This window comes from Melitaea cinxia, chromosome 4, assembly GCF_905220565.1.
Source record: "Melitaea cinxia chromosome 4, ilMelCinx1.1, whole genome shotgun sequence".
In the NCBI taxonomy this organism is placed as follows: domain Eukaryota; kingdom Metazoa; phylum Arthropoda; class Insecta; order Lepidoptera; family Nymphalidae; genus Melitaea; species Melitaea cinxia.
Genome location: NC_059397.1, coordinates 17,439,947 through 17,506,087, shown reverse-complemented (window position 1 = coordinate 17,506,087; position 66,141 = coordinate 17,439,947). Strand labels below are relative to the sequence as shown.

Here is a 66,141-nt window from a genome sequence, read left to right as displayed (position 1 = left end):
CCAGGATATTTTCTGTTGTACCTTATCTCAGTTTAATCTATTATTATATTTTATAAATCAGTATTTGTCTTTGTACAAGTACATAACTAATAACATCAAAATTCTCATAACTGTAGCAAAGTCAGTAATACGTTTATATTATCATTATAATATGGAAACTTGCACTATTTATGTCCTTGTTTTATTTGTTTCCGTAAACCTAACTAAGAACTTGTAAACATGTGAACAATAAAACGTCAGTAACATTCTTGAGAATTAAGAATGTTCTAGATTACATAACATGTTATAAAACATTATTTATATAACATTAAGTTATGTTTTTTCGATCATTTTGTTGTTACTAGTGGTCACTCAGTGGTCGAAATTTGACCATTATTAATTTAAATTATAAGTTAGATAATGTTAAGTTTTAAGGTTCTACTGTCAAAGACTATACTTCTATAATAATAAACAAAAGAGTATATATGCGTGTGTGTGTGTCAAATACATGGTAGATGTGTAATGTTTTTGTTTTTAATGATTTAATGTATTTTTAGGCATAATAAAAAAGAAAATTAGAATTCTGCACTCCTTCTTTATATAAACTATAAGTGTGGAAAATTTCTTGCTCCTCCGTCCGCGTAATTTTCGTAAAAAGGGGTGCAAAGTTTTGCTTCACGTATTAATATAAAGATTATTATGACTTGTGTGTAATGTATACGTCAAAATAAGAGTGTGTGTAAGATAGCATTGAATAAAACAAGTCACTGAAATACACAGATTAGTAAAACACTAAGCTCAACTAAATACCTAAATAAATTATTAGCCTATAACTAAGCCGTTTTTAGTTAATTCTTACACCAAATCAAAAATTCCTTTGTACAAGGAAGTTTCAAAGCAATTCTCAATCATAATTTTAAAAGCTATAAACGTACCACACTCATAAATAAACGGTTTTGCAAACTTTATTTATCTTTAATTAATTTATTACGCTTCAGCCTGTGATATCCCACTACTAGCTATAGGCCCATGTAGGAGAAGGATCAGAGCTTAATCCATCACGCTGCTCCAATGCGGGTTGGCGGATATATTCCCTACTATGAGCAACGATCGCTATCAGGTGTACATGATAACAACCGGGACCGAAGGCTTAACGTGCTCTCCGAGGCACGGTGGGGAGACCCACAAGGACTGCACAAACACCCAGACCACGGCAAACACATGTATGGCCAATACAAATGTTTGTCACGTGCGGGGATCGAACCCGCAACCGCCAGCGCAACAGGTACAATCCATGGTTGTGACCGTTGCGCCAACGCGGCGTCAATTAATTTATTATGTTATATTAATTATTATTATGGTGACGTAAAGCTACTAATGCTTCGGAATATTAATTCTACTAAGAAGAATAACAAAAAATAAATAAATATAAGTTTGTTTATTTAAATTACTTTCTTGAAATCAAGTCAATAGGAGCTGATTCTAATTAATGTTACTAGAAGACGTCTGAGGGCGAATGATTGATTTCGCAAAGTTATTAATTTAATTTAATCGTTTACAAATAATTATCGCATTAGCAGAGTAATTGTTCTTAAAGTTTTATTAAGTCACTGAGAATATCAAAGTGTCATTAGGTCTCAAGCTATTTTACTTACTAGCTTTATTGATATGTCTAAATTAAAATAAGTTAATTGAAATTTTGTAAAACCTTGTTACTTAAACGTAGAAGAAAAAACTATTGGTACCTTGTAAGCTGTATGTGTAAATGATGATAATAAGATGTACGTATATTTTGAAAACTATTAAATATATAACCTTGAAAATATTAAGCAAACCAAATAAATACTCTGAGGGATTTTCGTTAATTAACATTACTTGAAACCAGAAAGTGAACATTAACTTTGGTATTCGCTTTGGTAATCGAAACGGCAAACATACCGTTATTGATCTGGTGTAAAAAAATATTATTGTAGGTTGTCGCTTAGATACAAATGAAAATGTTTAGTCTTATTTGTTATTTAATTGGTATAGTATGTATGTATGTATGTATGTAATTACTTGCAATAGTTTTTTTCGGAGTTTCAATGTTGTTGGCCATAGCGGCATCAACAGTGTTATTTGGTTGGACTGGGTACTGAGAACCAGCCATGAAAAATGAGTGATTTAAAATGTAGATGGTGTAAAAGTGTCTCAAGGTCGCACTTCAGTTTAAGGTGAAGTAAGAAAAACGGGAGAGCCGAGTTAAGCTACTGATGGTTTGCACGCCTAGACATGAACGGGCTACTTTGGAACTTTAGAACCTCGTCTCTGCCGGCGGAGACCATGAGGTGTGTACCCAAAGGATCATCATTTCAGCCTATTGCAGTCCACTGCTGGACATAGGCCTCCACAAATTCGCGCCAAAAATGCGTGAACTCATGTGTGTTGCCCATAGTCACCACGCTGGACAGGCGGGTTGGTGACCGCAGGGCTGGCTTTGTCGCACCGAAAACGCTGCTGCTCGTCTTCGGTCTGTCTATTTCAAAGCCAGCAGTTGGATGGTTATCCCGCCACTGGTCGGCTTTTTAAGTTCCAAGGTGGTAACGGAACCGTGTTATCCCTCAGTCGCCTCTTACGACACCCACGGGAAGAGAGGGGGTGGCCATATTCTTTAGTACCGTAGCCACACAGTAACCAAAGGATAGAACACGCAAAGTGATGATAATTCCAAATTCAAAACCCGAGTAGTATGCAGTAGTATGCATATACTATTTAAAATTTTAAACTCAATTTGTTTTTAAAAGTGGAATAGACTTTGGAAGAAATAAACAGAAATGTACAGTATATGGTATGATTTAACAATCGCGTCTGTCATTTGTCATTCGGTCACGCGTCAATGCAGGTAAATTTAAGCTATTGTGTAGTTTGTCTTGCAGATATGCTGATGTTTGTAAATGTGTAATTATCTTCTAACTTCATGATAAGCGAAGCGTTCATACTAATGATTCAATGATGTCTGTGCAAGATAGGTAATCTTTTTACTAGCGTTTTATTTCGTCGTATAAAATTAATTTAACTTGACACGAAATGCACATGTGCTCATTAATTTAAAATTCAAAAATCTTAAAATATATATTATATTCATATATATAAAATTAACAATTTTAGAACTATATAGGAACCAGTCAGGCTGTTTTAGATTTTGAGGAATATATATGCTTCCAAAAAATAACGATTCTGTCTAAAATATATATCTCTTCTTGTCAATATGATTAGTACTCGTAGGGTTCAATAAAAAATCACGTTGAAGAATTGGTATACATTGATCGTCAAATCAAAATAATTTGATTTAGTACTTATAACACAAAAAGTCAAAAAGTTTCAGCAGGTGTTCTAATTTATTATGTACTGAGGGACTTGCGCTACATATGCATCGACTTGTTTAAACATCATACATTCTAATTTATATGACAATTAATTGTTTATTTCCTAACCACTTTTCTATGCCTTGTCTTTACCCAAAGGTTGTCTGGAAGAAATAGCTCTTTTAGCGACAAGACCGCCTTTGTACATTTTCATCTTATTGTACTTTTTTGTTTGTATCTTTTAATGGTGTACAATAAAGAATATTATTATATTAAGTACTGTTGCACTTGACACGTGAAAAACTCGTTTCTTTTATTATAAGGTCGTCGCTGAATTTTCCGGCTCGGTTTACATGTTTTTAAATGAGTCTTTTTAACAACACGACCTAACTGTGTCGTCAAAGCTTGGCAATACGACAAGACCCCGACAGTAAGCACAAACTTCAATTGACAACACGCACGTCTTATCAAGGTCAATTGAAATCGATTCCGAGTAAATATACTCACCATGTGTTTGATATAGACTTAACCAAGATAATATAAATGATTATATCCTTTACAAATACAAGTATACAGACAGAGTAGCTATTAAGAGGATCTCAACGTGAATTCTGATTGGCGGCTTTACGCCATTCACAGGGATTATCCTTGAATTCTAGAAAGACTATTTTCTCAAATTGATTTAATATTTATTCGATAAATTGAGTGGTATATAATGTTATATTTAAAAATGTAAATATTAAGAAAAAGGTAATTTACCAAGTAAGGTAATTCACCAGCTTACTCCTAAAGTCAGGTGTGCGTAAAAAGTTTTAATTCAAAAATATTTGTTTTACGTCAACCTTACCGTATACTTTGATTTCCAGATCCTATTTCTCAAAATATAAAAAAGATTTTATTAACGTTTTTACTCGTGCCACTATGGTTACGGCGGTAAGAATAGAGCCACTCCCCTCTTTTCCCGTGAGTGTCGTAAGAGGCGACTAAGGGATAATACAGTTCCACTACCACCTTGGAACATAAAAAGCTGACCGATGGCGGGTTAACCATCCAACTGCTGGCTTTAAAATATACAGGCCGAAGACGGGCAGCAGCGTCTTCGGTGCAACAAAGCCAGCCCTGCGATCGCCACCCCGCCTGCCCAGGTGACTGTGAGCAAAACTCATGAGTTCAACTTCGAACTTGTAGAGGCCTATGTCCAGCAGTGGACTGCAATAGGCTGAAATGATGATGGTGGCAAACGAGTGTAAGATCCCCATGAAAGTTCTCAGTTAACGTAACCTATAGATTCCTGCGACATATTTTTTATACGACTATGTCGGAAAACAAGCGTACAGTCCACTTGATGGTAAGTGGTTACCCTAGCTTAAAGACGCCTGAAATACTATAAGCATCGCAAGCACGTTGCTGACCCTCCCCAGGAGCTCTGGCCACCTTCCGCACCAGAGGAACACATCATTGCTGAAAAACAGTGTTATTTAGATCTTCTGTAAGGTTAAGGTGCTTCTTCATACGGGCTCCTACAGATTTTAAGCAGAATATTTCCTGTATATATGAATATTCCTGTGGCATATCTCATTAAAAGCATCATTAGTGTGTTACCAACCATACTATCCGTACCGCATTGTTATCACCAGGAGCTCTGGCTACCTTACTAACCCCAGGAACATAACACAATTTAAAACAATATTATTTGGTTGTTATCTTCAGTAAGATAAAAGTACTTTACCAGTTAAACGCTTAAAAACACTTTTAATGTTAAACACCCTACTTACACCCGTGCTATCACAAAAAACCGGTTATAGACTACTAGGCGCATAAACAACATGTATGGTGAGCAAACTACAGCTTATTTAGTGCCTAGACTAATAAATGACCTCCCATCAAAATTGATCGAAAGTATTACACCAATTAATTTAAAAAATAAACTTAAAAATTACTTTCTTGACACTATTGTGACTTGATATATTCGATTGTGTGCATCTTTTTATTTGAGTTTTCAGTCCCAGCTTGCTTATAATAAGAGGGTGGGTAAATATGTAATTATATTAAATTTTTTGTTTCATTGGTTATCGCTGAACAGCATTGTCATAAACCTGCGTGTTTTTTTTTTAATGCTGTTTATAATAAATAAGTAAATTATTATTTATTTGATAAATAAATTAAAAAAGTCAGGCTGCTTTAGATTTTGAGAGATATATTCTTTGATGTGTGTTAACACAATAGACGGTTACGTGTGTCTGACTTTCAGACACTAGATGCATTTAGCTTTGTTTTATTATTATAGCGTGGATTTGTCACTCGCTATGATCATTTGTCGAGTTTCTTTGTAGACAAAGTAAATTTTGTGGTTTTGTTCTACTCATCAGGGACATATTAGCTGACGCTAAAGTTTTTTTTTGTCCAAAATATTTGAGTACATATATTTATTGTATAAATGTGTGTTCATATTTCTCAGGTTTTATAGTTTGAACTGTAAAATTTACTCATTACATTCATTTTATTTATTTTTACTTTATAGTAAAACGCATCTTATTTTTTCAAGGTTTTGGATTTTTATTTAAATGATTAGCGGTACAGCCTGTAAACTTTCAATTTCTGAAAGAAGACCTCTCCATTGTATAGAAAAAGAATAGAGTCGCCATCGTATATATAAGAAATTAGATTTTAATTCGATTCTCGATTTTTATGAATAAATTGAGTTTCAATTTTTAATCTTTTAGTAGTTTTATCATAAAAGATATTAGGATACTTGTGAATTCACATTTTAAATGAAAAAATATTCATCTTTTTCGTACTTACTTCGAGCTGTATGTGTCAGCTACGGTTTGAACGGGAAGTGATCCATTTTCCTTTTCCGTTACCGTCATCTTGATTTATTAAATATTTTATCTTTTATATAATGTGTTTGGATTTTATCCGATGTTAATCATTGCCACTGATTTTTATCTGAAACAAAATAAAAAAACAATTAATGCGTATATATATATAGATACTTTTTGGTCTTATTTTAAAGAATGCTGATAAGTCTCTAGTAGCTGGTTGTTCGAAACATATCGTATCGATCAATCATTAAAATGTATTTTTTTGTGATATTACTATTTTTGTATGTATCATGACTCTAATCAAATTTTGAACATTGTGAGCTTTATCTGGTTCTATATTTTTTTAATTCGAAAAATAATACATAAACGCCAAGGTTTAGATTGAGTTTGCAAAAAGATTAACATAGACTCAATTTGTACCATGAAGGTAAAATGTATAATTCATATAAATATATTTGAAATTATATTTTCCTTATGATAGGAGGTAATAACGACCTCCTTAGCAATTTTTGTTGCCAGTTAGATAAGATAAGGCGTTAACGTTCAAGTGAGTGAAGACTCTCCATACTAATCCGTGATATTATGAAACCGATAAGAACGTTTATTCATTTTGAAGTTTGCAAGAGTTTCAATAGCTATTTCATTTAGTCGTCTAACTACATTATAGTAGTACATCACAATACCTATTACATTACATCTAGATGAACCAAGTCTAGACATTTTGCGAAAATGTTTGGGGTTCAAGTTTAATCTCGTAGTAGGTACCTGGGTGACCGAGCTTAGCTCGGTATTATTAGTAAATCGTGTTTTTTAAAAATCATATCTAAATACGAATTACGTATTTATAAAATATGAATAATATTTTTTTTTACCGACAATAATAAAAAATATAAATAAATATAAAAAATCAAAAATAAAAAAATAATTAAAAAAGAATAAAAAAGTATGAATAATATTTTTCTATTTTACCGACATAATAATAAAAAATAAGAAGTGTGCAACTGTGCAAAACACGAGTGCAATTAAAAAAAAAAAGAAAAAATTATAATCGATCTGGGGTATTTGAGGATTTGAACCGTGGTCTTTTCGATCAATGGTGACCGGCCGATTTCCCACCTAAGCTATTACAACTTTATTAACAAGTGCGAAATTTAACTTTGTATTCTAACGATATTGTAGCCATTTTTTCACTGTCTAAAAACTGGGATAAAACAACATTTTCTAAAAATGAATCCTAGCTAGATTTATTTATCTCCCCTGAAATTCCCTTCATACTAAATTTTATGAAAATCGTTGAAGCCGTTTCTAAGATTCAGATTCTATACGGAGACGAATTGCTCCTTTAATAGTATTAGATAGATTTACTCGTGACACATCAATTAGGGGATAAGCAATTTATTACGTAAAACATCGAGTAAATGAAATATTTATCAACATTCAGGGTTAATTTCTTCTGAGAAATCTTAAAATATGTCTTTATTTTTAATCGCTACCTATAGCGTTATGTAAACAAAAAATAAATTAGTAAAAATATTAATTGTAATTATTTAGAAATTTATTTAAAAATATATCCATATAAATAAATAAAATTTGAGTGTCTGTTTGTAATATAAAAATAATCGCTTTTTACTAAATGCATACACGATGTATACACGATACATATACTAAAATATATTTTTTTTTTACATATTTTGTCTATCTGTCTGTCTGTCTATTTGTTTCGGCTAATCTCTGAAACTACTGGATCGATTTTGACGAGCCTTAACTGGCAGATAGCAGATGTGATAAGGAGTTACTTTTATTTTAGGAATTTATTCAATTTATAACCCTGCGAACTGAACAATAACTTTTTTGTTAAATTCCACGCGGACGAAGTCGCGGGCACAGCTAGTTCAACAATAAAATTTTCAACGATATAAGAAAATATTAAGTTGAAGATTTGCTCCAAAACAAATTGTTTATCTAATGACGGCAAAAACAAACTTGTGTTTGAAAGTTTAATAACTCCCACTGTTATCTATTTGTATAATTGAGTTTGTTTGTTTGTTATTAAAAAAATGACAGGCTGATTTGTGTTGATTTAATGCTTTTGATTTTATAAGCAAAACAGTGCGCTGTCATTCATTTTGTCGCTTTTGTACATATTTTATTATTATAGCTTATCATCATCATCATCATCATCATCATCATCATTACAGCAGCCTTTCGCAGTGTTTTGCCCGTAGTTACCACGCTGGGCAGGCGGGTTGGTGACCGCAGGGCTGACTTTGTCACACCGTGGGATGGTTATCCCGCCATTGGTCGGCTTATTCAACATGGAAATGGTGGAAGAAAATTGTGGAGGAGGCCAAGACCCACAAAGGGTTGTAGCACCACTGGAAGTAAATAAGTAAGCTTCTACGACACGACACAACCCCAACTAAATTATTTTTCCATATTTTTAAATAGTTTTGAATAATTTTTCTAACAAAATTCTTTATGGGGCGTTGCGGAGGGGTATCATAGCCGGCAAATAACGTCCGTATTATTTAAAAAAAAAGCGTAAGATTTTTATATATAGTCTATGCATGATAGCTATGCAGTGTCTAATAAATAGTCTAGGTGATGACTGTTATTATTATTATTATTATCTATAATATAAAAATGAGTCGCTGAATGTGTTGCTAAGCGCAAAACTCGAGAACGGTTGGACCGATTTCGCTAATTCTTTTTTTAAAATATTCCTCGAAGTACGAGGATGGTTCTTACGGAGAGAAAAATTCTAAAAAAAAAATAATAAAATTAAAGAATCGACTGTTAGGCGATACGAAGTTCGCCGGGTCAGCTAGTTAAGTATATATTTTTATAAATCATTGTATCTTCTTCTTCATCTGTCATCTTTATGTCATATATCTCAGTACACTTAGTACGTAATTAGGACGAACGAGTTGTCCGTTTGTTTTGTACATATACATTTCTAATAAACTAAATAATAGTTTATGTTACAAGAATAGTTTGAAAATAAAATTAATATTATTGGTGAATTCTGAAACAGCTAAACGAGTTGACAGGTTAGCATAGTGACACTTCAAAGGAATAGTTGTCGCGGTCTAAATCTTCACTTTTGACGAATGTTTGTATAGGCCCACACATATGTGTGTGCTGTGTGGCTACGGCACCAAAGAATATAGCTACCCCCTCTCTTCCCGTGGGTGTCGTAAGAGGCGACTAAGGGATAACAAGGTTTCACAACCACCTTGGAACTTAAGAAGCCGACCGATGGCGGGATAACCATCCAACTGCTGGCTTTGAAATACACAGGCCGAAGACGGGCAGCAGCGTCTTCGGTACGACAAAGTCAGTACTGCGGTCACCAACTCGCCTGCCCAGCGTGGTGACTATGGGCAAAACACATGAGTTCACGTTATTTTTGGCGTAATCTTGTGGAGGCCTATGTCCAGCAGTGGACTACAATAGGCTGGAATGATGATGTGTGTGCTGTGGATTTTTCCGGTTATGTTATTGACCACTCTGGTCAACTGACCTTAGACTACGTAACAGAAGACAGTCAGATAGTCAGTAAGTTCAGCCTTTTGCAGTCCACTGCTGGACATAGGCCTCTCCAAGTTCGCGCAAGACATCCCGGTTTTCCGCAATCCTCATCCAGCCTACACCAAGTCAAGAAGGCAAAATTAAGGTTATCGTTTGAAGTAAGTAAACGAAGTTAAAAGAAAACAGTTTAATTCCTTAAGTCTCGTTTTGAGATTCAGTTGTACTCGAATTTTCGTTCATTATCATTTATCGCAAGCAAAATAAACTTATTTAAATATTTTCACAGATAAAATTTTAGTCTTAAGACAATTTGAAGGATTTGCAATGTCACGTTAATTCTCGCTTTTGCTCTTTATTGTTTATTTTAGTCTGAACAATTTTAAAGTTATTGGCTAATTGTAAGGCTGTGCACGGACTACTCATATTTCACATGTTCTTGTAATGAAACGCTTACACGACGTACGTTTCACATGTGACTGCTTTTTACGAACGAATTTCAATGTTCACAACTGTGCAAAAGAAAGTTATTATTTTTTTTAAATTCTTGTTATAAAATAGGTGATTTCTGCAAAAATTCTTGCCTATTCTTCTCAGCAGAATCTACATTAGGAATGGGAGATAGTTTTACATCTACTGTGGATGATTAGATAAAGAAACACTTTGTATAATGACACCTGCAAAAGTGTTTATAAAATCTACTTGCATGGACATTTTCTTTTATTTAATTGATTTGATTTGATAAACACACATTTTACAGGTTTGACAAATTCATGTGATTGGTAGTAAAGGCTTCAAAGTATGTAAGAAACTTTAAAATTTTGAAAGATGTATTCAAAGCATCGCTCCATGTATAATATTATAAGGGCGCGCTTTATTTTTCGTGCTCAAACTCTAACCCTATCAGAAGCACACAATAGTAACAAATCGAAAAATAGCCTCAATGTCAAGGAATTAAGCACGTAAAAAAGAACATAGATATTTAATGATAACGAATTAATTATGGAAAAATTCCTATGAATTGAGCATTTTTTTCTTCTATAAATGTATGAAGAAATATCGTATAATACTTACACGTGTTACGTTTTAACGATCGACGTTGATTGACTGACATAAAAATAAGAAAAAATACCTACTACTTAAATTACTAACAGTAACGGTTAATTACATAGAAACAAGTCATTAAACTTCTGATTACATTTAGCTATAAGTTCTAGTAAAATTTCACGTTCGAAGAAAACGTGTGTTTACGAATTTCGAAAATAATTTAATATTTAGTTATTGACGATTGTTCTTTGTTCAGCATAGGCATATAGAGTACGTCATTGTCCACTGTATTAGGTCCTAAGGATCCTTTTATGCACAACATAATCCATCAATTTAAACTCCAGCTTAACTATTCTTCGAACAATTATATGTCAGTTTCTGTATTTAATCTATGGATCGGTTTGGAACTGGCGTAGAAAAACGCATAACATAGCTCGATCAATTTATTTGTGTAAATATCTCATTACATATATAAATCATAAATTATGTGCCATTTCGCGTAAAATACTGGGACCTTTAATCGAAATAACTTTACTTAGAAGACAAATTCTCTAGTATTCAGACATTTAGGGATTGTAACTATGAGGATTGGAAATTGAAATATCTCCAAAAGATAATTAAATTGATAGAAATAGAAGAAATAATTAAAATTGAATTATTTATAAAGGTTACTTTGATATAAGTACATGACTAGGCTAGACTATGATTTATACAAGGACAAAAATGATTTATGCCAGGACAACTAGATTCACTTTCGAAATTAACATAGGTACATAAATATTGAAACTAAATAGTAGGAATGATAAATGACTACAAGAAATATATTTCCTAAAAGTTTGATTTAGTGTTTTAATAAAAATCAATGAATTTTTGTTGACTTCAACACACAGATACACACACACACACACACACACACACACACACACACACATATATATACACACTCTGACATCAAAAATGGCGTGAACTCATGTGTTTGCCCATAGTCACCACGCTCGGCGAGCGGGCTGGTGATCGCAGGGATGGCTTGGTCGAACCGAAGACGCTACTGCTCGTCTTCGGCTTGTGTATTTGAAAGTCAGCAGTTCGATGGTTATCCCACCATCGGTCAGATTTATAAGTTCCAAGGTGGTAATGGAACTTTGTTATCCCTTAGTCGCCTCTTACGGCACCCACGAAAGAGAGAGGGTGGCTGTATTCTTTACTGCCGTAACCACACAGTTGACTTCAAATTAGGCAGGTTTTCTTTGTAAATTTTCTAGAAGGTTTTATTATATACGACGTTATTCTTTACTATGTGAAGCAGACGCAATATAGTTATAGATTAAAACGTAATAGATCATTTCATTATGTCTGCAATAGCTGTAGCCTTGATGGTCATACAGATATTTATCGTGGTCCGGGCCAGTGTTATGTTTCGATCTTTTTCAGTATACGAACATGACATAAGGCTAAATCAAAGAAGGGTTTGCTATTGTTTTTAATACAATAATTTAATTATTGAAGTAAATTTTCTTGACTTGAGGAGTAAACTGGTGAATGCGTGACGAGAACTTTATGAAAAGGTTGATCGGGTGAGGCGAACGGAGAAAGAGAGAGAGGTGCGAGTACACATTTTCTTTCTTTCTTTCTTTCTCTCATAGCCAGTTACGTTTCGTATATCTAAGACACAGTGCAGGCCTATTGTGCAGAAGTTTTACTTCAGTCGTGTGGTCTAAGGCACACTCGTTTTTATCAGAATGTTTCTTAAGAATCGATGCATACAGTTACCATCTTAAAATTAAAACTTTTATTTTACAATTAAAACGAAAGAAATTTAACGCTAAACTATGTAAATATTACAAACATGAAACAAAATAGTGTTAATCTTTATATCTAAAGTCCTACTTTCAGAGTATTATCATTCTGTTTAATTAACAAAAATGCTTGTTTTTGTAAAACTACTAAAATGTTAATAAACTTAGCTATAATTTTTTACTTAAATCATTAATATGAAATATAAATAAACTTAATTTTTAATTTGAATATAAATTTGAATTTATTTATTTAAAAAAAATGTCAATCTCCGTTTCATTCCGTCTCTATTTCATAATTTTCTGAAGAAATAAATGCATCGAAAAAAAGTAATGTTAATTAATAAAATTTAGCTGTCGTGGGTCTGTTTTGAAACGCATCACTGTTAAAGCACCAAGTTAATTTTTTATTACAATCACAATTCATTTCTTTGTATATTATTATATTCGTATAATTTTTTTCACGTTTTGTGATTTTAATTACAAATGAGACTTGGCAAATATATAGTTAAAAATAGGTATTATATTTATAATGAATATAAGGTTCGAACGTAATGATTTACGATCACTGTGGACTCTCAATTTACCTCACGTGCATGGGGTCTGCAACGTCGTCGAAATATCGACAATTTCAAAATGACAATCTAGGTAGGTTCCATTGAATCAAAAGTGATTATTATTAATGTTTATATATTACTAGCTAACTCGGCAAACGTTGTCTTGCCGCTAAACGCTATTTAAAAATAGGGGTTGGTGGTAGAAGGGTGAAAATTTAGGGTTGTATGTATTTTTCAACGCCAAATCATAATAAAATAAAAAATAAATAATTTATCTAAAAATTAAAAAAAATGGGGTGAACCACCCTTAATATTTAGGGAGATGAAAAATAGATATGCACACAAAATTTCATGAGAATCGGTCAAGCCGTTTCGGAGAAGTTTAACTACAAACACCGCGACACGATAATTTTATATATTAGATTTAAACACACATCAAAAGCGTTACCGTATTAATAAGTCGGTAAAATATAATATAACACTTATAATAAATCGTTCAAATTATATTTAAAAAAAGGTGTGATACAGTAAATTTTTTGTTACTTTATGTACAAAGTATCGCTATATGAACATCAGATTAAATTTAAATAAACAAAACATTTGTATACGACAAAAAACAAGAAAGCCTCACCCTTGTTATAACAGCAACAATAAAATACATTTATCACATGTTATCAACCATCACAATAACGCGTGGCTTTAAATAAAATACGCGATCATCAAACACTCTCAAACAACCATACAATGCGAATGTGCTTCAAGAATACTCAAGGAATCCTATCAAACCGCTAGGATTCCGTGTTTTGTTGTGATCGTTAAGAGTTAATCTTTTTGCGATAACGTTTTAGTATTCCGTGTGAATGAGTCTAGATACCCAACTCATAACTCATAACTTTTTACTAGGTAGGCCGATTTTGACAATTCTTTTTTTAATCGAAAGGTGGTGTTGCATTGGCTTGTAATATTGTACATCCATATTTAACGGAGTTATTTTTCTATTCCATTAGAGCAAAATTATAAATTAAATAATACCACGATTTTTTTTTGTAATTTTTAATAATTTTTTAACCGGCTTCAAAAACGGAGAAGATTCCCAGTTCAACTGTAGTTTTTAGGTATATAATCTCAGAACGTTGTCTGGGTGGATTTTGATGTTTTTTTTTTTTTTTTTTTTTTTTTTTTTATTATCAAAAGGTGGTTTAAATTGAACTGAGATCTGACAAGTACTTTTCGAGTTATATCTAATAATGCGTGTTTTCTTGACGATATTTTCGTCATCTACGCTGTATTATACCTCATAACATTTTACTGGGTGGATCGATTTCGACAATTCTTTTCTTAATCAAAAGGTGGTGTCCTATTGGCTTGTAATATTGTCTCATTTAAATTTGATCAAGATCTGATAAGGACTTTTTAAGTAATCTCTGATAGCGTGTATTTACTTGACTATGTTTTCGTTGATCTACGTTGTATTACTTGCCGATGTAATTGAAGTCGGAGTTTTGTTGATATTTTATTAAAATAAATTTTAAATTAAATCTTACAACTAAATAAAATAAACATGTTTAGTTTAGTGAGTTTTACAGCTGGAGAGTCTTATAGATTTTTTTGTATTTTTTAATTTCATACTTTTAATTAATAAATATTATATATGCAATATAACTGTAAAGTTCAACATTAAACAATAGTAATACGGAACACTTGATGCGTGAAAAGTTCACACTTGATCATTTATTTTAATTCCTTTGTTTAACGCGGCTGAATTATTTTGTATACAGCATGTAACATAATGTTAATGTTTTGATCAGGTCAATATACATTTGTATGTGATTTTCTATAAAATTTGTGGTATTTTACTAGTTTTATAACTCTTTGTAAATTTACCTACCGCTTCTCATTTTATACGTCCAGTCCTATACCCAAATATTGTCTGGAAGAAGATATAAGATAAGATCGCCTTTGTACGTCTTTCTTTGTATGTACCAACTTTTTAATACGTTCCTTTATGTTGTACAATACAAAGTTTTTACTATTTATTATAAGTACTTTTTGGCTGTTATTTTATTTAAGGTTGACTACTTCTCAAATCGGAGTATTCTATTCACGTTACCCAATTATTCTGATATTCTTCGACTATAATTTTACTACGTTCATTACACTCATAGCACAATGTTTTAAAGTATTTAATTTTTAAATAAATTGTAAAATAAAACGTATTGAAGGCAATTAACACGTACACATTTAAAGTCTAAATTGAAGCAGCTAAGAACAAGTAAAATAGTAAGTTAGACGTTCTAACCGAAAATTTTATATTTAAAAAAGTTCCCTTGCTCAAACATATGCTGAGCATTAAAATATTTTGTGTGAAAACGGGTGAATTAATATTTTCACATAAAATTTACATAAAATATTTCACATAAAAAAAAAACAAATTACGTGAATAACTGTGACTCTATACTATATAAACAACCTTTTTATAAAAATAATAAAGAAATGCTAAACTCTAATAGTGTTATACTTCTACATATCAAAAGAAAAAAAAAAGAAATTTTCTACATATCAAAAAAAAAAAACCGTAGCTGATTAAAAAAAAAGATAGTGCCCATTTTTTATTTATTAGACATATATGTCTGGCGCATTGGGGAGGCCTATGTCCAGCAGTGGACTGCCATAGGCTGAAGTGATTGATTGATTTTGGCATATATTGAATATCTATACATCCGCAGTAGAGCAGCGTGGTGGATTAAGCTCTGATCCTTCTCCTACCTACATGGGGATAGAGGCCTATGCGCAGCTGTGGGATATTACAGGCTGAAGCGTAATATATCTATACATCGTGTTGATATGTACATTTCCTTTTCATAAAGTTTCCATTTTTGTGATAGGAAATCAATTATTAATTAAGGTTTACTACGATGTATTTAATGCATTATTATACTGGTAGGTGCAGCTAAGTATATTAACAAAATTTTATCTTAAAAATAATTTATCATAATTTATTAATACACTAGCCACACCCCGCGGTTCCACTCGCATTTATTTGAGGATTAAAAAGTCTATAGCTTTCCTCGGTAAATGGGCGATTCAACACAAAAATAATTTTACAATCCGAACCAGTAGTTCGTGAGATTAGCGCATTTAAGCTTATCAGCCTTATAATATTAGTATATGTGTAGATTTGTTCGCGAAATTATCGTATTTAGTAGAAAATGTTTTGTTCAGTTTATATCTGTCTGGGCGATAGGTACTTGCAAGTGGTTAACGCGGTTTTCTCGCGTAAATCCTGATGTAGCGGGGATCCCGGGATAAACGTACCCTATATGTAGCTTACACAACTCCTTCTATGTAAAAGTCCCATAAATTAGTTAAGCTGTTCTGAAGATTAGCCCGGACAAACAGAAAGATAGACAGACAGAAAAAATTTAAAATCGTTTGCTTGTATTTTATTATCATATAAATAGCATTTTAAAAGTTAATATTAATTTTTATTATTTATCGTTGTGTCCATTTGTTATAAGTATTCTTTGACGGTTCGCAGGAAAGTGGACATAAGGTGCCAATCAAACCACTAATTGCAAATTCATGCGACGTTTCGATCCTTTATTAATTTTTATTTTTTTTATTTTTTAGTACTAAAACCTTCCGTGGGCCTTAAATAACATACAAAAAATAAGCCATTCTCGAGTTATGCGCTTAGCAACATTATTTTATAAATATATAAATTTTAAAGCCCAACTAGCTAGCTATGCCCTACAGCATCAACAGTGAAATTTGAAGAAAAAATGTACTAAAATATTATAAAGCCCCTTAGCCTTTCATGGTTAATGGGTTATCCATGACAAAAATATATATTTTTTTACTTTACTTTACATAATTTCAAACACACTATATATTGATATACTGTGACGCTGTGTTTATCATTAAGTACGTCACTTCTGTAACTCTTTCATGGTTAATAAAACAATGTCAGTAATGCGAAATATAAAAACACTTTCGCTGAATGATTATTAATATTATAAAGCTGAAGATTTTGTTTGTTAATTGATAGAAGATGGAAGGTATACCCAATTGCCTTCCTTATACTCGTATATAACAAGTTGTGCGAAACGTACGGGACACAGCCAGTCTTTTTATAAAGATGTGTTTGTGTGATATAGTGAAAGTTTATTATAGTACAAAAATATATATGTGTAATCCTCAATTTCTTGGAGAGGACGCTAGGCCATCGGTCCCGGTTGTTATCTTAAATACTTGATAGCAATAGTTATTCTTCGTAGGGTACATATCCGCCAACCCGCAGTAGAGCAAGTTTGTGGATTAAGCTCCTACATGGAGAAAGAGCCCTATGCCCAGCAGTGGGCAATGCTAGAAACTGAATGCCTTTATCTTCACATTCTTGGTTTGTCCACATCCCTATTAAGGTAACATCATCGTAGATAAGCTTGGGTTATAATTTTGATTGTATTAAGATTTAGTTATAAGGTCTTCTACAGACGACGGTATTATTATCTATATATTAATACGTGAAGCAAAAACTTTGTTCCCCTTTTTTACGAGAATTGCGCAGACGGAGGAGTATGAAATTTTGTACACTTATAGTTTATATAGAGAAGCAGTGCATTACATAAAAAAATAAACACTACATACACTACCATGTATTCGAAACACACACACGAATATTATATATACTCTTTTATTGATTGTCAGTCTATAGTCAAATTGAATTTTTTAACAAAAGGTTCTTTATTTTCATTATTTTTTGGTTTTCTTTGATTCAAATTTCTACTTATGGCCGAATTTCGACCTCTGGGCGACCACTAGTACAAATTAATCTTCTAAAAGATTTTGATGCATATTTAACGTATCATGAACAAACAAATTTTGTAAAAATAATAAATATTTTGTAAAGAAACACTTCAACATTCATTCTAATATTCAAGTTTTATGAAATTTTTTACCTCGGAGTAGCTTCTTGACATAAATTTCTAAGTTAAGCTCGTTCGGATTTTAATGCTTCACTTGCTAGAAAATATTTACAGAGCTAACTCAGCTAAAGTCCTATTAACAATAACCTCATCGCATATTATTAGAATATGACTCCCATATTTTCTCCTACTTTATTTAACTGTTCTGTTAAGGATCTTTGTCAAGAAAAAAAAAACATAACGTAAAATAAAAATACATAATTAAGGAATTGAAACCATTCAAATTTAGAACGATAAGCTAAAATTAAAACTTTAACTAAGCTGGCGTTATTTCAAAGTATGTTTTTATTGGAGACACAATCGGTGTGTTGACAGAGACGCACTTACCCTAGAGATATAAAGGAAACAAAGAGGGCGCTGTGCCAGACGCTTATCCACACACCCAAGAAATGGCGTTTTAAAATTAATATATCTATTTATATATTTTGATAGTAAATATATAGGTATATATATTAATTTGAAATGAAGACATTTAATGACAAATAATAGATAGAGTAGAAAACATACAATTGTTAACATTTTTTGCGGTCGTTAATTCTTAATATCCATATAATATAAGATCCTTCTCTTAGATGGGGAAAGAGGTCTATGCCCAGCAGTGGGATATTATAGACTGAAGCGATTCTTAATAGTCTTTTTTTTATGTCACTGGTCGGCAAACAAGCGTACGGCTCACCTGATGGTAAGAGATTACCGTAGCTTATAGACGCCTGCAACACCAGAAGCATCGCAAGCGCGTTGCCGACCCAATCCCCAATCCCCCCAGGAGCTCTGGTCACCTTACGCACCAACAGGAACACAATACTGCTTGAAAACAGTATTATTTAGTTGTAATCTTCTGTAAGGTTCAGGTACTACCCCAGTCGGTCTGCTCCATATTTTGAGCAGGAAATTTCTGCTGTGCCCTACCTCAGTTAATAGTCTCAATATAAATAAAAAACGAGTGTGTTTTAGACCATACGTTTAAAGTAAATCTTACGAAACGTAACTCTCTCTTTCTCTCTTTTTCTTTCAACTTCTGTTCGCCTCAGCTGATCACACTTTTCATAGATAACACTCCTCGCATTCACCAGATTGCTAAAAGAAGTTATATTTCAAAAAATCTTATTACTTAAATTGTAAATACATATATCGCAAAGTCAGCGTTCAGTTACCAGATCAAAATCTATAGCTTTCTATAAATTTTGTGAAGTTAATAAAACGAAAAACAAAACCGACTTCAATTACATCGACAAGTAATACAACGTAAGTAGACGAAAAAAATTAACAAAGCACTCGTCGTCACTACGATTTTCGAGGTTTTCCCTCAATTTCTCTGTGATTCCATCATGAGATCCTGGTTTTCTTATCATAGTCCGAACTTAATTCTATTGAACTATTATGAAAATTAATTATCTATTAATTATTCTTGTCGTCTTATCAAGAATAAAAATTATAAAAAATAAATAATTCTCCTTAAGCCTTTGTGAATGCGTATTCTGCTTCGGACTAGGTTGTCACAGCGTACTGTGTACGTCACAAATAACACACACATATTCTGCAAATATGTACGGAACTTTGTTTTTTAAATTTTATGTCCAGTATGAATATATAACGTAACAAAATTAAAATCGAAAATTGTGTGATTAAAATAATATTCGTTGTTAATAAATTAATTATATACAACGTACCTAATGCTTTACTAATGTTTTGGAATGTAGATTCTGCAGAGAATAATCATAGAAATATCCACAGACTTCAAAAGGTGGCGTTAGAGAGATACTACAATAAAGATTCTTCTATTATAATGACGTTCCATAGATTATCTAAATACAGACGATATTTGAAAATATAATATATGGATAAACTTTGACTTGGATTTAATGTTTCTGAGTAATTTATGTTAAGTTTCAACATAGTCAAGGATTGAGAACAGTATAAATTGAGCTAACGAAATAAAAAAAAATGATCAAAATAAAGGACTCAAGAGGTCATAGAAGGTAACATCTTTCTAATACACTTTCTTACATTATTTTAGTACAAATACACGAAGAAAAGCTGGATGGTTTAACTCAATGCCTGTACACGATACTGTCCAACTGGTTTAAACAGGGCTTTAATTGCCAGGAATTAGTAAAACCGATTAATGTCACGTTTTATTTTTTATTCCTCGCAATGCAACACGGAACAATATTTAAATGTAAGTGATATGTGTACATAACAGTACAATATATAATATAATAATTAAAAATAAACAATAGTTAATAAGTAAAAGATATGTATATAACGTGTGTGCATAAACTTTACACATGGCAGAAGTTAAACTTCTGAAATATTTTTTTTTCACTGTCAATATGTAATAAGATACTGTGCAATGTATTCTATCTCATTCTCTCCTATAATTTTATGTATTTGTTTCTTCATCGTGATGCATTTTCGTTTCATCAAGTTACAAATCACAACTATCCTAAAGAAGCATCACTTAAAAAAAAAACAAGGGTATTGTAAATTATAATACTACGACGCTGATTTTTTATCACAAATTTAATTAAAAATAGGCGAAATCATAGAAAGTAATTTTGAATATGTGAAAGTTGTTCGTTGTGACTTGGAACATTATCGAAAATACATTTGGAAAACCTTTTCAGCATATGAAGATATTCAATAGGCTTCTTAGTTAAAAAAAAATGCTGATTACAATAAAAAACAGTTTATTTCGTCAAGTGGTTTTCGCGTTATTTTGGTATTATCCGTACATCCAAAAAGTTGACGTCCAACATAATATTTGTTAACCGATTCTTTTTACCGTAATAGTATTAAAAAATATTTCAAATTTAATTTATAGTTTGATGTGTATTCTGTATAAAAGTGTGTGATTTATTACATATTAATACAATGTTATAAAAATAGAGAGGTTAAAGAATAAGCGCTTATCGTATTTTCATTTTGTAATAGTAAAGCGCAACCTCCTCGGATTTTGCCAAAACTGCTAAATGCTGCAATATTTCCAATTACCGTAAATTCATCGAAATATTTAATATTATTTTTAACTATTAATGAATAATATTTGATAGTATTGTTTTTGTTTTTTTAGATTAACGATTAAAATTTTACAGATTTATTGATTCAAAATTTAACATCACACTGGAATTAGATTTTTTTTTTCGTATAGGAGATGTAAGGAAGGTGTAAAATTAGAATACCGTCATTATATTTATGATACACATGCACATCTGGTACGGTGGTACGATCTGGGCGTTTGTGTTTTGCGTTTTATTATTATTTTTCTTTTGATTCGATTAAATTGTATCAATTTATACAACAATAATACCCTTATAGTAGAAATGCTATAATTGTTTATACTTAAATATGAAGCTTTTTATCGTGGTTCCATTAAAAAGTAATGAAGATGTACGACGTGCGTATGTCATTTCCATAGTAATTCTTATACTAAAGTTAGCTGTCATGAGTACCTATTAGAAATCTACTGTTAGTCTTCAACCAGGTAAAGGATAAAAAATTATGCATTTTCCAGTTTTTTATCAATTTTCCCAGTGACGGATGGCTGTCAACTGTTGATATATTCTTTTTCACTACATAGTATAAAACAAAGTCGCTTTCTCTGTCCCTGCACATGTATGTACGCTTAAATCTTTAAAACTACGCAACGGATTTTGATGCGGTTCTTTTTAATAGATAGATTGATTCAAGAGGAAGGTTTATATGTATAATAACATCCATTAAATAGTGGAGAAATTTTGTTATTTTTGAGTTTTCTAATGTTGTGTCGTAAATAATTATTATTTTTTTTTGCTTAAATTGCAAACGCAGGCTGAACCCTACGAGATTTATCAAAATAATGTACTAAGTATTGTACACATTTAAAAGGTCTACAGAAAACTCCGCGATGGTATATACCTATCTCTTATGGATATCCCACAATAACATTTTTTTGTCATTTACTTTTTACGACAAATAATGGCTAATTTTCGAAGCGATTTTAACCAATACAGCATTAATTTTTATCCAATTAAATACCTTAAATATATTTTTTATTTAATTTAGATCTATATGGCCCTGTACAGCATATGATTTAAATGAATATTTTCGAAGATATTACAGATTTAAAAATCGCGGTACGTAGCGTTTGTGGCGGTTCCGGCCGGCTTTTACTCTAAGTTAACGCGTGCGGGCCACGGGCAGTAATGAATAAATCAAAACTACTGGATCGATTTTAATCATTTTTTCAGTGAATGACATACGCTATAATTATATTTTATACCGATGCGAAGCCGGAGCGGGTCGCTAGTTTTTTATAAAACTAATAAACAAACAAGACAAACAACTGTACAGCTCACGTGATGGTAAGCGCTTATTGTAAGCTTATAGACGCTTGCAACATCAGAAGCATCGCAAGCGCGTTTCCAACCTTATCCCCAATCCTCTTAGGAGCTCTGGTCACCTTACTCACCACAGGAACACAGTACTGCTTGAAAACAATATATTTAGCTGTGATATTTTTTGTTGCACTGATTTCTAGTTTAGTTACTTAATTTGTAACTATTTAAGCCGTCAAAAGAAATAAGCAAAAAACTCGCTTGAAAAGTTTTAAACACAAAAACTAACAACTCATTACATAACAGTTACAACAATAGAATACATTTACAATACAACAAATATTGATGTATTATAATTAGACTTTATAACAGTGCATTCATATTTCCACAGATATTGTGTAGTTTTTGTAGTGAAATAATAGATATTAAGGTAACATAATGTGTAAAAAAGTATTACCTATATAAAGGTATGTAAATCATAAGTATTGTATATATATAAACTAACTATCTGCGCCACGCGGTTTCACTCGCGTACTATCCATCCCGTGGGTATGTCGGAATAAAAGATAGCCTAGGTGTTATTCAAGATCTCCAGCTATCTACGTATAAAGTTTCATTAAAATCACTGTAGTATTTTGTACGTAAAAGAATAACAAACGTACATCCATCTCATCATCATCTCACAAATATTCGCATTTATAATTTTAGTAGGATATTCAGATAAAATTTAAAGGCATTAAATTAACTTCAGTGCTTGTAATACGTGGAGGTCAGGTGCACTTGGTTGTAACATTTTACTCATAGATATTAATTACTTCAACTTTATAGCAAAATAATTGTTAGAAAAGTAATATAACGGGTAATAAATCTCTTAGATATCATTTATTAAAAGAAACTTTCTAGAAACGTCTGAAACAGATTGTAATAATACATTCAAGTTTTATTTTAATTCTCATTCGTAAATTTAGAATTGCTATTACGAGTATTAGGTAAAACATTTCATCGTCTCTTTTAAGTTATGTAATAATTTTATGAGAGGATAATTGCTTTCTCAATAATAGGGAGGAATATGGGGTGTACCTTGAGATATTTATACTCACTCATTGAGATATTTATATCCACTCTAACTGACATTAAAAAAAGTGAGGTTTAGATTCCCGCTCGGGATAGATATTTTTGTATTTATACAAATATTACATTCCAATTTGGATGTCCGAATTACATAGGTCTCCCCAACGTGAATTGAAAAACACGTTACGCCGTCGGTCCCGGTTGTTATCATGTACACCTGATAGCGATCGTTATTCAGTAGGGAATATATCCGCCAACTCGTAGTGGAGTAGCGTAGTGAATTAAGCTCTGATCCTTCTCCGACACGGAGAAAGAGGCCTATCTCCAGCAATGGGAATGGGGACAAAAATTCTCCCAAGATAAGCAGGTTTCCTCAAAATATTTAATTCGTTATCAAGTGTGAGTTGATTTTTTAAATATCGCACTAGGGATTTTAATTAGTCTGGACCCTTTGTTCTTCAAATTCAGAAGAATAGATGCCAAGTAGAACGATGATAGACTATAACTATACACAATAGGACAAAAGATATATACTTGATTTGAAGAAGAAAAGATATATACAGGATTTGAAGAAGAAATGATATAGCCTATATCACTACTGAATAGTGTAGCTTACAAGTTGTTTAAATAAATCAATAAATGCTTCATACTGAACGGCCTCCGGCAAGACTTTCTCCTTTGGGAGTCTGGAACCATACGCAATACATAAGCCCGAACCCCCAAAACAAAAACATTTATATGGCCAATATAAATATTTCCCCCAGACACAAACATCTATATGGCCAAAATAAATGTTTGTCTCGTGCGGGGATCGAACCTGAAGTACTGTGATCGCTGAGCCAACCCGTCGTCAGGTAAGCAAAGTATCCGGATTTCGTTCGAATCGTTCACATCAAGGTCTTCTGTGTACTGTGTCGGTTGCCTCGACTCTTAGTTAGGGTCAAGTAAAACGAAAGTGTGTCAATTTGATACCTCCTTTATAATTTAATTAACCATAACATTACCATGGTAAAAAAATGTTCTGTAATAGCTGATAGTTGTAAGATTGATCAATTTGATTATGTAACGAATGATTTTGAAGATAAATTAATAGGCTTCATTCTATATTATCTAAGTATAGTTGTCTTTTCGCAATAGCCACAATCCATTATGTATAAATTTGATTTTACCACTAATGTTTAGCTAGCTCTTTACGCTTATGCTTTAGCCTATAATATCCTACCCCTGGGAATAGGCCACTTTCTCCATATAGGAGAAGGATCAGAGCCTTATCTAAAACGCTGCTTCAATGCGAGTTGGCGCATATATTCCGCGAATATATACTCAAAGTAACGATCGCTATCAGGCGTACATGATAAAGATCGGGACCGACGGTCTCTATGGTCAATATAAATGTTTGTCATGTGCGGGGATCGAACCCGCAACCGCCAGCGCCACAGCCACAAACCAGTGCTGTGACCGTTGCGCCAATACGGTGTTACAATGCATTCAAAATGTATAAAGGTGTTTATTTATATACATCTACATAAATACTATACAAATATACATACTTACACAATAACTGTAATATAATAAACATGTATAACTTTTTTTACAACTATGTCGGCAAATAAGCGTACGGTTCACCTGATGATAAAGTTCATAGACGCCCGCATCACAAGCATGTTGCCGACTTTACCCCCATTTCCCACCCTCCTGGTAGATGTGACGGAAGCCGATCAACTGTTTATATATTCTTTTTTTTTTTATAAAACTAACCGACAAACAATTGTACAGCTCACGTGATGGTAGTGATTATTGTAGCTTATAGACGCTTGCAACATCAGAAGCATCGCAAGCGCGTTGCCAACCTTACCCCCAATCCTCTTAGGAGCTCTGGTCACCTTACTCACCACAGAAACACAACAGTGCTTGAAAGCCGTATTACTTAGCTGTGATCTTCTGTGAGGTTGATGTCCTTCCCCAGTCGGGATAAATGTAAAATATCTACTAATTATATTTATAATTATAGTTATAATATGATGACCATTATAAAGTTTTAAGACATTGGTAAATTTAATAATCATATTTTCAAAATCAATTTTAGTAACACATTTAAATTAAAAATACGTATAAATAAATAATCTGTTATTTGAAGTAATATACACGTTTAAAATACTCACAATAACATCGATAGTATGTGAAATCGAGTAACTAGCTGCATTAACATGTGTTATGTAGGGTGAGAGCTCGCTAGTCCTCGATACTAAACCTGACTTACAGATTTCCCTTCGTTAAAATAACTCAATGACACTTGCAATTTTTATAGATATATAAACTTAACTTGAAATCTATAGGTTTCAAATGAAATGAAAATACATTTATTACACACAAATAATACAATGATATTAAAAGTATATAATTATAATTATGTGTGTGTATATATTGTGTGTGTATGTTGTAAATATTTATAAAAAAATATATTAACATACAAGAAAGGAGAAATTAATTAAGGTTGGCGAGTGTGACATATGTATCGGATGTACAAAAACTGGTTTAGTAAAAAAAGTTTAAGGAAGGTAATCGCGAGGCCAATGCTCATTATTCATATGAATAATCGTTTCTGGTGTGGATGCATATCCAGCGGGACTTGGAGAGTGCAGAAAGTTGACGTACCCGGTTGTCATAGAACAAGAGGAGGTCTTAGCCAAAAGTTAATCTAAAGATGTAAGTTTCTTTATATAAGTTGCGAGCTACATCCTATACACTAATAATATACATTTATTTATAAATAATAATATATACAAATAAAAAATTCAATATAATTATGTTGTTAATAAATGCGTCGTACGGGTATAATAATTTTGCCGTTCTTGATTACACGGCAAACATGTCATGACTGATGTATAATCAATTGAATACATATACATTTAATTACTACTTTTGTTAAATTTTTATATACTAAAGGCGGTGGTATATTTTATCGAGGACTTGATTATATTTATGTATTTTACACATTTAAAAATAGAATATTAAAAAATGTAATTTTAATTATTTCTTTATACTTTATTTTTATAGTTGGTCGGCAAACAAGCATACGGCTCACCCGATGGTGAGCGATTACCGTAGCTGATATATCATCATCTTCCTGCCCTTATCCCACTATGTAGGGTCGGCACAACATGTTTTTCTCTTCCGTCCTCACCGTAGCTGATATATACTGCTCAAAATATGGAGCAGCCCGTCTGGGGAAATACCTCAACCTTACAGAAGATCACAGCCAAATAGAACTACCCTCAAGTAGTGCTGTGTTCTTGTGGTGACTAAGAAGCTCCTGGGGAGAGTCGATTGTAAGGTCGGCAACGGGCTTGCAATACTTCTGTTGTTGCATCAGGTGAGCCGTACGCTTGTTTCCGAGATAGTTCTATAAACAAAAAGAAATATCGATAGATATTTCAGTGTTACAAATATTTATTTATCTCTTTGTGCACACTTTATTCTACTCCACAAAAATAAATATCGGTCTTATTGCTAGTTAAACATTTCTTCCAGACAAACCGAAATAAGGTTGAGTATTTATTTAAGAGACTGGATGCGATGCAAATTAAATCTGTGGTACGTACTAGTTGTGAGTAATAGTAATCTCACGCAAGAGTCAAGTGTCGCGCGAATATTTATTATAAATTTATTCGTTCGAGTAAATTTTATATCAAATTGATACATCTCATTTTTTTATGTGGGTTACTCTATATAAAAAAGCTCTTGTGCATGATTCATGCTTGTAGGAAAACATATTTGCTTTTGTTTTTCTTATTCAATGTTATGAATAACGAAGGCTTTGTCAAATTCTTTATAATGTTTTTAAACATGCATATTAGTTTGACGGAATGACCGATTAAATTGAGGAAAAAATATCACCTATATGATTCAACGCAAAATCAAGGCAACGATCAAGCGATGACCTGATGTTTTCTAGTCCAAGGTAAATAGCTTGCTAAGGAAAAGTTACGAAGACAAGACCTCCACATTTAACATGTTATTTAATTTATTTTTCAATGTCTTTCCGGAAGCGTTTTTTTTTTTATATTTCGCAGAAGCATTTAAATTTGTCAATGAACTAAACAGGAAAAAAAATATGCATAAAAATGATTACCATTTTATCGCTTTGATAAAAAATAAATATATTATATAACAAAACAAGCTCAATGGTGCGAGTATTTGTTACCAGCCAACTTATTTAACGAAAATTGCTGTAAATGTTCATGACTGGTGACTATGGGCAAAACACGTAAGTTCATGCCATTTTCGGCATGAATTTGTAGACGCCTATGTCCAGCAGTGGACTGTGATAGGCTAAAATGATGATCGTTTTTTTTTTTAAATTGAAAGTGTAAAAAATGGAAGCGGATATATTTTAAAAGGTAAGAAATACATAAGCTAAACATAAGAAAAATAAGAATAATTTATGTTACATACAAAATGTTTATTGCAGCAATTAAATAATAAAAATACGCAATCAAAAATCTCGCAATTAAGGAATATTTTAAATCGTGTTTTTAATTATAATGTACGAAAATAAAATTTCTTGTTTAGTTTGAACTTGTCTAACAATAATAAAATTATATTTATATTGTTGTTTTAACGCCGCTAGGAGGATTGAGTTTTTTTTTTAAGTCGTTTGGCAGGCTTCGTCGAGTCTTAACTTCGATGATTCCGCAATACTTGAAGACAAAAGTCTTCGAACAATGTTCCCTGCCTGTTTTAACATACGGTGCCGAGACGTGGCCACTGACGAAGGGAGTAGTCCACAAGCTTAAAGTCGCAAAAGCGGGATATCTGGCGTGAACTTGGACTCGGCAGCGTGAGCGCGGACTGCAATAGGCTGAACTGACTGACTGACTGAGCGGCATCCTATAGTGTTGCAGTTAGCCGTCCACTTAGAAAAAGGCCAAAGTTACTATTTTTTTCGTCTACGTTATATTACCGGTACATTTTTTGGTTTATATTATTATTATGTACCTCAGAACTTTGTACCGGATGGTCCGATTTCGATAATTCATCTTTTAATCAAAATGTGGTGTATGTCATGCGGTTTCATTTAAATTTAATGGAGATCTAACAAGCATTTTGAGTTATATCTAATAATGCGTATTTGCTTGACTATTTTTTTGTCGACATAAGTTGTGTTATACCGCATAACTTTTCACCGGGTATACTGATTTTGATAATTCTTGTTTTAATCGAAAGTTGATGCTTTTTTGGAGTTCCATTTAAATTTGATTTAAATATAATTAGCATTTTTTGAGTAATTTCTGATGACGCGTATTTATACAACGGTACGTGACGGCGCGTACATCGTTGTCCCGAATCTAAGTACATTTTTTTTACAATTTTTTATTAACCGATGAGACAAGAATACACTGAACCCTCATTATTTTTTTGCAAATAAAAATAAAAGTAAAAAAAAACACATTTTTACAACATTTTACGTTTCCCATTGTTGTCACCGGTAGTTGAAAACTGATTAGCAAGTAGGTTTGTTTTAAAAATAACAATGAAAAAAAGTGTACCGAATATCCTCAACACAGTGGCTTAATTTCCATATACGTAACTGTACAGCTATTGCAATAATGTATAATTCGTTGCAAATACTATAGTCGCAAATATTCTCTTAATCTGATTGTAGGATGAACAATTAGAATCGGCTTGCATAGTAATTTTTGAAGAACAATAAGTCTATTGTTTTAGAGGAATTACGTAACAAATCTGTGAATTTGAAAGCGAAATGTAAAGGCGAACGGTGTGACATAAGACGAAATACAAATGGCCACGTGACTCAAAGTATATTTATCCTTTATTTACCACCAAGTTCATAATTTTCTTTAATAAATATACAGTAATAAAACAATTAACTGAGGTAGGGCACAGCAGGAATTTCCTGCTTAAAATATGGAGCAGCCCGACTGGGGTAGTACCTTACAGAAGATCACAGCAAAATAATACTGTTTTCAAGCAGTATTGTGTTCCTGTTGGTGAGTAAGGTGACCAGAGCTTCTGGGGGGATTGGGGATTGGGTCGGCAACGCGCTTGCGATGCTTCTGGTGTTGCAGGTGTCTATAAGCTACGGTAATCGCTTACCATCAGGTGAGCCGTACGCTTGTTTGCCGACCTAGTGACATAAAAAAAAAAAAAAATAATAATTGTCACCAGATGGTCGTTTGATGGCTCCAAATGACCCTAAAGTCGCTAACTTTATAGTACAACATTTATTTTTATTCTTACTCGGTGTTGAAGGAATTTGATGTTTCAGAAAATGTTTTTAACCGCCTAACAGTAGTAAAGTAGCATGATAAATTATGCTCTAGATTAGAGAGTGGGGCTAGTCTTTAGATTAAGAGCCGTCGAATTAATTTTGTAACGAAATTATGCCGATAAACGATCAAATTTTGAAGTTAGATAGGTGAAGATATTTTTTTTTATTCGACGGGTCTTAATCTAAAGACATACCGAGAGTGGTTCTACATATTTATTTTCAAAATACAGTGTAATAAGTACGATGTTCACAGGCACAGTTGCAACTTGTTCTTAATTTTCAGATAAAAGTTGTTCTAAGAGATATATATTTTTTGCAGCAGCTTGACAGTTCTACCTGATGTTAAATAGTTAGAAACGCAAAAAAATATCTGCAATATCAATAAGGGGTTGTGTATGCGTTGCTGTTATACTCGGAAAGTCCCTAAAGTATAACACTCAGGGAAAACCTCAGAAGGGATATTCCACAGCTTAGAGCAATGCGAAAAAAATATCGTGAAGCCCGATTTAGCGCAAACCTGGCATACAAGTTGATTGTAACTGTTTGTGTTGTGTAACTGTTTCAGCGGCTACGGACGCAGTTAAACAAAAAATAAGCCTTTATGTGTTTTAAGCATATTTAAGAAGTTTATTTTTAATGTTATATACATAAGTATAATTGTGTTTGCAGACAAACGAAGAAAAACCGACTTCAATTATATCGACAAATATATATATATAATACAACGTAGGTAGACAAAAAAAAATGTCAAGTAAATACGTATTATCAAAAATTACTCCAAAAGTTGTAATCAGATCTCGATGAAATTTTAATACGACCACATGATAAAAATTGGCTTTCGATTAAATTAAAAATCATCAAAATCGGTACACCCAGTAAATAGTTATGCGGATTTTCGAGAGTTTCCCTCGATTTCTCTGGGATCCCATCATCAGATCCTGATTTCCTTATCATGGTACTAAACTAAGGATATCTCCTTTCCAACAAAAAAAGAATGCTCGAAATCGGTCCATAAACGACGAAGTTATCCCCGAACACACATATAAAAAACTTGTACTTGTAATTCATTTATATTAATTAGCTGCCGGATAGACATTCTGTCAAAAGTTAATAGTATTATTTTTTATTTTTTTCGTATTAAAACCTTCCGTGGGCCTTAAGTAACAAAAAATAGCCGAATTAGTGGAGCCATTCTCGAGTTATGCGCTTAGCAACATTCATTTTTATATTATAGATAGGTAAATAAATTTTTTTTAAGATATATTTTTCAATTTTCGTTTCCTTGTTTTAATGTTGTGTACGAACATAATATTCTTATAATACACAAAATACATATTTACATATTAAATATATATTATATTTTGTATATTATAATATATATATATATATATATATACAGTATTTGTATATGTATTTATTTTCATTACAGAAACTAAACTTCGTCTAAGCAAATATCATCTATAATATATATAAAAGCGAAAGGTCACTCACTCATCACGAAATCTCTGAAACTATAACACCTACAAACTTGAAATTTGGCAGGTAGGCTCCTTATAGGACGTAGACATCCGCTAAGAACGGGTTTTACGAAATTCAACCCCTAAGGGAGTAAAACGGGGGTTGCAAGTTTGTATGAAAGTCCTATGTTTTTGAAGTAAGAGACTTGAAATTTAAAATGTATGCTCTATAGATGGTAGAAAAGTGACCAAATAACGTATCTTTAGAAATCAACTCTCTTTTGGAGTTAAAACGGGGGATGGTAGGTTGACTCACTCATCACGAAACCTCCGAAACTTTAACAGCTATAAACTTTAAATTTGGCGGGTAGGTTCCTTATAGGGCGTAACATCCGCTAAGAACTGATTTTACGAAAATCGTCCCCTAAGCGGATTAAACGGGGGTCGGAAGTTTGTATGAAAGTCCTATGTTTTTGAAGTAAGAGACTTGAAATTTAAAATTTACGCTCTATAGATGGTGAGAAGATGTTCAAATAATTCATCGTAACCTATATATACAAAAGAACTCAAAAACCGCTGGATGGTCTATCCATCCAGGTTGGACAAAGATAAAATTTGGCTGGGAGGTAGATTATAGTTAGCAGACGTCCGCTAAGAACGGATTTTACGATATTCCACCGCTAAAGGGGTTTAATTGGGGTCGATAGTTTGTATGAAACATATACAGCCTGAAAATAAAACTAAAAATGTGTTGTATAGAGAGGTTTTATAAAAATAACTATTAAATTATACTAAATTGTGCCTTTTAAAAAGTTACTCAGTTTGATAAGCATTTCAAGTGACTGAAATAAAAAAATAATTTGCGTTAAACATGTTAATAGTAATGCATTTCTTCATTACCACGCGGACGTAGTCGCCTGCAACAGTTAGTGTATTATAAAACAAAGTCCCCAAAAGTGTATGTGATCGATTCGCTCAAAATCTCTTGAACGGATTTTCATGCGGTTTCACCATTGGAGAGAGGGCTTCACCATTGGCAAGAGGAAGGTTTACAGAACGGCTAAGCCGATTTTGATAAGAGTTTCACTGGAAGTTTGTCGGGAAAACTTTGTGACACACTAATTTCAACGCGGGCGAAGCCGCGGGCACAGCTAGTAGCTTATATAGCCTGCAACACCAGCAACATTACTGGGGCGTTTGCGACCTTATCTCTGGCCCTTCCAGCTTTGTCTATCGTACTCGCCACAGGAACACAATACTACTTGGTATTTTATTTGCTTCCTTGTTGGTTGGCTCAAAACTTTGTGCCAGATATCGCCTAATATTTTATTAATATTAAATTTAGTTAATATTAATAAAATTATTTAATTTTGTTATACAGAAACTGTAATATTTTATTTTAAATTGTTAAGAACGTTATTGCACTCTTAATTTACCTCACAATACATAATATTTTTGGGTTAATTTCATCATACAATCGTCGTTGCTTATTTAAATTTGAGTTCGATATGAAAATTAGTTTCTGAGTTATCTCTTTTAATTAACTATTTTATTTTTACTATCTACGTTTTATTACTTGTCGATGTAATTTTTTTTTTATTTGTGAAACACATTACCATATTAAAACGATATTCTATTTTTAGAAATTAATTTTTAACAAATAATGTTTTATTTTCGAATTCTATAACATACCTATAAAACCAGTTTATTTATATTTTGTTGCTATTATAAAAAATAAAAAAAAAAACTTTTATATTGTTATGGATTTTTATATGATTTCGAAATTCTAAGGGCAAAAAATAAAATATAATATGTAATACTATTCTAATAGGAAAAGATAAAATCAAGTATACCCTTTTTTGCTATAGCGTATAGTCAGTTACTGAGATATAACACGTATAAAAAAATATTAATAATATATCTAATATATAAAATTCTCGTGTCGCGGTGTTTGTAGTTAAATTCCTCAGAAACGGCTTGACCGATTCTCATGAAATTTTGTGTGCATATCGGGTAGGTCTGAGAATCGAATAACATCTATTTTTCATCCCCATAAGTTATAACGGAGGTTTGAGGAAGTTGATAACATATATGGCAAAACAACGTTTGTGGAGGATAAAATCATTAATATTTTTTGCCTTGTTAATTATTCTTTGTTATTTGTATCTACCTATGTATAAGTGGCAAATTACTTTTAAATACATTATTTAGAAGATTCTGAATTATATTATAGGCATTTAATTTATTTTACTTTTACATCGTTAGACAAAATTTAAATAACTTTTTTTTTAATATTTTAAAATATTACTATTATAACACAATTTTGTTATTCCAGTTTTTTTTTACTCGAAATAAAATTTTTGTTAACTAAAAATTTAAAATTAATAAACTTACTTTTTTATGGTTTAAGGTTGTTTGACACAATTCCTTTGACATGTAACTTCACTTTTTATTAATTTCTAATTTTCTTCTTTTTTTTAAATCAAAATTCAATCACTCAAATCACTGTTTTGAAATTCGTATTAAGAACGTGAATTTTCAAACGGCGGAAAACTCGCGTTTTTTAAAGTAGCGCGTGCGCACTGACGGTCGCTGCGTTGTACAATGTGTTGCGAAAACAACAATTTGTTGTTTAGCTGCTATCACCCTGATGCTGTCGATTGCAGAGCCCTTTTACCTACATTCGTATGGAGGTCGTACGTATACAGCTATGTAGGTTGTTAATGCAATGTCAATGAATGAATACGTGCTTAATCAGTGAATAGAACTGTTTAAAAATGCTACCCGTTCTTTTTTATCTTATTTTATTTAGTAAAACTCACACCTTACAGTATTAAATGTAATGACAATAGTCTAGAGATTCATTTTCGAGTCTAGCCGATTTTGACTAACCAGGTAAACAAAAATGTGTATAATAAGACAGTACGAAAATACCTATGAGAGAAGACAAAAAAAAAAAAACGAGTGTGCTTTAGACCACACGAATGAAGTAAAGCTTACGAAATATAACTCTCTCTCTTTCTATCTTCACTAACTTATATCTTCCTCTCAACTTCCGTTCGGCTAGCCCGATCACACTTTTTGTAACGCTCTCGTCACGCATTCACCAGCTTACTTCCCAAGTCAAGCTTGCGTGAAGAAGTTTTACTTCTAAAATCTACAGTTATAGAAAATTGCTTTATTAAACTTTAGCTATATTACAAGCGGTTACCCACAACTTCGTACGTGTGCAACTTTCGCTTATGTGTGCCTTTTATAATACTGTCATTACAATTGTTAAGGTATCCTTTTAATCACGATTCAGAATGTAGCATCCCACAGCTGGGTATAAGCCTCTTTTTCTATTTAAAAGAAGGATTAGAGCTTGATTACCACGCTGCTTTTGCACGCTCTCTGACGCACGGCGGGGAAACATACAAACCGTAGACAATTTTTTTTATAAATACAAATATCCATCCCGAGTGGGAATCGATCCTGCAAACCGCCGGTATTGAGACGCCTACACAACACATGCACCACTACACCCAAGCAGTTGCTAATCCTTTGATAGATGAAAAAAAAATCGTGTATCAAATGTACAACTTCCCAGAAAAAGTACCTTATGTTATTATACATTGTAACCTATTTCTGTCATCTATTTCTTTCTGAAATCCATGAAGCTGTTTTGGCATTATTAAACAATATTATTTCATCCAAATGTTCGTATTATGCATATCATATATTAGTAATTTATATATTTTAGTGTTGACAGCCGAAATACAGGCTATGCCTAGTTCGGTTACAGATGTTAATCTCCTTACTTCTGATATTGTTGCCACATTATCATTGTAATATAGTTCTAAGTTTGTGAAATAAATATATTATTAATATATTATATCATATATTAGTTATTGTGTTTTGCTTTCAAATAAAAAAAAAAACAAACATAGTAAAGTAATATCTACGATTTTATTTTTGTGTCATCCACACATTAGGAATTCTAAACATTTTTGAATATCATATCAAAAATGTATAGTAAAGTAAATTACGCATTATTAGAGATACCTCAAGAAGCACTAGTCGAATTTCGTTTAAATTTAACATAAAAAAAAAAATCATCGAAATCGGTACACCCAGTTAAAAATCCTAAGGAAAGGTAAATAAATTAAAAAAAAAAACAGTTGAATTGAGCATCTCCTCCTTTTCGAAGTCAACTAAACCACACATCTTTGTTAATGAAGCGGTTCTTTCGATTAAGGTTTTATGGGTTATGATGACGAAAAAATTCTCCACATTGTCAAAGACAAGAAAATTACTAAAAACTTTGTCTTTATAAGGGGTCGTAGTGAAAACAAATTCTGAATATACTAATTTATCAATAGTATTGGGAAAACAAAAGGAATGAGATTGGTAAAATCTAGTACGGTGATTTTAAAGACAATGTAACAGTTTTATGAGGTGCCCTCTGTTAAGACAGCGCTATTAAGGTACTTGACTTAAGTAACATCTATTATAAGTACATAAATTTGTCAACGGTCTTTGTTAAAGAAAACAAGAAGGACCCAAGTGATTCTAGATCATTCAACGGATAGAACATTAAGGTCGATATCAAATGGCTCACTCAGAGTAATTAGAAAATTAACATTAAATTTATTATGTTAAAAAATTGAATATTTATCTTGAATTTTTTTAATTATTATTATTTTTATTATTAACTAGCTGTCCGGACAGACTTCGTTCTGTCAAAATTTAAAGTAAAAATTAAATATTTTTCTATTTTTTTATTTATATTAAAACCATCCGTGGGCCTTAATGAACATACAAAAAAAATTAGCCGAATTGGTCGAGCCATTCTCGAGTTATGCGCTTAGCAACATTCATTTTTGTTTATACAGAAGATTATTTTTGTTTATACAGAAGATTATTTTTTAAATATATTTCTCATTTACCAATAACTGAGCTCTTTCCTCCTACTATTTACGATTCTATCAGTCGAAAATTTTGGTGATTAATTTGGCTGTTATTTTTATATTTGTGTTTATTCACTAGATCAAATATCATATAATAACTTTTACTTCGATCCCTACAACATTTACTTTGACACTATTGGAAACCATAAATCTGTATGAATACTTTTGCCATTCAAATATTTGTATCTGAGAGCTAAGATGCTTAGACGAAACTTATTTCAAACAAATGACTGTATTTTAAAATTCAAGCCAAAACCTTCAAAGTGTCAAGGTTTATATATTCATAAAATGTCATGTTATGTAGATGATTAAGGAAAGAATTGTCAGGAAATCGGAATGCATATCGAAAAATAAATACATCTATACAAATGAATAAAATTGGAGTGTCTGTTTGTAATATTAAAATAACCGCTTTTTACTAAATGCATAAGGATGTATACACGGTACATATACCAAAATAACATTTTTTTTTTTTTGCAATTTTTGTCTGTCTGTCTATTCCGGCTAATCTCTGAAACGGCTGGACCAATTTTGACAGGACTTTTACTGGCAGATAACTGATGTCATAAGGAGTGACTTAGGCTACTTGTATTTTAGATTTGTTTTGGTAACTGCGAACTAAACAATATTTTTTTTAAATTCCACGCAGACGAAGTCGCGTGCACAGCTAGTAAATAATAAATAAATATCTTATAACATACACACACGGTCGTCTGTTACTATCTTAAGCAACTAAATGATTGTGTTACAGGTAGTGGCCGAAAAAAAAATCCCAGAAAAGTAAACTTACGAATTGTTAGTGAAACAGCGTTTTAGGCTTGGAAAAAATGTTTATTAGCCAAAGTTGTAACAAACAGACAGCAATCTGCAAACAAAACAAACTTAAGCGCTTCATATTTATGTCCATTATATAGATTTTCTATGGATATGTATACATGCCTTAAAATAAATTGAGTTGTATGAAGGCAGTTGAAAGGAAACTGAGACCTTCGCCTACAAAACAAGTCAAGGTACAACGTTCTACCGTACATACCAGAATTAAAATTAAATTGTTGCAATAACTAAACAATTAATTTTTTGTCTCGTAATAAACACTGTTATATACATTTTTAATGTATGTTTATAGAATATAATAATATAGGAATTTTATTAATAATGACTTTATAAAGATTTTGCATAAAAAGTTAAACGTAAGGTAGGATGAAAACGTTAGTAGGGGCGGTTTAAATTATTGTTTAACTGTATTGACATAGATCTTTCTCCTATTATAGATAAGGCTCGGAATTTAATAATAAGAAACAAAATATACTTCGTTCAAGTAAGTTTTATAATTACTTTTAAATTATCACTGTACAATAATGTACTATAATTAATGTAACGCTGCTTACCGGATTTGAAACGAAAATTTTGCAAAGAATAAAGCGACGAGGCACTAAACACTCACTCTTAAACACTGTCGATACAATGAGGTAGGACAAAGCAGGAAATATCTTGCTTGAAATTGGAACAGCCCGAGCCCGGGGAAGTACCTTAATCTGTTCTTAAATATTGTTGTTTTCCTGGAGTGAGTTAGGTAGTCAGAGCTCCGGGAGAGGGTTGTAGATAGGGTCGGCAATGCGCTTGGAATTTTCCTAATGTTCCAGGCATCCATAGGTTACAGTATTCGCTTATTATCAAGTAGATTTTACGCTTGTTTATCACCCTATTATTATAAAAAAGGTGGTGGTTAAATTTAAGTATATGTAAAGATCTTCTTAACAGACTATATAACTATGTAGTCAGATAGGGACATAGAACAGATCTAGCATAGGTTATTGACTTTGGGAGTAAGCTGGTGAATGCGTGACGAGAGCGTTACGAAAAATGTAATCGGGCGAGGCAAATGGAAGTTGAAAGAGAGATAGAATGTTAGTAAAGATAGAAAGAGGGAAAGGGAGTTAGATACGTTTCGAAAGTTTCACTTCAGTCGTGTGATCTAAAGCACACTCGTTTTTTGATACCACTAGATCCCTCTAGACGTTTATAAAGTTTACTGCTTTTCAAAAGCTTTTACGTAACATTATTTGTTTTCTAGCGTTATGGTTGAATTACGACGACAAGCCAATTGAGTAATGTATTGATAGAAGGTAGAATTGCAATCGTATTTGTCTATGACGCAATATAATATTGCCCTTTCGTTATTTTGTGAATACAATCTGTTATCTGATTTAGCGCTGTCCTTATATTTTTGTCTGTTAAGTTCTGCGTAAGATGTAATTTAAAAGTAATTTTCGTACATGACAAAACTGTATTTAATCTTGTAAAAGGTTAACACTTCATCATCATCATCATTCCAGCCTATTGCAGTCCACTGCTGGACACAGGCCTCCACAAGTTCGCGCCAAAAATGCATGAACTTATGTGTGTTGCCCATAGTCACCACGCTGGGCAGGCGGGTTGGTGATCGCATGGCTGGCTTTTTTGCACCTAAGACGCTGCTGCCCGTCTTCGGCCTGTGTGTTTTAAAGCCAGTGGTTAGATGGTTATCCCGCCATCGGTCGGCTTCTTAAGTTCCAAGGTGGTAGTGGAACCTTGTTATCCCTTAGTCGCCTCTTACGACACCCATGGGAAGAGAGAGGATGGCTATATTCTTCTTTGGTGCCGTAGCCACACATCACACAGTTAACACTTATTACATTTATATTAAAATACTGTAATATATTTGGTGTCAGAAGATTTCTATTATGGGAACAAAACCTCGTGATTTCGACTATAACTCGGAATAGATAACTATTTGTGTTTGTTATGTATTTGATAGATGTTGTTTTTACAGGACCTCATGTATAATTTTACTTTAAGATATGGTTTTTTTTTCACAAACGCTTGATAAGATCGTTATTTTAAGGAAAGTACTTTAAACTAAAAGGAATTACCGTCATTACTTACAATTGCTCTGTGTAAATATATGCTATATCTTAGTTCTGGAATTGTGTTCTGGAAAAAATGTGAAGAAGGAAAAAGTATTAAGTACGTTAAGTAGAACAGAAATGTAATAAAAGACCTAACTATAAGTCAGACAAAAACTTGTAAAAGATCTGAATTCGCTTTTTTATATTTTGATGTAAATTGAAATTTTTAAAAAATCGGTTGGATATTAGTTTTATTTTCAATTAAACCTTTTTTGTACTTCTAAATTTATAAATAATATCTTACTTACTTATCTTAATATACGTTACTACTAATACTTTGTAAACATTTTTACGAAAATCGCGCGGAAAGAAAGGAGAATGCTAATATTTTTTTTAATTATGCCTAAAAAATACTTTAAATAAAGAAAAAAAAAACATTACACACACTACCATATATTTGACACACACCCACGCATATATATCCTTTTGTGTAATGTTACAAAAATTAATAAAGACATTTATTTTAACAATTAAATAAACATCATATGTTTATAAACATTTTATTAAATAGTAATTAAAACGGAGAGCTGGCGGTATAATAAACATTGCAATTATCGATACTGGACTAGCGGGTAAGGACATATAGGCCTTGTTACTGCGAAGGTTATTGAACTTGATCGTTTAATGTTTCAAGATTTTTTTTTAATTGAAAAATCTTACTGGCTTTTTTGTTGCATTCTTTTATATTGATTAGGTGAGTAATAATACTCATAAGCAAGTATTAAATCTTGTTGAGGTGATAATAAAAAGAAAAGTTATGTTTTTAACCTTGTTTTTGACTCGAGTGTGTACGTGTGTGTGTGTAAATTTACGTGTGATTTGATTTGTTTTAATCCCGTTAAGTATAAACAAAAAGCAATATGTAGGTATGTCATGTGGTGTATTTTTATTGAAAATATTTTACTCAATTTATTATTTTAAAATATGTAGAGATTATTTTTGATTTTTAGAAAAATATACTTTTAAGTTAAAGTAAAAAAAGAAAACAGCACTTGTGGAGTAAAGTCATTTCGCACCTTATCCTATATCCTATATTATTGTACGTGTTTAAACAGTTCCGTACAATCATTATTAAGAGTATAATGTGTTCTCGGTTATTAAGACGTCATTAAATTGATATTTAACTTACTACAACTAAGCACGTACTTCACATGAAAATAAATCTTAATTTTACTTGGTTTATAAATAAAATTTAAGAATATAACAATTCGTTCGTCGTAAAAAAATCGTAACATTAAATGCGGAGACGTTGGATTACCAAAACGGGATTAAATTTTAAAGAGTTGCAGTCAAAACCGCAAAAAAAGGTCACTTAATTTATTATTATTTAACGAACGTTGATCTTCGAATATACTTGTATCTTGTAGCGCCTTGTTTTACTTTTATTTTTCTCTTTGGTATTTTTTTGGTCGTTTTATATATCCAGTCGATAAATTTAATATTTACTTTGGCTTTTTTGAACTTTGTCAAAATGTGGCTCACCATTTCATCTGTATTGCTATTTATGGTTTTCATACACCACATAATATAGTGAATACCGAACAATTTTAGTAGCTGTAAGATTTTTAAAATCTATACTAATACTAGCTGACCCCACAAACGTTGTTTTGGCATATATTTTATTAACCCTCCAATCTCCCCCCTATAACTTAGGGGAATGAAAAATAGATGTTGGCCGATTCTCAGATCTACCCGATATGCAGACGAAATTTCATGAAAATCGGTCCAGCTGATTCGGAGTAGTATTTTAACTAACATTGTGACAAGAGATTTTTATACTAATATTATAAAGCTTAAATTACTTTGTGTTTCGGTAGTCAATTTGTGGAGAAATTCTTTTGTTACATACTTAATGTAATAAGTTTTTTCTCAAAAAACGCAGGTAAAAAACCGCGGGGTGCAACTAGTTGCAAATAAATTAAGTTTCCTGATCTAATGACCTGTTATAATGTAACCACAAATATACAAACCGACGACGTCGTACTAACGTGTTGTATGTGATAGGTTAGATTACTCTTTTAAAGTACACAAGAAATAAACTTTATGTGCAATATATATATATATATATATATATATATATATATATGTACTCAATATAATAATAATATAATGTTCAGCCTATTTCCACCAGTGGACTGCTATGCAGTGAACTGACTGACTGACTGACTACATTCAATAAAATGAATTTATTTATTATATTTAAACAATCCGTGTAACCTGCGGTCACCAACCCGCCTGCCCAGCGTGGTGACTATGGGCAAAACAGATGAGTTCACGATATTTTTGGCGTAAACTTGTGGAGGCCTATGTCCAGCAGTGGACTGTACAGGCTGTGATGATGATGAATCCGTGTAAAACTCAATAAACTCAATATATGTGTAAAATGCTCATCAATGTGTTAATAAAGAAATAAAAGATAACACATTTAAAGAAGTCAGTTTTAATTTTTGCTTAAAATGATCCTCCTCTGGATTATCTATATATGTATACACAAAATAAATAATATAAACACACTATTTCTACTTGCTCACCAATTTTAAATAAAAAGAATCAAAAAAAATCTTTATCGAAAAAAAAACATGCTACTAGCAAGCACTTTTGCAGTAAATATTTCATAATAAATAATATATGTTTTCTAATAAAGAGATAGACACATTTCTAAAAACAACACAAATTTATATCGCTTCAGCCTGTAATATCCCACTACTGGGAATAGGCCTCTTTCCCCATGTAGGAGAAGAATCAGAGCTTAATCCACCACGCTGCTCCAATGCGGGTGGGCGCATATATTCCCTACTACGAGTAACGATCGCTATCAGGTATACATGATAACAACCGGGACCGACGGCTTAACGTGCTCTCCGAGGCACGGCGGGGAGACCCACAAGGATTGCACAAACACCCAGACCACGGCAAACACCTGTATGGCCAATACAAATGTTTGTCATTTGCGGGGATCGAACCTGCAACTGCCAACGCAACATGTACAATCCATGGCTGTAACCGTTGCGCCAACGCGGCGTCCAGTCACTTATTATATAAATCAAATTTATATAATAAGTGTTTATTTCGTCAAAATAATCTAAATAAACAAACAATTGAAATTTAGAATTTTACTATTTATAATTTCAATGCGTTTGCTATTTTACATCTTTATTTATTTTAGACGAGAAACATGTACTCGTAAAAAGTTAATAAAACGCTATCGTCATAACACACTTCAAAATAAATCTGTCACAATGCCCACTAATACAGCAATTCACAGAAGTAAACAATATGAAATTAGTAATGATAAACTAACATTTAAGTCGTTTTATTACTATGAAGATCTTGCGGTTAGCAAAATGTTGTGTTCATCATTGGGTTTCACGTGTTCAGTCATTACATAGAAATCCACACCTCCACTCCACACAATCACCACGTAGAAATATCGCGGTTTATACGTAAAAGAATTTCAGTCAAAATTTGAGTGATGAAATATTTTTAAAATGTAAAATAAATTTTGTTATTGAAAAACATTTACGGAGAATAAAATGAACCTAACTATGACGATAAAAATAGAATAGGGAAAGATCATCAAAAAATAACATTAAATGAAGTTGGTTGGTCGGTTATATTTTACACTAGCTGTGACGGCGACTTCGTCTGCGTAGAATTTAACAAAAAAGTTACTGTTCAAAAAAAATTGTTAAAAAGTTGATGTAATAAAAGAAATAAAGTTCTAAAATGAAAGTAGCTTAAGTTACTCCTTATTACATCAGCTATCTGCGAGTGAAAGTCCCGTCAAAATCGGTCCATCCGTCTTTAACATTAGGCGGAACAAACAGATAGACAGACAGACAAAAATGGTAAAAAATGTTATTTTCTTTTATGTACCGTGTATACATCCACATGCATTTAGTAAAAAGCGGTTATTTTAATATTACAAACAGACCTTCCAATTTTATTTATTTGTATAGATAACTGTATAACATTAATTATTACAATTAGAAACAAAGCATAGCAGTAGTTAAATATAAGAATATAAAATTAAATCATTGCATTTTAATTAAAAAGACCTCTACCGAATTATCTTTACATTCGTCTTTACAAATAATAAAAAATTTGCACATTGCAAAACCGTAATAAAATAACTGTGTTTAAATCGATCGAATCGTTTTAAATAATAACGGTAACTTTTACATTTAAGCAAGTATTTTACTTAAAATCTTAAACAATCCTACAGGAAAAGTCGCTCAGGTTTAGTAGTAGAGGCGAGAGTAGGGTTATCAACGGATTGTCATATTCCTAGAATTGCGGGCGTCCATAGGCTATAAAACACCTTACTATCAACCCCCTAGTGGTACTAAAAAGGGGGCCAAGCAATTAGGTATAAAAAATATACAAAAATATAAGAATGCATTATTTTTACTGTATGAACTTATTCATAATAAGTAACTAACTTCCGTTAAATAAAAAATCGTTCGGCTTATCCAGCTCTGAGTTAGAGTAGTCTCAGATCGGTTATTATGCCTGCTCTTATGCCTGTATTATGTGACATTTTACTAATACTCATACTGACAATATTATTAATAAACTAGCTGTGCCTGCGACTTTATCCGCGTGGAATTTAACAAAAAAAATTTCGTTTAGTTCGCAGACTTATAAAATAAATTAATTTCTAAAATAATAATAGCCTGAGTTACTTCTTACTATATCAGCTATCCGCCAGTGAAAATCCTGTCAAAATCGGTTCATCTGTTTCAGAGATTAGCCAGAACAAACATAAAGTTAAGCAACGATGTTGTTGAATAACGCCTACTTTGATGAAAATTGCATGTTTTAGGAATAAAAAAGGACATGAGTTTAAAAAGCCCGTGGATGTATTTTAATTGTATAAAAAAACCATAGACATACAAACAGACAGACACAAAAATTGTATAAAATGTTATTTTCGTATATGTATCGTGTATACATCCATATTCATTTACTAGTAAAAAGCGATTATTTTAATATTACAAACAGACACTCCAATTTTATTCATTTGAATACATACAAATTTGACAGAACGGTAGTCAAAAGTTAATAGACGCTTACTAAGTACGAATTTCTTTACAGGGCCGCATTAATGAAGGCTAAGGATTCTCGAATTTTTTTTATAAAAATCCTTCCATTTCTTTTGTAATCATCAATGTCCGCTAAGAGTGACTTTTGTGACAGGATAAAATGATATTCCAGAATTGGCGCAAATTCCGGAATACTATTAAAATAAGAGATTAGTTTATATTACTGAAATTATCTAAAAATGGCTTAAATAGACCTATGTTCACTCACTTACTGACTTCAGCCAAATACAGTACACCTTTGAACATATGCCTATACAAGTTCGCACCACAAACGGCGTGAACTCGTGTGTTTTGCCCATAGTCACCACGCTGGGCAGGCGGGTTGGTGACTGCAGGGCTGGCTTTGTCGCACCGAAGACGCTGCTCCCCGTCTTCGGTCTGTGTATTTCAAAGCCATCAGTTAGACAGTTATCGGTCGGCTTTATAAGTTCCAAGGTGGTAGTGGAACTGTGTTATCCCTTAGTCGCCTCTTACGACACCCACGGGAAGAGAGAGGGTGATTATATTCTTTACTGCCGTAGCCATACAGCCGAGACCTATGTTAAGTCTGTTTTTTTCAAGAGAATTTTCCATGTAACCTAATTGAAACCGAGGTCTGCGAATAGTCTGGTAGCTCTAGCGTTTGAAAGTCGAATCATAAATGTGGTATAGATAATTATATTTGCTTGCAAACGGAGAACAATACTTCAATTATACGGACCATCAATACAACGTAGGTAGACGAAACAATAGTCAAGTAAATACGCGTTATCGAATATTACTCAAAAAGTTTTTATCAGATCTCGATTAAATTTAAATAAGATCGCAAGGCAAGCTCTAGCTGTCGAATAAAAAAAAAATCAAAATTTTGTATAACCAGTAAAAATTTATAAGGTGTGATACAAAAAGTCGAATATAGAACCTTCTCCTTTTTTAAAAGTCGTTTAAAGATTTAAAAAAATAGCTAAATTAATAAATATACTATGTTGCTTTCAAATCAATTATTTCAATTAATAATTAACTTCAGCTACAATTCATTGGAGACTTAATCAGTTATCAAATACTTCAGTTCCAATGAATAAGTAAAATTTCTTTCGTTTATATTTTAAATTAAAGTCAGTAATGAATAGTCGAACTGATTTATACCAGTTTTTTTTTTCTTTTTTTTTTCGTAAAAAAGATAAAAATCATTGTAGGATAAAACCTTTCTATTACTAGCGTTCTACAGGGAGCACGAAAAGATTAAATAATGCCCATTATTATCACAGATACATGGTAATCACGGAGATTAAATTGCGGAAAATTATAATTTATTACCGAATCACTAGGGAAATTATCGAAATTCGAATCATTAAAGCGAGTAAGACGAGTACTTTTTGAGTTAGCCGTAAAGTGTATTTAATTGATTAATTTTTCGACTACCTTCGTTGACGATGTTCTTATTTGATTACTCCTCTCTTTACTATTATTACTGTTTGAAATACATTTCGTTAAAATCTAAAAGTCGGATTCCCGTTTCGCATTTTTATATCAAACTTACAAAGCTTCGAGTCACCTTCAAACTTAATATAACTCTTAAAGTTTTTGTGGTTCATCATTTAAAAGCAATTCTGATAAGTTATAAGCGGCAGGAACATTTAAATGAGATTTAAGTGCTATAAACGGGGAAATTTTGTTCAGACAGTCCTTTTGATAAAGCTAGACGAAGTCTACGTAACGTTTACCGCAACGAAGCACGTAATTTTGTTGTGATTTACTTATTTAATATTTCATTACACATTTGAAATAAAACAAGGAAAATAACAATATTCTTAAATAAAAAGGTGCAAAAATCGATGATTAAGTAATCTCTCAATCGATAAAATAAATAATCAAGTATGAAAATTAATTATTTAAACTATGTTTTTAACTATTTTAAGAATTTAGTTACTCTTAATTTTAAATACGGTTTCGTTTGCTATTAGCGACAACTAATCAGAACCAAGTGTGGTAGGGAGTTTCGAGTAAGTAATTTTTTGTTCGAAGATTCAAAGGCGATTCATCAGGAATTTTCTGGTACCGAAGCTCATAGCTAGTACTTGACTACTCAATGTATATTGGATTATCTGGAATCACGTTATATTAAGATGTTTTATTTTACAAAACTTGGTAGAGCATAGAGAGCATTTATAACCTTTACATAAACCTATATTCCAAGATATTTCGGTTATATAAGTCCAATTACCAGATGTCAAATATTTGTAATAGTAGGTCATCAAGATGTTTATAATGGTCTGGGTGCGTGTTTGGGTTTTGTGTGTGTTTTCGAGTCCCACATACACCGAACCGCAGTTCGTAGTGGCCCTGCTTTCTGCTCCGGGGTTGTGGGTTCGATTCTTGCCTGAGTATGGGTGTCATATTTGTATTTAGTTATATATGTATTATTTCTATGCACCTATATTTATAAAAAATAGCTATACACAAGCATTAAGTTGCTTTCCATAGGAACAGACAATAGTGTGGTCTATGTTATAAGATACATAATTATATTAATATGACTAGCTGTGCCCGCGGCTTCGCCCGCGTTGAAATTAGTGTGTCACAAAGTTTTCCCGGCAAACTTCCAGTGAAACTCTCATCGAAATCGGCTTAACCGTTCCGTAAACCTTCCTCTTGCCAATGGTGGAGCCCTCTCTCCAATGGTGAAACCGCATAAAAATCCGTTCAGTAGATTTTGAGCGAATCGATCACATACACTTTTGGGGACTTTGTTTTATAATACACTAACTGTTGCCCGCGATTACGTCCGCGTGGTTATGAATATATGCATTACTATTAAGATGTTTAACGCAATTTTTTTTTTCAGTCACTTGAAATGCTTATCAAATTGAGTAACTTTTTAAAAGGCACAATTTAGTATAATTTAATAGTTATTTTTATAAAACCTGTCTATACACCACATTATTAGTTTTATTTTCAGGCTGTATATGTTTCATACAAACTATCAACCCCAATTAAACCCCCTTAGCGGTGGAATATCGTAAAATCCGTTCTTAGCGGACGTCTGCTAACTATAATCTACCTCCCTGCCAAATTTTATCTTAGTCCAACCTGGATGGATAGACCACTGAGTTCCGCGATGAGTGAGTTAGTGACCTTTCTCTTTTTATAAATATAGATTACGATGTATTATTTGGACACCTCCTCACCATCTATTGAGCATATACTTTAAATTTCAAGTCTCTTACTTCAAAAACATAAGATTTTCATACAAACTTGCAACCCCCGTTTTACCCCCTTAGGAGTCGATTTTCATAAAATCAGTTCTTAGCGGATGTCTACGCCTTATAAAGAACCTGCCTGCCAAATTTCAAGTTTGTAGCTGTTATAGTTTCGGAGGTTTCGTGATGAGTGAGTCAGCCTACCATCCCCCGTTTTAACCCCAAAAGGGAGTTGATTTCTAAAGATACATTACTTGGTTACCTTTTTACCATCTATAGAGCATACATTTTAAATTTCAAGTCACTTCCTTCAAAAACATGGTACTTTTACTCAAACTTCCAACCCCCGTTTTACCCCCTTAGGGGTCGAATTTCGTAAAATCAGTTCTTAGCGGATGTTTACGCCCTATAAGGAGCCTTCCTGTCAAATTTCAAGTTTTTAGGTGTTATAGTTTCGGAGATTTCGTGATGAGTGAGTCAACCTACCATCCCCCGTTTTAACCCCAAAAGGAAGTTGATTTCTAAAGATACATTATTCGGACACCTTCTCACCATTTAAAGAGCGAACGTTTTAAATTTCAAGTCTCTGACTTCAAAAACATAGGACTTTTATACAAACTTGCAACCCCCGTTTTACCCCCTTAGGGGTCGAGTTTCGTAAAATCCGTTCTTAGCGGATGTCTACGTCCTATAAGGAGCCTACCTGCCAAATTTCTAGTTTATAGGTGTTATAGTTTCGGAGATTTCGTGATGAGTGAGTGACCTTTCGCTTTTATATATATTATAGATTATAGATAAGATATTTAATTATTTAAGACTAGCCGTGCCCGCGACTTCGTCCGCGTCGAATGTAACAAAATAATTATTGTTCAGTTCGCTGAGTTATAAAAAAAACTAAATTAAAAGAAGCCTAAGTTACTCCAGTCCAGCCCTTTCAGAGATTGGCCGGAACAAACAGACAGATAGGCAAAAATTTTAAAAAATGTTATTTTATTTTATCATTTAGTAAAAAGCAGCTATTTTAATATTACAAACAGACACTCCAATTTTATTTATTTGTATAGATTGGATTTGTGATTGGGAGTCATTAACTGTTGTAAAATTATTTATTTGTAATACAAGATTGTGCATCTCAACATTAAAAATAAAATAAAGTAAAATGTACACTTATTCATGCAGTTGGAATCATTTTCCCATATCAACAAGGTAACAGATTTATCTGTACTGCTCTGTATTCTGGTTTTGCATAACGGAATATTTATTTATTGCGATATTCGAAAGGATTTACTATCTTCTGCTTTAGTTAAAGATGGTAAATAATCGATAGAGTCATTAGTGAACATATTAAGAATATTGTTGTATATACATTTGTTTTATATTTTTTATATTACATTATATCAGGCAATTTGTTTACAAAGCAAAAGGTTTATTAATAATTAAACGTAAAGTTTTTGTCCCGGTCTATATAGTCAAGTCTTTCCCTTTTTGGACAAAGGGTTTTTAAATAACTACTTACATTTAAACTTAACAAATAAAATGAGAAATGTGTTGCTGATTTGGAGGCTGGTATATTTCTGATTCTCACACAGTATATTACATTTATGTCTCTTCAAAACAAGTCCAAGAATTAATTAATATCAATGTTTTGTCTCACTGAGTTAATTCTATCAGCTGCCCGGTGGCAATGCTAGGTCAGCGGAACAGTCACGTACTAATTTAACACGGAGGTCGGGGTGCGTGCGGTAACTATATAGTTGTTTTATCAAAACACGTACGAAACAAATATATGGTAACAAAAAAAAAATGTGAAAATTGAGATAAGGCAGCAGGAAATTTCATGCTCAAAATCTGGAGCAGCCCGACTGGGGTAGTACCTCGATTTTACAGAAGATACACAGCTAAATAATACTGCTTTCAAGCAGTGTTGTGTTCCTGTGGTAAGTAAGGAGATCAGAGCTCCTGTGGGTTGATGGATTGAGGGTGCTTGGCAACGATGCTTCTAGTGTTACAGGCGTCTATAGCCACGGTAATCGCTCACCATTAGGTGAGACGGACGTTTGTTTGCCTACCTCGTAGTCAAAAAAGAACGTGCGTTAATATATATACGTCCTTATTAATACGTAGTACATAACATAACGTAGTAGTCGTTTGCTGGTGGTCGCAAGTTTGATCCACTCACACGGTAAACCTTAGTACAGTCCATACAGATACTTGCCGTGGTCTGCACATTTGTGCTTGTATACTGTGTGTTTCCTTAATTTTATTTATTTACGTTATTTTTATTAAAAAACAAGGAATTGAGAAACTCCACAATTTTTTGAATACGTTTAAAAGTAGCAAGGAATGTTTTTAAAGTGAATGAGTTAGAGAAAAAAAGAAAATAACAAGTCGTTTTAGGATAATATTAGTATTTATTTTTATTTTTATAAAACACTTTTCAAAGGATGGGATACTAAAATCATCACAAACAATACTGGGGCCGTTTATTTAATTACATTTTCCTAACTTAAATATCACATTTGTAATTATATCACACCCACGTTTGACAGGTTAAAAACGACGGATACAACAAGGTATGTAAATCATAAAAAAAACCTTGTGCACTAACTATACTTCTAAGGGGTGCAACCACCAAATTGTATAAGACTTAACGACGTAAAATACAGATAGCGCCATCTATCAAAAAATCTTAGAACTAAAATTAGTTTTGAGTCACTGCATTGTAATTTTGTAAGCGCACTTGGAACGTAAGGGTTAACTTAGAACTGGAATGTTCAAAACTTTAATAATACATTATATAACTAAAGATTGGTGTTATTAATTGTTAACTTACGTTTATGGAATATTTTGTTAGTAAAAACCTTTATACCTTATTTTAAATTTCTAAAAAAAGGTCCTTGTTCAAAATTATAATTGAATAATAATACTATTAATTTATTTCCAGATATTGATTTACTATCATCGTACATAATGACACAAAGTTTTCCTTTTTGTTTGTAGTTCACAATTTTCAAAAACTTATTTGTACTGGGGCTTTATTAGGCTAAAAACATACCTATGTATTGTACCGTTAGGAAGCAAAAGTTACATTAAAAACCTATTGTATATACCGACATAAGATGATTAAGTCAAAATGTAGTTTTCTTAAGTATTGTCTTAAGTTTTAACATTTTATATTTCACTCTTTTCAGTCACAAGATATACAATTTACGGTAGCTAAAATGAAAAAAACTTTTTTGGATTTTATCGCGGTTTATTAAGTTTATTGAATGCCTGAAGTTTCGGATTTTTTACAGCAACCATGGTCACGGGAGGAATTTAAGATTGAAAAACCTAATAAACCGCGGTAAAATTCGAAAAAGTTGTTGTATTATAATACCTATAATATTATTTATTTACGTGTACTAAGAACTAGCTCCTATAAAAGTATTACTGGTAAATTAAATTTAAATTAATCATAAAAGAAGTTATCAAAAACAACGTCACCAAATATCATTTGTCTTTCATCATATTAAAAATGTATCACCATTTATTTCATCTTAAATTAATTTTAACGTAAAATATTTACAAATTTTGTTATAACTTCACGCGTTATTATGTAAAAAAAACTTCAGTGATGTATGTACTATTTTCGAGGCTTATATAAAAATTTATCACATAATATATTGTCTGTAATATCACATTATTTTGTAGTTACCGTGATTTTGTTCGTCAATCAATTCACGTGTTTATATTTGTCATGTTAGCAATTATCGCGGGTCTAGAATTAAATTTTTCGACAATACCTTGTATAGATACATAGGAACCAGCAAAGAGAGCTACTAGAGAAATGATGGCAATGATGATATTCTTATAGATAATCCAGTTGAATCTTCCAAGACCACGTTCCCAATTGTGGACGGTGTCTACGATGGCTGGTGTGAGGAGGCCAAGACTTGAGAGAAAGATGGCGCCGCTCAAATTAATGAAGAGTTCGAGATCAGGAAATGAGGCGGCAATGGCGACTGAAAAAAAAGTAACAAAATAGTAAAGTACAAAAGTAAATAAATAAATACCCTTATCCTATCGCCTATCTGTTCCTAATATGATCACCATTAAGTTAGTAGAGTTCGAGCTAGTATTGCTAGTAATGCTTTAACTGAGGTAGGGCACAGCAGGAAATATCCTGCTCAAAATCTGGAGCAGCCCGACTGCAAAAGTACCTCGACCTTAAAGAAGATCACAGCTAGGCAGGCTAGCATAGGGTAAATTGACTAGAGCTCCTGAAAGGATTGAAGGTAGGGTCAGCAACACCTTTGCGATGCTCCTATTGTTGCAGGCGTCTATAAGCTACGGTAATCGCTTACCATCAGGCGAACTGTACGCTTGTTTGTCGACCGATAGGTCAATTGAGTCTATCCGGTCAAGGTTTATTATTCTAAGAACCGTCCTGAAATAAATGTATACCAAAGCTGGTCTAAGTACTCTATGTAAAATTTCAAGTTTTTTTTTTAAATTAATTAAATTTATTATATTATTTCGTTAGTTTTGAGCTACATCTACATTGTCTCAAGGCCGCTGAGAAGTTACTTCAATATTATTGTTAGCAAATATAATCTTACCAGTTCCAACAACAATGGCAGTTCTAATTCCTATCTGTGCTATCCCTTGGTATCGTACAGCAACTTTCTGGTTAATCTTTCGCCAAATCATCTCCATTGGAACGTAGAATTGGAGACTGTACGTTAACAGGATCGAGAGGGCCATCAACACTTTCGCGCTTTGTGCTAGTCTGAAAAAAAAAGATTATAGTTAACTATTACTCATCGATCAGGTGAATTTTTAAATGTTATACTGTTCAAATTTGAAATAAATAATTGTCTTTGTTATTTATATTTAAGTTTTTCATTCATAAAATTAAGAGAAAGTTACGATTAAGAGTTTTGAACGAATTCTTAGTACGATGTTTTCAATAACAATATTAGTATTATAATTGTTCACTATGAAAAAAAAACTTTTAGAAATTATACAGAATAATATAAATCTAAAAAAAATTAACAGTAATAACATTTAGTTACCTAATGATATATGAAAGAAATTCGTAATGAGCACTTGTTTATTTCAAATATTATAATAGTAATAACAATAATAATGCTCATTATTGTACACCATTAAAAGAAACAACAAAAAAACAAAAAACATAAAATGAAAGATGTACAAAGGCGGTCTTATTGCCGAAAGAGCAATCTCTACCAGACAACCGGAAGTAAACAAATAATTCGTGTGCGAATTAGAATATTTGATTAAAGTACAAATAGATAATATATAATAATAAACATACATAATACTTACATATATAATATACATACATATCTAAATACATTATAAATATATATTATATCATAGAAAGACGATATAGGCGATCATGACGTGTTTAGTGACAAATAGTGGAGTTTAGGGTATTTTTTGAAGGAGAAGAGAGATTGAGCTTATCTAATAGGAAGAGGGAGAGAGTTCCAAAGTTGGACAGCTTTTTTTTTGACAGCTTTAACAGAGAAGGAATTAGAGTAATGGGAAGTAGTGTGAGACGGAGTGTTAAGGATTAAATTGGTGTCAGATCGAAGGGAACGATCATGGGTGTCGCAAAGAAACTTAAAGTGTTAAAACTACACAAAATAATAGGAAGTTAAGAACACAACAATACTGTAGAACAACGTAGTAGATTGTACCAATCCACCTCCCGCTGACACATGCATACACTGACGTGCGTGATTATTATTGACATTGGTAATGATAAAGTCTGAAAAAGTTAAGAAACGTATATATTGGAATTAAAACTTACATCTCATCTTGTGGAAGATTGAGGGTAACGCTGCCTCTGACAGCATCGCCAAACTTAATGTAACCGAAGAATCCAACTAGGCCATACAAGGACACAACGATAGTCATAGCTATGTTGAGTACTCCAGGACATCCCAAAAATTGCTGAGGCTTTGCCATTTCATTCTCAACCGGCATTACCACACCGATGCCTTCCATAGCGAAGATCACCGTACTAAAATAAAAAGAATACTGATAAATTGATTCGAAAACCGTTTTTGAAAATTGTGAAATTTTGTTTAAAAAAAGATATCGTAAATTGGAAAATTCTAAATATTGAAGATTAATTAAACGAAAAATGAATAATACATTACAAAAAATGTAACTTTGTAATAATTTGAGATCAGCGGTGCACGATTCAGAACGTGATAATGTTGCCTGCTACGATTTTGACGTGACGACGTCTAATAAATCGATGAACGCCGCATGGATGCATGGACGAATAAGGACGACTTATTGTCCCGTTACGCTCATCGTACGCTAGCGCGCATCTACCTCTCTTCCACTCGATTGGCCTATGCGTCCAAGGAGATGTTTTGTTATGACGTTGTCACGTTAAACTATCGTCCATAAACCAACTTTATAGACAACCATTTAAATAAATTTAAAAAAATACAATTTATTTGATTATTAAGATATTGCGATCAATTTTGTAACAAAAGATACCCGCGGATTCACCCTTGTGCATTACACGATTTTAACTTTTCCATGATCACCTGTTAAATATATACACATTAAAAATTTCACCTGATAAAAAGAGGCCAATGGGTCACAGCAGCAACCATTTGCCTGTCAGCTGGATTGGGCAGATCGCTAAAGATGTAGTACATGGTGATTCCGAAGCACACGACGAGGAAAACATTGGCGAGAGCGGAAAATGGAACTAGCCACTTAAGATTCCGTATCTGGCATATCATAACGAGCGGCACTAATGTTAGAGCACAGTATGCTTCCACAGAGAGCTTGTAATCAGGATTGTATTCATCTAAAACCTGAAAATGAAAAAAAAAAAATAAGAAAATTGTATGCATCACACGCAAAGTCTCCATTATGATTTTTTGTTGTGTCTGGGGCCCAAAAACAAATTCAGTACACAAATACAAACGCCCAGTCAACGGCAAACACCTGTATGGCCTACACAAATGTTAGTCGTGAAACTATAAATTATGATTTATTTATATAGAATATAATATTTATAATAAATAGTTTCGTATAACGTGAGGTCCAAGATTTATGCGTTTTCGTTTAAAATAAAATACTAATAATAATTCATACGATAGCTAGTGATGTCCCGTAGCGGGAACACTCGCGTTGATTTGATGATAAAACCCATTAAAACATTATATAGCCTATAAGTCTTTACCAGCAAACGGGCTATCGAACTTAAAAATAATGTATCAATTCGAACGATTAGTACTTGATTAGATCGTTCAAACAATCAATTAAACATACTCTAGATTTATAATATTAGTATATAGTAAACCCATAAACACATTTTTTTAAATTAAGATGTTAGGTATCGTATTTTAGTTACTTTGCTTTTTATTTATTAGTATATTTGCTTATTAAAGAAAAGTTGAAAAACACTATTAAATTACATACATAATTCTGTATATTGAAGGGTGCCAGTACCTTTTTCCTTATATCCTCTTTTATGTTCAGGAAAACTATCGTACTTGATAAAAAAATTGAAAATTGCAATAATACACTTGTGTTTCCTATGTTTTAGAACAAAATTTAGTATTATTTAAAGTTCTGATTAATAGCATTTATTTTTTCCGTTTTAAACGTTCTTCCCAAGTTGAACAATACCGAGGTAAGTTAAGGGTTACCTAATAACGATAGTACTCACATAAATTTAGCAGTTTAAATTACAATAAATACGAGTGCTTTATCTGTACCGTTCTGTTATTATAATAAAAAAATATAATACCTCCTTGAAGTTCTCAGCAATGAATACGACATATACACACAGCGCCGCCAGGTATGTGGCAGTGAGTGTGTAGTCAATAAACGTTCTGAAACAAAATAATTGTAACTGTAAACTTAAAAAATAAAATAATAATAAAATGCTTTAAATTTGAACATTGTTATAGCACCATCTTAAGGTTCTCTTCAAGGCCAGGTTGGGAGCCGTGCTGGTCACATTTTTGTGGTACCGCACTTGGTACGAAATATTTTGCTCTTTGTAGCAGCTCGACCGGGGAATTACTTCAAATTCACAAAAGATCACAGCTAAATGCAGTTCTAAAGTAGTGTTGTGTTCCTGTGGTAAGGTAGAATGAGCTTCTGGGTAGAAAAAGCGCTTTTAATTTCTCTAGTGTTGTAGGCGTCCATAGGCTACGGTACCCGTTCACCATATGGCAGACCGGTGGGCATATTTTTAGCACCCTATATCGTATACGCTTTACGACGATCGCTATGAGGTGTACATGACAGCAACCGGGACCAATGTGCTCTCCGAGGCGACCCACAAGGACTGAACAAACACCCAAACCACGGTAAATATCTGTATGACCAATACAAATGTTCGTCATGTGCGGGGATCGAACCCGCAAACACCAGCCCAACAGTGCAGTGACCGTTGCGCCAACGCGTCTCTATCGCGCGCGTATTAATCTTTATGGTATAGTCTGTGGCTTAGACTTTCTTATACCATCTACATTCGGACTATCCAATATAAATAAAATTATAATTATTGTATGTAGGCCTTTGTTAGAACTTAGGTCGCTTCTAAGAAATTGTCAATGTATTTTTTAAATTAAATTCGAAAGAATGTCTGAAAGTAATTTATTGATAAAAAAAATCGTTGCTTGAACGCTGAATATCCAATATTTTTCTTGTAACTATCGCCTTGTTTTTGTAATTTCATTAAATATTATACTTTGACATAAAATTTAATATTATTGGAATGTAATCATATATAATTAATACCCTAAGGTTAAGATGTTTGCCTCCTTTTTTAGAAAAAGCCTCACAATTATTCCACATCAATTATGTATCATTTTATAGGTAACTGCTTGCTCTACCGGCAAAAACAACTAAAAAAATTGTTTTTGATTTTTTTTTGTAAATTAATTCATTATTAAAATTATATGACTTGATAAATGACGGTCGGTAAATTTTTTGTTCAATTTCAAATCAACTCACGCATAAATACTTTTTTTGTAATTTTGTGAAGAGATGTAATTTAAGGAGAATTATTCGCACGGGTATAGCTAGGAATTATTAATATGATTATGGGCATACCAGTTACTTATTTAGGTCTAGGCATTATGTTAGGTGTGTGCGGACTTCTTGTCGTAAACTTTTACTATATTGGAGGCTCTCAGTTGTGAGTAAGGCTTTTGTTTGTTTTAGTTATGAATGTAACATGTAATTTTATCCTAACCTTGCAAAATTGGCCCACGGTCGTAATCTCCTTGGTCCGAATTCAAACGCAGCGCCGCATGTCTCAGCGAATCCCATTGAAGGCTTCTTCGCCGCGACACATACTTCTTGCGATGTTTTCACCTTAAACAATTGATAAGTTTTACATTTATATTTATTTTATTCTTAATTTTTGAAGGAGTTTCGTGTAATTAGAACATTAAATTTCACTATATAGATACATTGTGTCTATAAAGTAACGATTGTATTTTTTTAAATAAAAACACAAATATTTGCCGATTTTGTTTAAGTGCTTTTTAATTTTAAACAAAATTTATGGCATTTTCCATATTTGTAATTCAAAACTTAAAAATAATTCTAAAAGACACGACATGTGTACGTAGGATAGCGGCAAGAACGCTGCCTGCTTTTGCTTTGAAATGCAATGCAATTCCGATTGTCTGGGAATAAATTGAACCAGCACGTCTGTGACCAGTGAAGGTTGTGAGTCAAGGACATAATTTAAGGTTAGAAATGTTATTAAATTTCTTAAATGTTGATGAAAATATCATTTCATTACTAGATGTTACACTAAAGTTTTTCACTTGTAGCATTATATAACTTATAAACCTTAATGGCATTCTTTTGCCCTTATAATTATTGTAATTTTGCAAACATTGTATTTAAATGACAATAAAATAAATAATAAATATGCACATTTTAACGCACGTTTTAATAAAATTATAATAACAGAAATTCACAAATGTTATGTTTTTTTTTTTGTAATTGATATAAAACCTTATTTGTCGTATACTGAATCAATAAAAATGTATAATAAATGAATTATACTAACCAGTACATAAACACAATGTGTACAAATAAATCCGACAATGATTGTTCCGAATGCGCCGACTGCTAGACCCGCGTTCCTGAAGGCGGCGGGCATCGCCAGGATGCCAGAGCCGAGCGAAGACTTCAGGAGATGAACTAGGGAACCGAGTGATCTAAAAAACGTTCAATTGTTATCGAACTTACAAACTGTTATATGAATGCTGAAGCTATTTTTACTGACGTAGGGCACAGCATAAAATATTCTGATCAAAATCTGAAGTGGGGGGAAGTACGTCTCACTAAAAAAAATCTTGATATGTGTACATAAATTTATACATTATTTCGCTGTTACCTAAAAAAAGGGATTGAGTCACCTCCATTAAGAATAGTCGACCGTGAGGGTATTTTTTTTTCAATTTAATAATTACTAGTAGTAAACAAATAACTAATTACAGATATTACGATATCAAACATATTTAACATTATATTAAATTATTCTTGTCATGCTTGTTGTGTTTTAGCTTAAAGATATTAAGCTTGTTGCAAATCGACATAATAAATAAAGAAGAAAGAATGAAAAAAAAAATGTTTATTTGGGACATCACACCAATCACAAACATTTTTTTTTTCATATAAAGATCGCCAAAATAAAACAGTTGGTACAATCAAATTGCGAAATGGCAATAACAGAAATTTTAAATATCAATAGTTTCGAAAATACAAAATTAAAAAGACGAAAAATTAAATATAATAATAATAATAAAAAAATAAGAAAAGGAAAAGTAAATACATTCAAGAAATATTATTTTCGTTTACAGTTATAGTTGCAACCCAAAAAGGTATAGGGACCACTCATCCAACTCCAAAGTTGGATTTGTAAAACCCAATGCTGATTTTTTCCGAATGGATTTTTTTTACCTAGAATGGAGACCATGGTTTGGCAAACATAGGTTTGAACGTCCTCCAGTCTGATTGATCGACGAATTAAAAAAGGTAGCTGGTAGAGAATAGATGGCGAAAGAAGGAGAGAGGGCCTTATGGCGAACCCTGGAAGAGGCTTACGTCCATCAGTTGACTGTGATAGGCTAAGGCGGGTAATGTAAGTACATACAAACAAGTTATTAAATCGCCTATAGTAATGACTCTATCTAAATAGCTTTAATGAAAGATAAATATAAAAAAAACATATTCTAAATAAAACACTGACCTACTTTATATTACAAATAGTAAAAAGTAATATGTAAAGTATAGTTAATGTTAAACGGCTTAATGTACTAAAGATAACGATTTTTTTTACAATTACATTAATGATAGCTAATAAAATTAATAGCTTTTTCCTGATAGAAAAGTAAATAAAGCGTGCATTGTAACATTTCAACGCCACTTTCTATTTATTTGTTATTAGAAATGATAAATATAACAACGTGATAAATTACAAAAAAAAAAATAGTTTAGAAATTTTACAGTGTTAATTGATTGATTCAGCATGTAATATCCCACTGCTGGATGCTTCTTTCTCGATATAGAAGAAGGTTCAGGACTCATTGCACCACGCTACTCCACGGGGTGTTGATGGAAATGTTTCCTACTATGAGTAACGATTGTTATCAAGTGTCGGAGATAACATCGGAACCGACTTAACGTGCTTTTGGAGGCACGGTGGGTTGACCCTCATATACAAACAACTAGACTGGAGAGAAATATTCGTATACATACAAATATCCATTTCGAACAGGAATCGAATACACAACCGTCGGTGTTTGAGTGCCTACACGGCATACCCACTGGTCGCTTTATTGGGAAAACTCGAATAGCTGTGTTCGGGAATCGTTATATTTCGAATATGATAATTATCTACATATATAAAAATAAATGTTTGCCTGTATGTCCTTTATAGAATCGTAAACTATCCATTTGATCATGTCATAATCTGCAAAGTGTTGTGCATGAGCCCACAAAGGTTTCTAACTCGGTATGACAAAAAAAAAAAAAGCGTAGCAACGCGCGTAGGGTACAGCTAGTGTTTTATATTTAATGCATAGCGAACCTTTTTAGATTTATCTATGTTTAGTTACCTAATATAAAAATCTTTATTAATTGGTATTAAAACTCTTTTGTAATAAATTTCTTCGTTATGACCACTGCAGCAGCACTAGCGTTAACTTTATGGCTTCTGCTCCCTCATGAATCGTTGCGTGTTATTCTATGGCAAATAACTTTTATCTAGATTTCAAGTTAGCTCAAAGTCCTTGTTCAAATAAGCAGACGCTTCAGCTTGGAATTACTTATATATGTAAATATTAATATATACAATATAAATTTATAAATCTATAATGTCTTGTTTTAAAGGATTTATGATTTAGTGCGTGAGACACGGGAATAAACACTTATTTGCTTAAGGCAAAATTAGAGTCTAATAAAGAGAAATTTTTATAACACGTACCAGCCTGAACCTTATTTTTACGAAGTTTGTACAAAAGAGATACGGAAGAAAAACTTAACATTAAATTTCTTTGTTATATGAGCTAAAATCGGAGCTTGAGCCATCACGCTACTCCACTGTGGTTTGGTTGATATTATCCCTGCTAAGATTAACGATCGCTATCAGGTATCTTAGATAACAACTGGGACCGACAGCTTAACGTGCTCTCGGAGGCACGGTACGGAGACCCACAAAAACAGACACCCAGGTCGGGGAACAATAATTGGTGCAAATACGAACAGCGTTTGAGCGTATACGCGTCACACGCACCACTACACTGTGTTATTTTAAGTACCTTGGTGACCGAGCTTAGCTCGGTATTTTTAGTAAATCATGTTTTTTGGAAATCATTATTAAATACGAATTATATATTGATAAAATATGAATAATATTTTCCGATTTTACCGACATAATAATAAAAAATACTGGTTATTTAAATAAAAAATCATGAGTGCATTTAGAAAAAAAAGGAAAAATAATCGATCTGAAGACATGAAGATTTGAAGCGTGTTCTTCTCGGTCTATCTCGACCGTCCGATTTACCGCCTGAGTTATTCAACTTTATCGACGATTGCGAAATTTACCTTCGTATTCTAACAATATTGCAGCCATTTTTTCACTGTCTAAAAACTGGGATAAAACGACATTTTCTAAAAATGAATCCTAGCTATATCGATGTATCTTCCTTAAAATCCCCTGCACACTAAATTTTATAAAAATCGTTGGAGCCGTTTCCGAGATTCAGATTATATATATACAAGAATTGCTTGTTTAATAAGTATTAGGTTACTGCCATAGAGGTACAATTTTAAAATCTTCCGTGAATTAATAGTGAACTAGATATTTGTCTTTAAGTATAGAGGAATATAAAATGTAAATCTTAGTATTTAACATGCGCTGTGAATTAATTATGAATATTTGAGAATTAATTAAGAACACTGAACATTGCGAATTAATTAATATGAGAATAGAACTAAGGAAATAGTAAACACGTGTTATATTAATAGTCAACTTGTTTGCTCCGAACAAAGTCCCTGTAGATATAAAATACAGGTCACTGGAAATTTCAATAATCGCAAGAGACCCGAACTAGAGAGTAACTTCGCCCATAATGGTTGAAAATTATTTTATATTTATTTGAGGCGAAACACTCCGTAAATGACGCTTTTACCCTCTACTGACAAAATTTTCAGTACTTTCCGATTTTAGTATAATATAAGTTAGTATCTGGATGCCGATTACAGCATTTAACTAACACACTTATGTGTCATTTTTGACAGTTTTATATTTCTACTAATGTCATAATATAGTTTCTATATTTTTTGTTCAAAAGAGTAACTGCGGAGTTTCTTGCCGATTTTTCTCTGCAGAATCAATATTCCGAATCGGTGGTAGCTTTACTTCTACAAATATAATAATTTATTTTTAAAGTTTTAATTTGTAAAATGACGATTCGAAAGTGCTCTTGGAACCTATTTGAATAAAGCTGTTTTTGATTTTGAATATTTATTTATTTATTTACACTTTCGCACACTAATACAAGGTTTTAACAGCATAACAAATAGCTGCAACAGGCGGACTTATCGCTACTACAGCGATCTCTTCCAGGCAACCTTTGGGCAGAGGACTAAATAAGAAGTGTGAGATGGGGCGCAAAAATGTTATGTAACATACATATGAACATGTTATAGTCACAAACGTACATGTACACCAAATACATTTACTTACATATACATAATACTTACTTACATATACATACATTCAGATATATACATACATATACATATACACATACATATACATACACATATACATACATACTCAAATACATATATATCAATAATAGTAAAAAAAAACCCGATAAATTTTAAATGACAGACAAAACATCATAGCATAAAGTACTCATTGAAATAAAACTGCTTGATATACATTAAGACGATAAATACATTTCTTTTGTGAGTTTTTTAAATGTCTCTAATGTTTGAGCATTCTTTATAGACAGTGGCAATGAGTTCCAAAGACGACAAGCTTCCACAGTAAAAGATTTAGAATAAAAGGATGTAGAATGTGGAGGGATCTTCAATATCTGGCTTTCTTTCGAACGGAGAGGCCGTTCGTGGAATTACTGAGAAACTCAAATCAATTTTTTAAATAGTGCGGAGCAGAAGGATTGAAGAGGATAGTATAAAGAAGGGTCAATATGTGAGTATTTCTGCGAAGTCGTATAGGAAGCCACTTGCGTTTTTTTCGAAATTCAGAAACGTGGTCATATTTGCGAAGTCCAAATATAAACCGAATACAGAGGTTTTGTAGGCGCTCAAGTTTATTTAGTTGTTCCTCATTTAGATTAACAAAGCACGTATCGGCGTAATCAAGAATGGGAAGTAGAAGGGAACATTTTTATACGTACTACTATTATTCTGTGGTTACTTCATTGATTTGGTAGATACATACATATCAGTATATATAGGGTTAAAACTTCTACATTTGTAATTAAAATATTATACTAGAGATTAATTGTAAAGAAGCTGCTCCTATAGCAATGACATGATCACTTCTTGACAAAAAGTTTTTAATCAAATAAAGATAAAAAAATACTTGATAGCGAATGTTACTTATAGTAGGGAATATATCCATCAACTCGCATTGGAGGAGGGTGGGGCGTTAAGCTCTGCTCCTTCTCCTACGTGGGAAAGAGGCCTATGCCCAGCATTGGGATATTAGGCTGAAGCGTAAAAATGTTATGATAATAGTTCAATTTAAGGCCAGTAAGTGAATACAAGTTTTCATTAGTTAAAGAGTTATATAAAAAATCGATTGAAAAATATAGTTGTCATAAAATGTACAAAAAATCTAATTGAGAATTTTGAGTGAAAAATATTGAATTATATACATTTATTACTTACGAATTAGGGTGTTCCACTTGACGGTGTTCGAAAGGATTGTATTCTTTTTCATTGATGACTTCCTTAGAGCCGAGGCTAAGCGTCGATTGAAATCCGGGATTCGTTGCTAGATTCGCTCTGTAAAAATAAAAAAATAAATAATAAATATTTTTTTTTAATACACTCCGTTAACTCTATCTAAGGAAGGTATTACGTTTATTTAAGAGATTAATTATTGATATACATATAATAAATACACAACATAGAGAAAATATTTTGAAAAAGTATTCGATGTACAATATACTTTTTAACTTGTATTAGTTTATTGGGTCTTATCTTGCTAAAAGCTCAAACCACATCAATTTCTGGCTTCAAAATTTATTCCAGATACACAAACATAATAAAGCATAAAAAAAAACATATTTTTAATGTGATTATACAAAAAAAATACTAATACTTAAAAAAAACAAAACAATGAAACAAGCAAACAAAGCGAAATAATAAATAAAATAAGTCATAAAAAAATGGAATGCCATATCCAACGTAGGTCAACAGAGATTTTTTAAACTAAATTTCATAAACAAATGAATGTTTGAAATAATCGGATTAACATTAAATTTAGTCCATTAAAACTTTAGATAAATATTTTTAAACTTAATAAGATAAATAAAGTGATTTTTTTTTTGTTATAAATGAAAATTTTAATAAGATTTTAACTGATATAGGGAACAGCAAGAAATATCCTTCTCAAAATCTGGAACAGCCCTGCTGGGGAAGTACCTTGACGTTACAGAAGATCACGGCTAAATAATACTGCTTTTAAGAAGTGTTGTATTTCTATGGTGAGTAAGGTGACCAGAGCTCCAGTTCCGTGGTAAGGTCGCAACGCGCTTGTAATGCTCCTGGTGTTGCAAGCGTCAATAGGCTATGGTAATCTCTTACCGTCAGTTAAGCCGTACGCTTGTTGGCCGAACTGGTTGTACAAAAAAAATTAAGAAATATATTTAGAGAGAGTGAAAAATATTATTATATAGGAATTGATATAATAGATAATAATGCAACACCCGTGCAAATATGATATATATAACATATAACACAAATGAATCGTGAGAAAATTAAAAATTTGAAATAAAATTCAACGAACCGATGACAATCTAAACAATCCGTGAATTTCGAATTTTTATTTATTAATAACTCTTTTAGAGAGTTGAACGCTATACACATGTTCGATGGGCGTCTCTTTGGTAGTAAGTCAGCCAATTCACTGGAAATATTTGGAAAATAAGTACAATTATTTCGTCAATGATTCAGGCTTTTAATACGGTGGAAAAAATATTTTTGTTTCTCATTGTATGAAAACTTGAGAAGTTAAATTGCTTAGTGTCAGACTTTACCAAGAGTTACAAAATGAATATGCTTATGAGTTACAAAATAATTATACTTAAATTTGCGAATTTACATAATCAGCTATCACAAGTCTCTAAATGCAAAGATTTATGTATTTAGTTTTGATTTTAACATTTTATAATTGTCTAGTTGGATATACTTGAAAAGGCTATTTACAGTACACGAATAATAGACCAAATTAGAGTCTAGTATTACAGATTGTTTTCAAATGTTTACGCGAATTTCATTCATTACAATGAATTAACTTTTTCGGATTTAATACAGATTTAGTTCAGATCTACCCGGGTAAATGGTAATGTGATGTATGATGCGATGTACCTGGGTAAGGTAAAAATAAAGATGGTGCACCTTTGTGCGTGATAACTATTAACGTCGCATGAAAACAACTATTTAAAAAATAAATAAAAAATAAAAGTCCCACTATACTAAATAAAAATTTAAATTAATATATTGCATATAGCTTCGAATTTCACTCATCATTAAAACCTTTACAGTCCACTGCTGGACATAGGCCTCCACAAGTTTACGCCAAAAATAACGTGAACTCATGTGTTTTGCCCATAGTCACCACGCTGGGCAGGCGGGTTGGTGACCGCAGGGCTGGCTTTGTCGCACCGAAGACGCTGCTGCCCATCTTCGGCCTTTGTATTTCAAAGCCAGCAGTTGGATGGTTATCCCGCTACCGGTCGGCTTTTTAAGTTCCAAGGTGGTAGCGGAACTGTGTTATCCCTTAGTCGCCTCTTACGACACCCACAGGAAGAGAGGGGGTGGCTATATTCTTTAGTACCGTAGCCACACAGTACAAGTCTAATTTCACTAATGCTTTTTAATCTATGGAGAATACAAGTAGGTTCGTTTCTTTTCTTTATACGTAGGTTTTTATTAGTTGACGTACTATAGTCAGGTTTGTAGTATATTATGTAATTCAAGCGAATCAATTTTTTATTTTATCGGGTGCAATTTATTAAAAAAATAATAATAATCAGTATTTACAATTTAAAATTAAAAATTCGGGCAAGAGCAGACACATCAATGAACATAAAATACAAAGTTTCAATTAAATTTAATTTTAAGTAATTGCATCGACTACTTTTTCAGAAAAAAAGGATTTATTCTACCTATAGAAACTTTTTCATGAAATTTAATGTTGATGAAATAAAAAAAGAAAATACTTACGTCGAGTTGAAGTTATCGAGAACAATTGTTCCTTTTTTCTCGTCGTGACCCATTTTAAAGGTTATATCTGAAACAAAACAAAAAAAAAAAAATCATTAAAAAATTGCAAAGTAAAAACTGTTAACGCGCGTAAATAATATAAATATTCTAACGTTCGCTCGGTTACTTAACAATAATGTTTTTATAAAATTATGATAAATTTTGTTAAATTCATTACGAAGGTCATTACTATACTTACATCACATGATATAGCATTTTCGTTTTTGTTATATATTTTAAGACACTTTCATTAAGCAATGTGAGTAAAAAATGACTGTTCCAAATTGATAAAGTAGCCTTGTAGAGGCTTTGATGCGATCTTGACAATTGTTTACATGAGTTCAATTAATTAATTCAATTGATTTTATGTAGAACTAGCGCTTAGGAAAGTCTCGCATCTTGAACTATACGTAATACGTAATAATAATAATACTCGTACTCGTAATAATAATAATTATTTTTATCCATAAATACGCCAGTTTGAAATGGTAACGAATTAGCGATATCATTTTGAAACAACTAGGTAATTGTAGAATTGTTTAATAATAAAAAACTGTCGAAATAATTAGGTATCTAATTTGTAGGGTAATAATTTAGATTTTACACCATAGAGCTAAAATACGTTGAACAAACCCGATTTCTGTAGAGATTTCTTCTGGGGAGATCCCATTTCTGTCAATATTTCATTATTATTTACTTTTTATGGATTGACTGGTAG

General features: G+C 32.3%; 1 protein-coding gene and 2 long non-coding RNA genes across 3 annotated transcripts; all 3 read right to left on the bottom strand.

Moving 5' to 3' along the window:
- Window positions 1-6,214: 6,214 nt before the first annotated feature.
- LOC123670336 lies at window positions 6,215-33,953 on the bottom strand. The gene is made up of 2 exons (XR_006745901.1): window positions 33,585-33,953; window positions 6,215-6,272 (listed from the first exon to the last, which is right to left on the bottom strand). It is a non-coding gene; the product is annotated as an uncharacterized LOC123670336 (long non-coding RNA).
- Window positions 33,954-36,953: 3,000 nt separating this feature from the next.
- LOC123670337 lies at window positions 36,954-37,604 on the bottom strand. Its single transcript, XR_006745902.1, has 2 exons — window positions 37,532-37,604; window positions 36,954-37,008 (listed from the first exon to the last, which is right to left on the bottom strand). It is a non-coding gene; the product is annotated as an uncharacterized LOC123670337 (long non-coding RNA).
- A 12,162-nt stretch (window positions 37,605-49,766) lies between these two features.
- Window positions 49,767-65,437, bottom strand: LOC123670335 (proton-coupled amino acid transporter-like protein pathetic). Its single transcript, XM_045603835.1, has 9 exons — window positions 65,385-65,437; window positions 62,823-62,939; window positions 57,457-57,607; window positions 56,626-56,747; window positions 55,168-55,252; window positions 53,982-54,226; window positions 53,197-53,409; window positions 51,977-52,146; window positions 49,767-51,379 (listed from the first exon to the last, which is right to left on the bottom strand). Exons 1-9 carry the CDS (start codon window positions 65,435-65,437, stop codon window positions 51,096-51,098), a joined length of 1,440 nt encoding a protein of 479 aa, XP_045459791.1. The 3' UTR covers window positions 49,767-51,095.
- Window positions 65,438-66,141: the final 704 nt, after the last annotated feature.

Bases quoted from the DNA above. Each gene is read 5' to 3' on its own strand.
- LOC123670335 (XM_045603835.1), bottom strand. From the start codon at position 65,437: ATGGGTCACGACGAGAAAAAAGGAACAATTGTTCTCGATAACTTCAAC. The intron at 55,253-56,625 runs GTTAGGATAAAA...ATTTTGTTTCAG, and splicing joins CCGTGGGCCAATTTTGCAAG to AACGTTTATTGACTACACAC. The intron at 53,410-53,981 runs GTGAAATTTTTA...TTTTTATTTTAG, and splicing joins CATTGGCCTCTTTTTATCAG to TACGGTGATCTTCGCTATGG.